This window comes from Ctenocephalides felis, unplaced genomic scaffold (genome assembly GCF_003426905.1).
Source record: "Ctenocephalides felis isolate EL2017-DRISC unplaced genomic scaffold, ASM342690v1 CF-g0.4_SCAFFOLD_03571, whole genome shotgun sequence".
In the NCBI taxonomy this organism is placed as follows: Eukaryota; Metazoa; Arthropoda; class Insecta; order Siphonaptera; family Pulicidae; genus Ctenocephalides; species Ctenocephalides felis.
Window position 1 is genome coordinate 38889291 of NW_020539725.1, and position 72089 is coordinate 38961379.

At 27.7% G+C, this 72089-nt stretch overlaps 1 protein-coding gene across 1 annotated transcript; it reads right to left on the reverse strand.

Annotated features, from left to right (window-relative positions):
• Positions 1–13335: 13335 nt before the first annotated feature.
• On the reverse strand, positions 13336–42443 carry LOC113386840 (innexin shaking-B). Its single transcript, XM_026624600.1, has 3 exons — positions 42084–42443; positions 14793–15012; positions 13336–13874 (listed from the first exon to the last, which is right to left on the reverse strand). Exons 1-3 carry the CDS (start codon positions 42441–42443, stop codon positions 13336–13338), a joined length of 1119 nt encoding a protein of 372 aa, XP_026480385.1.
• Between the last annotated feature and the right edge of the window lie 29646 nt (positions 42444–72089).

A 72089-nucleotide genomic window follows, 5' to 3' on the forward strand; every position in this document is an offset into this window, starting at 1 on the left:
TAACCTTGATCAGTGTTCATAATGCACCGTTATTGAATACATACAATATAAGAGGGCAATATGTACTCTTTTTATTCATCGTTTATTAATACATTAGTATTATATATTATTCCTTTGGTGTTTAATAAATTTTACATAATTATTTTTTTCTGTTGATTTTCCTGGTTTGGTATATATAATTTTCTTCTTTTTATATATTTATTCTTGTTATCAACTTTTGTATTTATGTAATGTTTTTTAGAATACTGAATAATGAAACACATCAAGTGTCGAAACGTTTAATGAAATAAATAATTTTTCTATTTAATCTTTTTTTAATTCGACGATGGGGCTGCAAAAATATTTCAAATATATATATATATATATATATATATATATATATACGATTTTTGTTTGACCAGAGCCCTGTCTACTATAGTCAAAGCTCTTTAGCCGTTCGAATATCTGCATCAAGTATGTGTCGGTCTAAGTAAGTACAGGTACACTATCAGCAAAGTAAAGACTTCGCAACATTACTGGTTGAATCGTAAAGCTAAATGAAATTTATATTATCATGAATTTTAATATACATAAATACTCGTTACACGGATTATCTGTGAAAGGATGTGCATGCTACATGGGCGTACCGCAAATAGATTTCAAAAGAAATGTAACTATTTAATGTTAATACTTGTTCCAATATTCAATATTTATATCTGACAATATTATTTATTGACAGATAGTTTTGAGCTCTAAATCAACATTAAAGTTTCTTTTATTGTATTTCTGTCATTTCTCTGCCTTTAATTATTAATTTGTTTTTTTTTTTATAATTTAAATCATCATATTTATTTGTCGACAAAAGAAAGTCTACTAATTTATAGTCAAATTTGAAGTTGTCTTAAAACGAATTGAGAATATGATTAATCTTGCATTTTTACAGAATATAATTACTATTTATTCTATTTCTGCGTGTATTATTATTTCACTTATATCAAAAACAAAGAGAACAAGATATTTTCAAGTAGTGAACATCAACTTCTGTAATAAAATAACAGTTTTTATTAACTTTAAAAAGATATTGAATTTAGATATAGGATCCAATAATAATATTTCAACTAGTTTAGCAATATTAAATCTTAGAATGGCATAAAAGAAAATTGAATTTTGTACGAATTTCTGATCAAAACTACGATACTAGAACTAATCTTAATCCAGTATTGTAGAGAACATTTTTATTTCAATGCATTTGCACGTAAGGTTTTGTTCAAAATAATTCTAAAAGAGGTTTGTGCTCATTATTAAGAATTAAATTATAAAGTATACTTCGATTATATGTATTTTAATTAATTGAATGAATTATAAACATTTGTTGATTGCAAATATCAATATCGGATTAAGCTTACGCTTTTATATTTTGGTCGTGAAAAAATTGAATAAAAGGACTAATATTTCCACGAATTTTAATTCAAAATTTAAAAACAAATAGAAATTGTTATAAAAAGCATAATTCAACAAAATAGAAAGATAGTTTATAGTAATTAGTTTTATTCCATATTGAAATTATGCACAAATTGAAATCAACTTGAATATTGTGTTTGTTCCCTGACAATGAGCTTGTGGTTGGACATTTAAAAATTGATACATATATGACCGATTTGAGTTTGATGAAATGGTATGATTTATATTTGCTGTACAATGACTTATTTTGAATATGTATTTTTGTAATAGTTATTCCTATTGATCTCTTAGTCATACGTTTCTTTCCATAGATCTATGGAAAGAAACGTATGTTACATATGATATTGAAAAATGTCCGAAATATTATCTTAATAAAACTCAATCGCTTATTGCTTTATGTTAGATCGTTTCGTATATTACTCATTTATGTTTTCAATTTATCGTATAGATTGTTTGCCAAGAGTTGTCCATCTCTGAACGAACAATTGCTATTCGAATTTTCTGCAAAAATTAATAAAAACATTTGAGAGTTTTTCACTATCTTTCCATTGTCTGCTCGCTTATAAATCAAATTAGCCTGTTTTTAATTGGTCCGTAGAGTTTTTATAACTTCAATATAATGCTAAAATATACTATACATCAATACTAATTTTCAGATAGGTTCTGTTCTCCTAAGCAATATACTTGGTATATTTTATATTACTAGTCTCAAATATTGAATCTCGTCGCTTGGCCTCTCATAATATAGGTAAATATATAATGTTTATTTCATTGTTTTAATGCACTAAATAATAAAGATATCATGTTACATGCTGCTCTTGACCCTACAGTAATATATATTCCTTTCTTTTCTGACCTATATTTCCCAAAAACTTGGTGCCTAGTAGATATTTTGGAAATACGCATGAGAAAGAGCATACTGAACTATAAGATTTTCTTATATTAATGATTTATCTATTTTTTCATCGGATTATGTAATATAATTTTAAATTCACTTACATATATCATCCAAAAACTTTAATTTGCCTTGTCTGATCACAGTTTTCGTAACGCCCTCATCACGCATTCACCAACTTGCGCCCTTCAATCAAAACTTGTAAACTTTACTTCAAAATTGGAAATAACGATGTTTTCATATACATTTATGATTTATGCCAGGAAACTGATTATTGTTCAAAAAGTCCAAAAAGATTTCATAACTAACCAAAAGTAATTACTTAAATATGTCCATATTGATAGAATCAGCGTTGATGAAGGCATATGAATGTGATTTGTAAAATATATATGGATACTTCGTATTTCTAGTATATTTTTGCCTTAGCCTCATCTACAAATCGATATATCGCTTCTCTAACATAAACAATCGGGTATCTCACACGACGAGGGCAGTCACCCTTCGGAGTTAAGTCAGAGAAGATATTGCGTAGCCGTGAAGAAATACATATGTTTAAGAAATACACACGGTAAGTGTACGTGTGCCTACGCCGTTTTATCCATATTAAGACATCTCGTGTGAACGAGGAGTCGTGAACCGAGATACACATTAATAACTCACTCGTCGGGCCCGTACTGGTCGAGGATGAGGAAAATTCATTTATTATGTCCTTGTTCAAACTACCGGAATTTTTAACAAGTAGAAACAGAGACATTTTTTCTAAATATTTTTCTAAGCATTTTATGAGTGGTCAAGGCATCGAGTGGAAAAACACTTGACTAAACCGGCAAAACCGTATCCTATTTATAATAGAGATAGAATTCGGTTTACACTTGGGTTTCTTCACAACCAAATTTAAGAATGTTTTGTTTAACAAACTGCAAAAAAATGTAACTAAGTGTAAATGTTGATATAATTTGTTGCAAGTTCTTGTATTTAACTCAGAACAAACAGGTGTTCTTTTGTATAGCGAAGAAAATGTGTTTATGCATTCTATACTGGGTCTTTTTTGGATATGTCAGACTCGATTCTGCATAGGTAAAATACCGAGTAAAACATTTGTTTATCTCTTGCCACTGGTCCCTTCCATAAATAATACTTGATTAGTGTTAATTCATGGGGGGAGAATCTAGAAATCTATAACACTTTCTCTGAAATTTTACTTTTCTCCTATTTGCTCCTCTTTTTTCCAAAGATCGCAAGTCTATTAATGCTTTGGTAGACAGTTTCTGAACAAATAGATGTGTATAATAAGCTCATTTGTAATGACATAAAGATATGAGACTTTTTTGAACAGATTGAAGCCCATTGATTTTTCATTATGACGGTATAGCTGGCTCGGAATTACGAAGAAAAAAGTATGACGTTTTTTTACTGTATTTAATTTTTACTGTATCATTATAATCATGAGCTCAACTCGCTTCTGAAATTAACTTTACAAATATTCGTGTGTGATTAATTTTTAAAAATATTATATACACCTGAGAATTTACCATAAAATTTTATCCCAACATAAGATTTTATTATTAAGTCTAGTTATGAAAATTGGAATAAATAAAATTGTATCATTTTATATCATTGTTTCACTCTGTTTGTTAATTACACTGTGTATGGATATAAACCTAGAAGACTAATTAGTTCATTAAATTTAAATACTGAGTTCAATTAAACTGCCAAACCAGATTTTTATTTTCTCCAGAAAATTCGTTTTGCTAATTTTAGCTTTTACATATTATATAGATATTAACTGAATCTTTTCATTCTGACTCATTCGATGCCAAAATTTTAAAAAGTATTTATGTGGTTGTAGTGCTTTTTTTAGTTTTTTCAAAGTAACATTATTTTTGATTAGTTTTTGGTGAAGATTTCTCATTGTATCTTCCTAATTAACTATTAAAAATTAGTATTTTGAAAAGTAAGAGAACATTTGCTTGGTTTATGTGAAATCAGTACCAGAATAGACCAAGTTTTTTTGCGGTTTACGTAGTGAAAGACATAATTTTTCACCCCTATTTTCTCAGAAAATCATAAAACAACTAAAAATTTCAAGTTTTTGTCTAAGATATTGATTGTGAAATATAAATATTATTTTAAAAATTAGTAAAAACTTGTCTAAATATTACCATGGATATCGTTTATTTTTTTATTGTCTGGAAGCACTTGCAATTCGCCTCAAGTCAAACTGACACACACAACAAGGTATATATTCATTTGTTGCATAATTTCGCAACAGAAATTTAATCAATACTACTATTTCGAAATTCTCTCACAAATCGAATAGTTAACAATTAATATATTGTGCCATTTCGTACCTTTATCCATTACGGCGTGGGTGCGGTCCGGGTTCGATTCCGATCAAGGTTGAACGTACAGTCCACACATGACGTCACACCCAATAAACTAACCATACATTTCTGCAAAGCCCACACACGACCGCCTGCCTGCCTGCCAACTTTCCGAAATTCTCCGTTTGATGAATATTAAAAAACTTTCGCATAGGAGCTCGGATTACGTTCTTCAACAGCAGTTTGTAAAATTATTAGATTTTATTAAATACATAAAGATTAAAAATAGACTTGCCCAAAACTACCATACCTTAATTCTTATTCCTAATGTTTTACAGAATAATCCCATAGAAGAAGTTATCATCATCGTATCATTGCAGTTTCGAAGTACTCTGATCATAATGAAACATAATTGTCTGAATACAAATGTGTACTTACAAATAAACTTTATACAAGGAGATACTTAGTTAAAAAAAAACTCAATCACAATTCAATTTATTAAAAATGGATAGAGGATATTGTTACCAATTATGAGTTATTGAGATATGTAAGAGAAGGATCAAACAAGAACACTAAACATTGAAGATTTTCTTAAATAGTTTTTATTTATATGCGTGTCCTCATTTAATTGGATTATGTTCAAATCTTTATAAATACTCAAAATCTTTTCTGCGTATGTGTAGAATTAAAAGCAGAAAGAAACAAGTAGAAGGATAAAACTTATACTTCCGATTTCATTTTTTACTAAAGAAAATATTTGTGTAAATTTTTTTTGCATCTTCTTTTCAATTGGATTATGTTCAAATAAATGAAAATACTTAAAATACTTACCACTTATGAATAGAACTGAAAGCAGAAATAAACAACTAGAAGGATTAAACTGATACTTCTGATCTCATTAAATACATCAATTTGCAAGTTTGGTGTATGAAATTATCATTAAAAGAAATTACTAAAGGAAATGTTTGTTTGAAATTTGTTTGCGTCTTCTTTTTTAATTGGATTATGATCAAATAAGTGAAAATACTTGAAATACTTACCACTTATGATTAGAACTGAAAACAGAAATAAACAACTAGAAGAGTTAGACTCATACTTCTGATCTCATTAAGTACATTAATTTGCAAGTTAGATGTATGAAATTATTATTAAAGGAAATTACTAAAGAAAATATTTGATTAAAATTTCTTTGCATTTTCTTTTTCAATTGGATTATGTTCAAATAAATGAAAATACTTAAAATATTTACCACTTATAAATAGAAGTGAAAGTAGAAATAAACAACTAGAAGAATTAGACTCATACTTCTGATCTCATTAAGTACATCAATTTGCAAGTTTGGTGTATGAAATTATTATTAAAGAAAATTTTCTTGATTGCAATGTATTTATTATATATCTGTGAATGTATGTATATATGATCAAACAAACCAATTGAGTTTTCATCAATTTTATTTCATTCGATAGCTAGTTTACTTTAAATTGTAGATATCTTTAAATTGTATAAGTTTAGGTAGAGCATTTTTGAGGTCTACCTTTTTTGGAGCTTTTCCTCATTTTTGTTGATGACAGCCGTTTTTATAATCTACATATCAACTAGATATGGGTAACTCACTCCGGAGTTATTACTCCAATACAACTCCTCCCTAGGAGTCACTGTCTCACAGGATTTGTCATATCCGACTTCCCTAAACTGATACTAAATCAGTTTATATGTGCAGATATTTGCTTGAAATTGTTTACCAATACAAAGATTTGGGTCAAAATAAGTATTTTTTTCCCGTCTCACAGGCAGTTTTAGGACTTTCCAGGTATATAATTTCTCAAAATAATGCTCTTTTGTATTCTATATTCTGTATACGATAATGTTTGTCCGTAAATGAGTTTTTTCAATGGTATACAACCAGCTAAAAAATATTTAGTATGATATTATAACTTTTACACAATTATGATTTTATAATTGCGTAAAAGTAATAGTATGCTTATCAAACTACCTGATGTATAATTAGATCTCGAAAAGGAAATACTAAAAGATTGTAAGGTATTATTATTTTGTGAAAAATATTAGACACAAAGATTTGTTCTTATTTCATATATGAGGTTCACTGCATTATTTTCATATAAAAATAAACATATTCAAAGAATTCTATATGTTTTCATCAAAAATAATTACAAAACTGATTTTGATTCCCAAGTGTTTTGTCAATTTTAGATTTGTATGCATATTGAAATGCATAAAATAGTAATCATTATAATAAAATGAACAAAAATGTTTAAACTATTTGTAAACTATTTCCAAAGTCTTCAAATCACATATGTTAACAAATGTGTTCTCTAGTGTGTTGTTAACATATGTGATTAAGTATTATGTTTCAATGTTGTCGGAGTTGTGGAGTTATTAAGTAAATATAACTCCTCTCTGTAGCGGAGTCAAATAATAACCGATCCGGCTTCGGATGTGATAAGCCCATCTCTAATATCAAAAATTATCTACATTTGAAAGTTGTGTGTTTTGCTGTAAAAATAGTTTCATAATTTACTCCAAAACCTGGCTCATTTAGTCCTAATTTATTTTCAGGTGAACTCGTATTTTAGATTATTTTAGATTAGATTTTAGATGCTATTAATAATTCTGTAATGTAGTAGGTACTACATTGTGTTTGTATATTGTGTCTACCATGTGTTTCCCATTGTTCGAAAATTTCAGTTTGTATTGCAAAAGTTGTTTGCAAAAAAATAATGTTAATATACCAAAACATCGTAGGTACTTACTGTATTAAAAACATACTAATCCACAATGCCAAAATATTCTCAACGCAATTTCTATATTTGGAATATGATAAAATTTGATATTTATTGTTAAACTTCTACTGGATATAATAAAAATTGAAATCTTTTCCTCCTGCAGGTGCATTTTCTCAATCAATTCCTCGTTCAAATATTTGAATAATTTTCATTCCATGCAATATGTCACATAAGTAATTCTAAACAGGAACTTTTCGATTTACATTATTCCTCTCATTGTTCGACAACTCGTAAGCTTTCACACGGCTGGCAACGTTCCACATTTTAAAGTCAGTAAACAAAAATATATCGGAATACCAAATCGTACAACGACGATTTCAAATGCAGTTCATGTGCATTCAGAAAATATTCTACGTCGAGCAAATGTTTATTTAGTAAAAGTTTATCACTGAAACCACATACGTTAGATCGCATAGGAGTGCATATAAATATTGTCATCAGAATAAGAAATTGATGTTTTATATTTTTCTGTATGTCTATCTTGACAATACCGAACAGGTAGTAAACACATTAAAATAGTCCTAGAAGTTTTTTGGAAATAAAAAACTAGCATTTGATGAAATTTATGAAACAAATTAGCTAATGAAACTATATCCTCGAAATGTAATATGAAATTGCATCTTAAATTAATAATAATAAAGAAACCGAGTGTTTAAAATTAGTTTTGTTTTTTTATGAAAAACGCGTATAAAACGTTCGTAATTAACTTTTGGTAATTAAATTTGTAACAAAAAAAGAAAGTGACCACTTTTCTCTCAAAAATAACTATTCAAAGCAAATCTTAATTAATTTTTGTGAAATGGAGTTTAAATTTTTAATATTCTCGTAGATGCTCATATATGTTCTTATCTAAACTGTTCTTTTTAATTTGTGTATAAAACCGTACAGAATGATTTGATATGCCGAGAAAATGTAAAGTTAGCTAAATTAATTTTGGGCAAAAGCACAACCAGCAAACATTTAACTGGCTGACTATAAACAATCTTGAATAATGCCTACATTTATACACATTTGTTGAAAAAAAATACAGAAAAACATGGCAAATGCTTATATATATATATATATATATATATATATATATAGATATTCTTAATTAAATTTATTAAGGATTAAAATGCACTATACTGATTAACAATGATCAAAAACTTCAATGAATAAGTCAATACATTTAGAGCTTTAATCACATTAAACATTTCTTAATTAGCTGAGTAATAGGATTTTTGAAATTAGTTAATTATTAATTATTTTGAGTAATCACAAGAAATAGATTGAATTCTTTTTTCATGTCAATAATTTAAGTTACTATGTATTTAAAAATAGTAGATATAAAAAATTTGCATGTACTTGTATTCGCAAAAAATGCATGTACTGTTTTTACCATTTTGTACTAAACTGAAATTTAAATGAATTCAGAATTCCAATTTCAAAATTAGGTGTTTTATTTATTCAAGGGGTTATAATATAATTTGATTAAAAGCAGATGAACATTCATTGCGGAATTCTTGAATTTTGCATAGTGCATGCACTGAATAGTAATCTTCAACATTAAACACTGACAATACTGGTGCATGATGATATTTGGCAACATGGCCATAAAATTGAAGAAGCGCCTCATATGAATATATATATATATATATATATATATATATATACTGCATATTTTTTGTTATTTTAAATAAATTGAATATTTCGTTTTTATATGAAACGCGTGGAGAATGCAATTAAATTAAAATAATATAAGTTTATTACTTTCAATAGAAGAACCACTTCAGTATTCGGTTTATTCCATCTACTGTTGTTTTTTATGTTTTATATATCATATAATCAATCAAATAAATTAAGAGAACTGTACAAAAGACATAAAACATAGTTTATAAAATGTTAAATATGAAAATTAAAATACAAACACACGATATAAATAATTTATAGGCTCCAAGGCAACTTTTGAACTTCTCGTATAAATAAGTGGAATGAGAAGGATTTTTTTTTTAAATTCTGTTTGAAGATTTTCAATTTTTCCAAACTTTTTTTTGAACTGTACAAAATTCTCAGTTATTATTATTAACTTTACTTATTAAAATTAAAATTTAAATATAAGGCAATCAATTTTATGTTATATAGTGATGTGAGAAAAAGACACATCAAAATTTATGATAATCGTTTATAATCAATTAAAATAGTTTAATAGGTAAATTACAAAAGTGAAAAAATGACTGCTACTTTTCTGAATTGATTTTTAAATTTAATTTAATTAATTATAAAAAATTAAATATATTTTTTTGGATATCAAATAATATTTTGGCACTTTTTCTAATATACAAAATATATAATATATATATAAAAAGTTCAATCTATTTATTTTAGCAAATTTTAATTATTTTAGTTTTTTAATTGTAATATATAATATATTATAATAATAGGATAATAACTAAACAGAAGATCTTATAGTTTAAATATAGAGACATAAAACATTTTCAGCCGCAACTAATGATGCCTTCTTGTGTAAAGTTTGCCTAAGAAGAGGCGCATATAAATATCAAACAGTATTTGATTATTGTATTATATTATTTAATTTTATTCCTAAATTAATTATATTGTTTTTTTTTTTAATTTCAATTGTCCACGACTTTATTTTTTTTCCAAAATCAGCTCATTGGATATTTTCATAAAAAATACTTAAATATTTTTGTTAAATAACTTTGTTTTAAATAATCAAGAATCTGTGAAATATTTATATTTTTATACAATTTTGAAATCTGACAATTGAAATTCTTCAAAAAATAAAAAAAATAAATTACTACATAAAATGTAAATGTTTTCAGAGATCCAGTAAAATATTGTAGCATACATTCTAAATTAATTATTTAAAACTTAAAAAATGATGAACAGTGAAGCATACTAGACATATTGTTTTTTGTATAAAAGTTGTTTGGGAAAAATTGTAGTGTTAGATTTGACAACGATATGAAAAAACGAAATCTTTATTCGTTTTATGCAATTTATTTATATTAGCGTGCATGCTTACTTTAATATTTCGTGTATCACCATATAACAACGTTAGAAATAGTAATAAAATACTCAAAAAAACTTGGGTTGTCTCAAAAGTTGTGCATAACTCAAAATTCCCTTAAAAATCTAATGATTACACGTCTTTCAAACATCTGTTTCAAAATACAATAGAAATAAATTTACCAGCACAATTAAAGTCATCTAAACGTTTTCAAAACATTTCTTCTTTGTAATTCATTTGATGGTTCAACGATTAATGAGCACTTCTAGGAGAATGAGGGGTAATCGTCAGAAATACTTAAAATGTCTGAGCCAACACAAATGATCTTTTCTTGATGAACAATTGTCGAAATAGAACCTGAGAACACCAAAACCAAAATAGATTTAGATGGATGTGACATAAAACTACTAAAGTCAATTAAGATGTTGAGATTACTTTAAAAAAAAACTTGAAATGTTATCAAATGATAATTATCTGCTTCCTACAGAAAAAATACTGGCATTTTATATCAACATTAATAATATTCATGTAATACAAAAAGGACTTACGGTACATGATCAGGAGTTGTTAGAAACGATTTACCTTTTGGTTGAATTTGTATTTCATTTTTTATTTAATTATTTATATATTTTTGACAGTTTTTTTTATTGTGCAGTTTATTAATTCTGTATATTTGGTTATTAATTTTTAATAGGATCTATGAAAACCTTTGTATATACTTTTAGCTTGAATGGAAACGATCTTTCATATATATTGAGTTTTTTTTGTTGTCATGCATGAAAATTATTAAATATATATATATATATATATATATATATATATATATATATATATATGCCATAAGGAGTTTTTGTCAAATGCAGGATGATAAAACATTTATTTTCCTTGTTTCATAATTTCTATATCTAACGAATACTTGTCTCAAAAACAGAAAAACATATACACGTTAATTGAAATTATAATTGAACTTTTGATATACAATTTTTCATAGCCTGGGGTTTATGAATTGTATTTTTCAATTATCACATTTGACAGATTTGTTTGTCTTTAATACGTTAGCTTTGACAAAAATGTCATAGAAAATGATAATTATATTATTTGACATCAAATTGTATAAACAATCTGTATTTAATTAAATTTTACAATCTGTAAGGCGCATGCTAATCGTAATAAAAGAATTATTAGAGATTGTTTCAGCAAATTCACTATTATTAAAATTTTGTTGAATAATTTTTCAGAATTTGTTGCACATATTTCCAATGACATGAATCTATTTTCCATTCCCTAATGGATTATATGATCATCTTTTATCATTTATTTATTTATTTAACCCTCATGGCAATAGTACAATAGATTTGCAATTTATAGTGTGCATATTATATGCTAAAGATAAACAAAAAAATATATAGAAAGTAAAAGTTTTTTTAATAAATCAATAAAATCTTATTTTAAAATATTTATTTCTTTGGTTATCGACATAGATTCTTTATAAGTATAACTAGATACACACTCAACATACATTTCGATATATTTTAATATGCTAAATTTATTTCCAATATTCCGTTTCTACTCCTTAAGAATAAACTTAATTCTAGTATTGTCTTTAAATTTAACTTTTTATCAAAAATTATAGCTTAATCATTTACTAGTTAATACTATTTTATATAGTGAATGCTAATTTGCCTATATTATTTGATTGAGAATATAAATATTAAATTCAAATTGATAGAACCAATTATAAAAGTTGTAATGAAATTTTGTTGCTATATCAGATTTCTTACAAATAATTATTTCTTGTGGTTTTATTTTTATTCTGTAAAGTAAAATTGTTCGATTTTTCATTTAAATGTATATCAAGCACTAATTAATTATATTATGAAATGTTAAGTATTTATTTATTTATTTATTTGATAATTCATATTAGATGATTTATTTATTTATTATTATATTACCAATTTAGCTAAAACAGTTTAATTGTTTCGAACAATACATTACCGACCTTAGGGTTTTTCAAGTTGATTTTTGTATTGAAATCCATGTTCATTATTGCTGTATACAACGGGATTGTCTTAATTTTTCTTTAATAAATAAAACAAATTAGCATTCATTGACAAATATTTCCATAATTCTTATATAAAACATTAACATATTGACTAATTATTTAAATATTATATAAATTTGAGACCATATTTAATATTATATAAACTTATAAATACTTCTCATTATTTCGTCATCAAACTATTTTTATAATTTACAATATTTGAAATTTGGCAGTATTTTGTTAACTTTTCTAAATATTGATTTGCTTATACGCCTTCGTTTTTTTAAATAGGCACAATATATAATGCACTTGTTGCTATTTTTTGGACCTAAATATATATTACGCGCTTATTAATAATTGTAATCAATTAGAAATATAAAAAAGGCGTGAATGTGTACTCAATTTTGTCAATTTTGTATGATTCGTTCGTCACCTTGTAATCCGTCATCGTTAAATTTGATTTATTTTTCATAATTCATGATTATATGAAAAAGGTATTTCATATAAAATTGGTTCATGGATAAATGGACTTATACATACATCGTATATTTGCATAATTTTACTATGGCACTTTATATCCAAATACTCCACATTTTGGCACATTTTTCATATATGACAGTATATGTTTAGTGCAAACTCTATCAATGTATCAGATGCATGATGCATCCTTCTTTTATACATTTTGACTGTACAAAATATTTTTTGTAAAAGTTGTCTACGGTTGTACAATAATAGAGTTAACCATACGTTTCTCAAACATTTTTAAAATTAGTCTTTCCAGCCTCCGCGTCCCTCCAAGCTGGACGCGGGATTGGCTCTGGTCACGCTTCCTGGATCTCTCCTTTGACACCAGGCACATGGTGATGTTGATCTTGGCCTAATCTGATCGCCAACTCTTGCATAACATCCCGAAATATCACCGAATCAACGTTCTCTCCTAACATGTACAGGAGAAACCAGTCACCCATTTTCGACCTCCTCACGATGACTTCTACGGCATCACGTTTGATCAGTCTAAATCTCATACGGAGCAAATAAACTCTCATTCTTGGAGAAAATATTATAACTACTCGATAGATTAATGTAAGAAACGTTAAGATTGATAGTATTATAAACCAAAACCATAAGAAAACGTAAATTTTTTCGTTGACTACGTTGAGAGGAAGAATACAGATGGCGTCGTGTTTTTCAACTTCTCCGCTCACACCAAATTTGAAGAACGTGCATTTTGTCATTCGGGGGAAAATATAGATCATTGGATCCATTCGCTCTTCTTGATCAGACTCGAGGTGCTTTATGACATCGAGTCCAAATGACATGAATTCGCCGTCGAAAAAACGGTTCATCAAAAACATCTGACCTGGAAAGAAAATTAAAATTTGTCTATTCATCAGTCAATAATTAAAAATTCTAAAACTGCCAATTGATCTATATTATGAAAATTAATCGCAAAATGTGTTGGTAAGCGCATAACTCAACAACGCCTGAACCAATTTGGCCATTTCTTTTTTTTAAATGTTTGTTTAAGTCCAAGGATGGTTCTTACGGCGAGAAAAAATCGAATAATTGCCGGGAAAACTCTAAAAATATCCCTTTTCTTTTTCACACACAAACCTTTTTCTACCTAAAACGTATAATCAATTTGAGCTTTATTTTTTTATAATGCGAAAATAAATAAGGTGAATTAGAGAATTTATAAAGGTAAACTGGTGGACAGGTAAATTGGATGATATGTAAAATTGTAGAGAGGAGAACTGGTAGACAGACGAATAAGTAGACAAATAAACAAGTTGACAGGTAGACATGTAGAACGGGATGACAGGTAAATTTGTAGGTCGGTAAAATGGTAGATTGATAGACAGGTTGATAGATAAATTAGTAGACAAATTGTTAAACATGTAAATTGTTCAACAGGTTAATTGGTAGACATCTAGAACCGGACGACAGGTAAATTGGAAAGCAGGTAAATTGGTTGACAGGTAAAATGGTGTATTGGTAAACAAGTCGGTAGATAAATTGATTGACAGGTAAATTGGTAAGCCGGTAAAATGGTAGATTGATTAACAAGTTGATAGGTAAATACGTAGACAAATTGTTGAATAGGTAAATTGATGAACAGATATAGTAGTAACGTTAAACTAAATGTAACAAATACATATCTTTGTTCAATTTTTTAATTTAAAATAAAATCACGGCAAAGTGTGGACGTGTATGAGTATATTATAAAGTTTGTGTGTGTTAGAATAAAGATATAAAATAATCTATCATCGTTACTTACCTACTACGTTTATCAGAGATAGTAGTTCGCAAATGTAATAACGATATGCCCACCAGTTATGGTACCTCAGATTATCCCATAAATAGTCTAGTAAAAGCTTTTTCTTCTGTTTTTTCTCAATTTCGCTGCAAATACCCACATCCAAATCCATCATCAATGCGTTTATCTTGCCGCCTTCCCAGGACTTCCACAGCCATCGCGGAGTATAGAATAATATTGCCTATAATAACATATAACCGTTTAGATAAATAGAAATTATAGTTCTAGAATAACATTTTTACGAAGATATTATATCATTATTGATTTCTAAGACTCTTATGTTAGTCTGCGTAGTAGTCATTCCAAATGCAATTGGAATGACCTTTGAATTGACTCAAATATTTCAAAATATATTGCAAATAGTAGTGCATGGTAGCATGCCTTATTGCAATTTGTTCATGTCGTCAATACAAGTAAAATGTTTCTTGAATTATTTTAATCGGGCACTCCGTTATCTCAAAAACTAAAATACCATTTTTGGCACTTTTTGCCCCATTTCTTCGAAACGGCTAGGTCTGCCTTTGCCAAAAACTAATCAGCACGTCTCCTTATCAGTAGGAATCGATTTTTTTTTTGAATTATTCAAATCGGTTGATCCGAGTTAAAATTAATTACCCTACGGGAAGTTAAAAATATTTCAAAATATATTGCAACTAGTAGTGCATTGCAGCGTGCCTTAAGGCAAATTGATCATTTCGTTAATACAAGTAAAATGTTCTTTTTTCATTTAAATCGGACGCTCCGTTATCTTGAAAACTAAAATATCATTTTTGGCATTATTTGCCCAGTATCTCCGAAACGGCTAGGACTGTCTTTGCCAAAAACTAATCAGCACGTCTCCTTATCAGTAGGAATCGATTTTTTTTAATTATTCAAATCGGTTGATCCGAGTTAAAATTAATTACCCTACGGGAAGTTAAAAATATTTCAAAATATATTGCAACTAGTAGTGCATGTCAGCGTGCCTTAAGGCAAATTGATCATTTCGTCAATACAAATGAAATGTTCTTTTTTCATTTAAATCGGACGCTCCGTTATCTTGAAAACTAAAATACCATTTTTGTCATTTTTTGCCTAGTATCTCCGAAACGGCTAGGACTGTCTTTGTCAAAAACTAATCAGCACGTCTCCTTATCAGTAGGAATCGATTTTTTTTTTAATTATTCAAATCGGTTGATCCGAGTTAAAATTAATTACCCTACGGGAAGTTAAAAATTAATAATATCTTTCACTTTATAATTTCTGTTTCATAACGTTAGCCAAAATTAACAAATAACTTAAAACTTACTAATATATAAATACTAATAATTAATTACTAATAAAATGGTAAAAGATATTTATAAGAGGAACAAGTATGTATTAAAGTTTCTCGAAGTCCCTGAAGCCATAAGATTTAAGAAATATTTTAGAAGTACACAAAGTTTTTTAGAAGTTATAAAATATTAAAGGTTCATTTATTTAAAATGTGATAAATTTTGCGATAGATAGAACGAATGGAATAAACGAATGGACTAAATTTCAATCTCTGGCAATCAGAATATCGTCAGATTTGTAATTTATATTCTTTAGTTAAGTTACATGTGATCAATCAAATGATCTACTCTCGGGACATCTCAGTGTTGATTTCATAATAAGTAAAGCTAAAGTGGTTATCATAATATTGGAACTCACGTTACATTATTTGAATATGATTGATATCAAAAATTAATATATCAAAGACATGATATATAGGGTCCCCCAACTAGCTTTTTTTGAAAAATTCCTTAAAAAATCTACTGAATATTTTGCCAAATTTCTTTTTGTTTGAAAATTCTATTAAAAAACCACTAAATATTTTTACTTTTTTTAATTGAAAGTGGAATGTAAAAAGTGCAGAGTTCACAGTAGAGTTGTTTAAGTCGTACCCCCTAATTTGGCGGACCCTATATTATCCATGTAACTGTCAGAATTCTTAAAGAATGAGCGCCCTAATTAAAGTCCCAGTTGCACTAAGTTAGTGAATCACAGCAAAAAATATTTATAAACTGATACAGATCATATTAAACAAACAATTACGATTAATCAAAACTGTTCTCGTTGAAGAAATAACATACGATTTGATTACAAGTCGACTATAATGTAACATTGCATATTGCGATGGAAGTTCGTTTGATGTTTACCAATTATCTCGAGATTTACTACTATTGGTATGAAGGGTATATTGTGAATACAATTTATTGCAAACATTTAAATAAATTTTACGACCGAACATGTCACAACTGCGTGCTGATCGTAAAACCTTACAGACGATATTATTATTATTATTATGCTTTGTATTGCACGCGTGCAAGGAAAATATATACATCTGCACTACACGAATCCATGGAGAGATGTTTATTCATATCAACTGGAGAATAAATTTTTATTTAAAGGAAGAATTTGATGAACAAATTTATTAAATTATTGGTGGAAGTAATGGTTGATCATTTAGCACGCTTAAACTTTTTACTGTTTCTTGGTTTCACCAAAAATCGCGCGAATAAAACATCAGATTGCTAGTCCTTTGTCAAAAATATTGTGCTATTATTTAATGTAGAAATATTTGACTTTGAAAGTCAACAATTGAGTAGCAACTTATGATTTTTTTTATTATTATTATTATATTTTTAACAGCAATCAGAATCTTACGTCCTATGAGCTGTTGGGCTGAAACTGCTCTTTACTTGGTATTTTTTTAGATGGTAACCCAATGGTTAATCCATGCATATTTGATGATTTTTGTTATTAGAATCAATCTAATAGGGCTGACTTTCTATTTGTGCAGCAATGCTGGGGAAGGGCTTGTTTTCACTTGAAAACATATTGCTATCTATATTTCCAAGTGAAAATCGTTATCACTGCTGCCTGACAACAGGCTGCTCGAAGTGGGTATCGAACCCGGGACTTCTGAAACAAACCCCTTCGCTCTTAACCGCTTACCTACGGGCGAGCCCCAACTTACGATTAACTTCGTATATTTCGCTATGCAACATTTTTTACGCATTTTATTAAGGTGACCATACGTCTCAATTTGACCAGAACAGTCTCGGATTTCTACCTTGTGTCTCGTTTTTTTTAAACACATTATTTGTTTCAGATTTTGATCTTTTGTCTCGGATTGTGCGAATTTTCAGAAAAGTATAAAATTAAATTAAATCTTTGCAACTACTTGGAAATAAAATTATAACTACCCTCATATAACTGAAAATGATATATTCAAAGTGTGTGCTTATTTAAAAAAAATAGTCGCACTATAATAATTTCAAATTTTTATTTTCAATTTTACGTAAATTGGCAAAATTTATGAAAACAAACTCTATGACTGTTTGGCACAAGTGTTAATTTTTAGTAAGCTAATTATAAAGAAAATTGAAAAAAAAAACATAAATCGAATACTATAAGATACACTATAGCATATAATCGACTAATAAAGTTCTACTAAAAGTAAATAGTCCTGATAAAAACACTGATTCATTTAAAAAAACATATTTTAATTGTACTATTAAATATTATTTGAACTTTGAATCAAATTTAAATAATTAGCATAACACCGTGTGAAGGTTTTAGCATAAAAAATGTTATTTTTAATAGCAATTAGAATGCAATATTTTGTAAACACACATATGAAAATGTTGTGCCTAATTTTAATATATAGGCAATGATTGTCACTTCAATGAGTGATTCAACAATTCTGCTCATTCATCCAAAGATGTAGTAATGGTAATTGTCTTGAGTATGATCTTTTGGAATCTGCGTTTTCAGTCTTTTTGGAACTGGTGTAAAAAATTAGGTGACCATTTTATTATATAGTCTGAATTTTCTGATTTTCAACAGCAATTATGTATTTTAAATTTTAAACTCATCTGTTAACTACTACAAAAATTACATTTTCATAAACTAGGACAACATTCATATTGTATAGTCATATTCAGCTTTTAAAGACACCAATTTCAAAAAGACTGAAAAAGAAGCTGCCAAAAGAAAATATAAAAAATCTTTAGCATTACCACTACTTTGTATATTTGAACAGAATTGTTGAATCACTTATTGGAGTGATTTTTCAACTATTGATATAATATTTATACAATAATTTATATGTGTTTTTGAAAGTGTGTGTGTATGTGTGTGAGTGAATGATATAAGCCAAATAGCTAATAGGATTGTATTGTATTTTTGTAGATATTGAAAAAAATGACAATGCATAATTATAAAAATTAATAATTAGCAATATTCCTATTTGCAATATTCTAATTTATCTAAGCAGATTTCGAATCCCAAAGCCCACATTTCTCATTAAAAATCGAACCGTAAATGTATCATGGGTATACCTATCTATTACAACGTATTAGATGGGATCGCCAATTGATCAGTATTTTCAAATATTTATAGACTACCGTAAATCAACATGTTTCAATATTATGTAACAACATTCGATCAATTCAAGCATCCGTGTATAAGCTCAGGAATAGAGAATATTAGATAACCGATACGCAAAGACCTGTATCGCAATCGTTCGATTTATTCGCACGAGCGAACTGAAATTCTGACCAGTAAATAATCGTGAGGATCCGTCACATACGCGATTAGACGCTTTACAATAACCATGTATTCGGTACGAGGTTAAATTAATGGACCTAGAGCTAGTAATGAAATGATACAATGAATTTTTGTTTGTTGAAGTGATAACTATTCATGAGAAGATCTGCTAGTATAATCAATATAAATGGGGACATCGATTTTGTTATTAGACAGTTGCTCTGTCCTAAGGCAGTTTTTTTTAACTCTGTTTTATTCAGCAATCAGAAATTCATAAGGATTCCTATAAGCTAAATTGACAATATTTGAGATCGATTCCTAAGAAGAACTCCAGTGAGATCTTCTTAGTTTAACAATTGAAAAGATAATGTTATATTGACGTTTCAATCTTCTCAAGGCAGGTCTATGACGAGAGAACTTCATATTGTATTTTCTTGTTCATCTTCTTTTATTTACAGTTGTCTCTAAAACTTCTTTAGCGCCACTTGTATTTTCTTTGCTCTAGAGTAAACCCTTTAGCATCTACATTTATCCTTGCTATGGTCTTTTTAGACATTTTGTTCTTCTATTGATGGCGTTGTGTAGAAGTGTAGAAATTACTTTCCTATTTATATATCCAATTTCTTTTCACTTTCACAACCAGTAGAGTTCTCTCCATCGACTTCAAAGATAGTAATTATAGCGTCCATAAACTTAACACCGCGATGGTAAAAATAGGCAACACTGATATGACCTGATTTATCAACTATTTTTTGCTATCGATTGGTGTGATCAAACATTTTTTTGCTTTTCTTGTTCCGAAGATAAATAGGGGGCAAAATTCGGTGCTAACTTTATATGAATTCATCACCACCCTCTAAAAATGCAAAAAATTTAAAATTTCTTTTTATTATCGTTATCAGTGATTTTTTGCTGTCGAACCGTGTAGTTAATTTTCGAAAACGTTTTACAGATCATACAATTTTTCGCATCGTACAATTTCTAAATTTGCCTATTTAAAAGAATATGCCAAATTTGAAAATGACCATTTTTTGTCGCTGATATTCTAAGTATCATATATCCTAAGTTTGCCCATGTATCCTAAACATTTTTTTATTTGTGAAATAGTTTTTTTTAAACAGAAACATGTTTCACTATTATTTCAAATTAAGGCCATTTAATATGATTAAAAATACAATATAATACATTATAGTACCAATAGAACATATAGATTAGTTTTTCCATGTTCAGAAATTTTTTTATAAGTAAAATATCTAGTAGTTAGTATTAAATTTAAGTTTATGTATTTATATCTTGAGATAGTTATACATGATTGTATAGAAATATGTGTCTATAAATTAATATAAACTAAGTCAATGAGATCTTTAAACACAAAAACAAATAAAATTAATAGAGCAATCTATGAACAAGTAAAATACATAAAGTATTAGTACAGTAAATATAATATCTAATATGTTGTTACACACTAAATAGATAAAACAAAATTAGCATCTCACGTATCACCATGAAAAAAATTGTTATTACAGGCGGAAAATTAGCTTATTGTGGTATAAGGTATCAATGTAATATTTTTAATTTAAAAATAATTCTTCAGCACAAAAAAGATACCAATGGGTAAACTCTGTTTTAGTCATAACCAGTGGTGTTGTGCCAATATTTTTTTTGCCGGAACGCTAAAATTTAAAATCCGGTTCATAAACCGGTTCAAAAAATTTGATATATTTCGATAAGAACTCACAAATATAATATATTGACTTCTTATATAATTAACTCTATTATATACAGCTAGTCTATACATTAAATTGTACAAGTATGAGGGAATCATTGAGTACATAATTTATATTCTTCAATTACATTAATTATATTTATTTTAGTAATATTTGTGTTTGTATTTGTACCTACAGGTATTTATTATGATATAAAAGCACTCAAGATTTATTACAATACTTTATAAGACTTAACCTAATATGATAGATAACCTATTACCTATCATACTATACTATATTATTGTATATCATAGATAGATATCTATTATCCATCATACCGTGAGATACCTATACCGTCATTAACTTATTATATACCTATATACCTTTTACTTCTTATAAATACTACTGTCTAATTTATATATTCACCTATATTATATAGGTTTACCTTACGCCCTATGTATTTTTTATTACCTCTACCTATCTATTGTCTACACCGGGAATTGAACCCGGGACCTCCGCGTGGCAGTCGCGTACCTTAGCCACTACCCTACCACTGTTGTTACCGCGGGTCATGTTCTAATTAATTAGATAATTAATACTACGACGACACGTGGCGCGACGACACGCGGAATAAGACGGTTGATTGTAGCGTTATGTTGGTGTAGTGGTTAAGGTCGTAGCGTGTCACGCGGCGGACCCGAGTTCGATTCCCGGTAAGGGTACAAATAGCGTGTAAGAAAAATTGTAGGTAATAGGATATTGAGAGTATATGATAAAATATAGCGTATGGTATAGATGTAAGGCGTGTAGTATAGAATGCAACGTATAGGCATACGTAAGGCTATAAAAATACACAAATATGAACCTATGATGTAGGTGTTAGCGTATAAGAAAATTAATTACTGCACTTTTAAACGATTGTGTGCACTGTGCGACAATAGACATAGAACTATAAATTTTAATAAATGTTTGAGTAACTTGTGCGAGCTGATTTTCTTAAGATGCTCTTAGTCTCGCAACTTACTGAATTCTAAAAATTCTAAATTTAAAAATATAATGTAAAAATTATTATACCGCTGTCTGGAAGGGATGGCAATTTATAAATATACAGACTAATACATACAGAATTTGGAATTTTTCTATAATCCGTAATATTGAGAAAGTTTGCATTACACCTAAAAAGGGATGCGTATTTACCTAAGCTATGGAAATATATGGAAAAATTATATGATTTGCAGATGCATCCTGTGCTCACTTTAACTAAACATCGATCATAATATATTTAACGAATTTTTAACAGTATTTACAAATTACATTCAAATCACCCAAAGCAAGTGGGTTGAAGTCGTGCAATTTTTTAATTTGCCTCCACCCTCTGAATTTAAAAATGGATTTTTCTGTGGGGCATGCGCCCCACGTTGGGGATTACTAGTCTAGGAGTACAATTTTTTAATCTACTATCAGGTTAAAATAATTGAGTGACCATCAATTCCACAGCACCTTCATCAGATTTTTAAAAGATCAAAGTTTCTATGAATATGCATACAAATCTCAAATTGTAGGCCGAAATTGAGACAATAAGTCTATTGAAATATCAGTGTAACTTTTTTGCTATAAATTGTCAACTAATTTACCAATAAATAAATGTCAATAAAACAATGATTAAAACAAATTACCAATAAATGTTGGATTGTAAAAATTTACAAGCGATCGAACGGCTTATATTTTTGCCTTAGATGGCAAAAAAATCATCCAATTATTAAAATATTACATTTTTTTGCAGTTCTTATGCTTTTGTATTTATAGAATTGCTTTTTTTACAATCAATTTCCATTATATAAATGTCTTAAATTATTTATTTTAATCGACTAACGCCCGCTATGTCCGAAACAAATCCAACTTAAGTTATATAATTATATCCGAATGTCCGGTAATATAATTATATCCGAAATATTAGGGCATCAGACACTTTTCGGTCTTAAAGTAACATATGCGAAATTTAAAATACACTTATGTATTGTAATTAATATTTCAGTTCATACACCTCAATTTGTAACTAAATTAAAAACGACTTTGATAAATCATAACATAACATATCGTCATTCATAATCATCAAATATTTTTTGTATTTTATAAAATAGAATGTAATTGAATCTTGAGAACTAAAAAATAATAATAATTGTAAAGCTACAACTAAGCCAATATTTTTTTAGAAATAAATAATAATAAACTTATTTAGAAAGTTGTGTACAATTCTATCATGCATGGCAATTTATGAAATTACCATGCCAAGGGAATAAACAAGGAAAATTAGAAAATGATGGAATAAAATTTGTATTGAGCTATACAACAAAATGAAAATGAAAAAATTTAAGAGTTTACTATAACGAAAATTTGGTGTAAATAAAAAGCAATTTCGCCAAATCTCACCAAAAATAGATTAGAAAATCAAACTCTGGGAAAGACAGTTCCTGTAATTGCTACGATTCTTCTTAAATAAATTATTCCTCGTAGCACATAACGTATTTACTAACGCTCTTTCTATCTGGTCGATACACTTCTCTTCTACCTATATTTATTTACATATCGATAATTTCAAATATCTGTTTTTTGTTTCTTCTGACACGTTTAATATTTTTATCTATAACGCTTAGTCTATGTTCATTAATGCTACTACTAGATATGCATTAACAATTATGAAATATGGAAAATCTTATCTTAAATAAGCTGTAGTACTTCAGATTTGAATATAACATTTAACATAGAACATAATTTCATATATCGAATACATTAATTTGGAACAGTTTGATTTTAAATATTTGATAGATATGTTATGAGCGAAAATTAAATTCACTTCATAATCTTTTTGATGTGAAATGAAAATTGATTCTAAGGTTTTCCAATTTTAGCTTTGGAGCTAATTTTATGATCGATAATCTTGCAATAATTTTGATACACATTCTATAATACATTTTGCATTGTATTTTCCAAAAGGTATCTACTATATAAATTATTATTATTTATTATTATTATAAATTAATTACTAAAATGATATATTTTTTCAGTGTGGGTTCCTGTACCAGAGTAAGTCTCTACCAGAAAACTAGCGCCATACAAGTAAGTTGTGCTTTATACTATTATAATTTGTGAATTCTGTTAATAATTTGTTTCCGTAAAATGATAAGAAATATATCAGCTTTTTATCGTTTCAATATTGGGAGCAACTCACGAATTATGCTTCTGGATTTGTTTATTGATTAGCGATAAGACCATCACGTTACGAACGTGCTACAACTTATAATAATGAGAACTTACTAACTATAAACAATTACATTTGTTTTATTTAAACTCATTTTCTCATTCGAACATAACTCTTTCAAATTGTAATACATACATATACTAAAAATGGGACATTCTGTAAGTCGATTTTGAATCCTTTAAATCCTTTTTGATTGAGTTATCGATTTAGGAATGAGGAACATTTTATATAGGTACATTATTATTATTATTATTAGGTTAATTATTTTATTCAATATTAGGGTATTAGACATCTAAGGTATCATACCTAAAGTCATATTTCTAGAATTTTTCATGAGGAAATTAATCTGCCTGAATTTGCAGTCCGCTCCAACTTTGAACCAGAAAAAATTGTTCGTACCTGCGAAAACTTTGTGTACTGCTAAATAAATATTTAATAAATCGAGGTATTGAATCATTCAAGGAGTTTAGTAAAAAATATTATTTCAATCAGAATCGCAAATTTTAAAATTGTTAACAAATAATCTATAGTTGATTTTATACCCCCAATAGATTTTTTGTGAAATAAATTATAAATTATAAATCCACGTGGATCGAACGAATTATCCAAGTGATGTTTTGGATCTGACAATCCTGTCAGATGTGACGGTATTTTTACAGAAATCGGTTCAAATGTGTATCTCGCTTTCAAAAGTTTCTTTTGGTGGTGGTTTGCTCGTGTTTTTTTGGGGACTTATTTATTCGCTATTATTTCTATTAAAATCAATAGACTTATGGCGATACAAGTAATTTTGATCAATTTTATTGCCGTTATCAGTTTTTTTTTTTGAATTTTGATTAATTATTCATTCTTCATCGATTTCGGACAATGAACAAAATGGCATAGTACTATTTTGCAAGAATTACGAAGCCAAGGGGAAAAAAGTAAAACCAGTTAAAGGTGATTGATTGAAAATTTTCTCCAAGAATGCAAGGAATAATTGCTAAATACTTAAACCTTAGACTTACTTTAGACTTAAATATTCACCGGTAAATAGAAGAGACTTGCATTTATTGCAAAACCCTCTTTATCCTTTCTGAGCCCGGCGAAGATTTGTTACAATTTATGACTTCTACCCTTTAGTTTCATGCTTCATATGCTTATGTCCTAAAAAGGACTAAACGATTTATTAGTTACAGCTCTCTTAAAATTTAGCATCTTGGTATATCCTCACACTTCATGTTATTTTGCCTATACTATATGGACAAAATGGTCTTTGTAATAGGTTGCATTTTTCATTTATAAATATTATATTAAAGTTAGCACTTTATTAAAATACTATCTTGTCTGAAGTCAAAGAACCAAAATGAGTAAAACGATTTCAACTAGTTTTAATATTATTAAATAAATGAATACTACTAAAAAACAAACCACTCGATCATTTTTTCCGTACTTCCTCTACTATTTACTCTTTCTGTAAGCGTCACACACGCCAACCATAAATATATATTGAACATATGACATAATATTTAAAATCATTCATAGTTTACGTAAACAGTCATTTAATGAAATCTCAAAGTTTGCTTTCACCGATTTGTACCGCAGCCAAATTCCATCAATCGATTAGCCAAGCGTCGCATAAAACTAATAACTCTTTCAACTCTTCTATAAATCCATTGTGAAGAGCCATATGAGACGCGTGCCTCGAAATTAATCGCTTTATCGCTTCTAGAAGCTGTTTGATCATTTCAGTTTATTTTTAAAAGGTATTTCTCATATTGACAGATTGTAATCCATCTGTTCTTGGATTGTGCTTTTTCATAATTATGAAATCTTTTTTAAGATTCATGGTTTTCAAAATTGTACATACAAGTAGCTTAATATTTAAGATTTATCTATTTATCTAATTATGATTGAATCACATCTTTTTATATCTCCAGTTCCATATGTGTGGGGGAGCTTTTGAATTAATATATCTTGAAAAGCTTTGATTATATTTCTACGAAATAAAAATTAATGATTGCTGTAATTATTCCTTTATCAAATCAAATAAATCCACATCTGTTCATTATTTCACGAATAATCATTTTGTACAGAAAGTGCAGTGTTACAACTTTCCCCATGTTTTAGCTGGTTGTAACATCTACCGAAGCAAGTAGTAACGACGAAAAATGACAATGATAATTTATTCTTTACTTACTTTTAAGAAAATTGACTTACTTTTTAAGAAAGTTTCTAAGTAATTCTTTTCATACATTAATTCGAATGAAATATATAATGTCTCCAATATCTATACAATTTTATTAGAAATCCACGTAAACTACAATCAATATCATAGTATAAATAAAAGATATAGAGTCTCATGTAATACAGTTTGCATGTGCTTACATCTTGCAAACTATATACTCAATTTTATCTTCATCATTTGAATCTGTATATAATTCTTGTTTGTAGCCCTGAGGTTTTGTTTCACGATTCTACTAACCCCAGATGTGATTTTTTTTTACATTAATTGAGATAGCAATCACAAAAGTTGTTACACATTATCAAAGGTTGGTAATTACACATTATTAAAGGTTAATTGTTACACATTCTACTCAAACGAAACAAAATATTTAAAATTCAAAGTTAGTCGATAATAATAATGCAAACCGAAACTTTTTAATTTTACAATTGCATAACAAAAAGGACGGACTTGCACAGTTTTGTATATTGCATCGGGTCAGTAGCTATGACTATATTATGCAGGACGATTTACATGTCCAATAAAAAAATGATATTGTTTAAGATCGTATTGAATAACGCCTATAACTAGATAGACATCTATAAGGTAGCCCCTAGTAGCTCCCATATAAAATATATGATGTATATTTTGTTCACATTTAAGCTCATACTGTTCGAAAGATATTAGTTGGTACAATGATACTGATTAATTTTAAGTGAAAATCTACCGAGCCGTTTTCTTGTAATTAACTGTTGAAAAAAAAATTAAGCCGATTTTTATGGAACGTTTTTGGCGATATATACCATGGTCTTATAGAACTTACTGAAATATTGCGGCCTTACGACAAGTAATTTAATTTTAAAAATTCATGAAAATTTGAGAAAATGAGTAGTTTTCTTGACGTTTGTTCAAATTAAAATTAGACGATTTACTTGGTATAACGATAGAGTAATTAGTTTTAATAAAACCATTAAAGTCCTACGGAAACTGTTTCAATTATAAAAATTATTGATTTTTGAAAATTTGCTTTTAGAAAATACTCCGAGTTAACATGTTCGTTCGTTTTCAATTATGTGTAATAAATCTACTCGGAATACTTGCTTGGAAACATATTTCTATCTATATTTCTAAGTGAAAATGGTTGTCACTGCTGCCTTGGCAATAGACTGCTCGAGTAACTTAAACGTAACAGATTTTTTTATGTTTGCTTGTGTTTTATTAATATCATTTACGGAATCTAATACTAGTGTTTATTTTATAATTTGCTAAGGAATAATACCTTTGTATAATGATATATTACCAGAATAGAATAAGTTTACAGTGGGTCGTAAAATGTTTTCACAGCGTTCAATTACATCCATATTTATGCGAAGTCGTTTTGCGCTCAAACTGACCGCGTCGAATCTTACCCAAGAAAACGCTCGTGCACGCGAGAGCCGCTATTAATTTTGATTGAGTTGTGGGCTTATCTCATTGCAATATGATGTTTACAACATTGTAAAATTGTTGCACATTTACTTGTTTAATTTGCCTGTTTTTATGATGCTCTGGTGATTTGGCACGGGACGCAAAATAATCAGTTCGGTGTCGTAAAATTTCCAAAATGATTTATGTTTGTTAAAGAAAATATAGGAGTATATTAGTTTGTTTATGTAATGTAATTTATTTGAAACGAATTGTTTTCTTAGAATAAGATATTGCAGATTACATTTTCCATTTAGTTATATGATTTGAATTTAATTTATCGAAACTTGCAAGTAATTTTACGCAGCAAATCCGGAAAATATTAATGTTCAAACCTCTGTAACGGCCCGGCACAAGGTTTGTTAAAAATCAATGAATTTCACTACACACGGACACTATAATTTTTTGAAGGACCAGATATAATTTATAACTAAATAGGCTATATTTGGCTTTTAAAATAATTTAAATGAAAAAATTAATAGTTTAGTATATAATAGATGTTGACAGTTCAAGGTTTACATGCAGAATGCATTCTTATCAAGTTATAAGACCTTTAGTACCTAGGGTGTCAATTTATGTTATCATTTTAATCAGCTATAAAATGTTAGGTAAAAGAAAATAAATATATGAAATTTGTGAGGCGCGAACAACCTCTACCACCGCTGCACTGTTTCATATTTTAATATTTCATAATTCACTGCAATGTTTCATAATTTAAAAATTATGAAAAAAACTGGCTTTCCTGGCTGAGCTAATTTAGATTGATTTTTTTCAGAACAAATATTTGATAAACCGTACAATTTTACAAATTCTTGTGAACCATTATAGTTTTTATTATAATTTTTACAACATAGCGCCAGCGATTACATTGTAATATGCATTCCAGCGATTCTTTCAAATTAAGGTGTGATCTGATGTTCCAAAACCTATCATTCAGGTTCATACATCTCTATCAGTGCAATAGTTTATAATTAAAAAAATACTGAATTATTTCAGTAATTATGAAAAAACTGGCTTTCCTGACTGAGCTAATTTAGATTGATTTTTTTCCGAACAAAATTTTAATAAACTTTGCAATTTTACAAATTCTTGTGAAACATTGTAGTTTTCTATTATTATTTTTACAACCTAGCGCCAGCGATTACATTTTAATATGCATTCCAACGATACTTTCAAATTACGGTGCGATGTACTAAAATCAAAATAATCATGCCGAAATAGTTTAAATTTAAGAATTTGCAGATCATAATAATTATGAATGGATTCATTTATATATTAAATAATTAATAAAATAATTTTAATGAAGTTAAGCTTCTGTATTGATACTACAGCTTTGTAATGTCGAAAAACAAATAAATACAAATAATATTCAAAAACAAATAAATAAATTAATTTAGGAATCACTTGAATCACAAGAATTCATAAAACTGACTAAATTATTCAAATTACTTTAAATTCATATTTTCAAAATATTTAATAAAGTAATATTTTACCAGTTTTTATATATACTGATCATACAAAAAATTAATTGATTGAAAACAATTGAGTATTACTTAGTTACTACTTACTTATTAGTTGTTTTTGGAGTAAATAGATTTTACATACATTTATACATAAGTGCATATATATTTCATTTGGTATGATAATTATATTATTATGATAAGAAGCTCAAAAAATTTATTCCAAAAATTTATATATTTAATTATATATAAAATCAATATTTATATTTATTAAATTCCCCTAAAGTAAGTTATTGAAATCGTCTAAAAATCTAAATTGAAAATTTTTACATATCTTCACGTCTCAGAGGTTTCTGAACATTTTGGCATACCTCAGAAAAAATGAATGTGTGAATATTCGATTACTATTGATAGGGAGATGTTTTTGGCAAAGGCAGGCCCAGCCGTTTCAAAAATACAGACCTGTATACGCAAAAAATAGCAGTTTTTTAGAGAACTAAGCATTCGATTTGTATGTTTGAAAAAACTTTCTGCTTGTGTTGACAAAACGTTTGCTTTTGGGGAAAGATTTTTTTTTCCAAAATATTTATTTTTATTAAATTTTATTCTTCCAATATTTTATTATGTTACGGTAAGTTCTAGCAATTTGCCTTAAGACACAATGCCACTAGTTTATTTATTTAATTGATTTATAAAATTTTCACAAATCAATTCCACAATTTATAAATACGCATTCTCACTTTCAATTTATCGGTTCTTTTTCTTGGATCTCGATGTAACTATAAATTCATTTTAAATTGGTGCATATTTGTGTTTCAAACAATCTATTTTGAGCAGGCTTTATAAAAATTGTATGATGTCACCCACATGCATTTAGCCTTTGCATCCCAGAGATTTTCATATGATCGAATGCTCTGATTGTGATTTGGATTCGGTCCAAAGGAAGAGCTTAGGCCAATGACACGGGGACAACTATAGATGCAAAATAGTATGAGAACCAGTTAACAACATGCAAAAATATAATTATTATGGATGATTAAATTAATTATTAAAAATTTTAATTTCTATAAGTGAATTATTTTAGAAAATTTGCGGTGCTTTATTGGTTTGATTTTTAACTTCCCGTAGGGTAAGTTATTGTAATGGGCCGAAAATCGAAATTAAAAATATTTACATTTCTCGACGTTTTGAAGATTTCTGAACATTTTGGCATACCTCAGAAAAAATGGATGGTTGTGTGTGTGTGTGTGTGTGTATTGATACAATTTTTCAGTCACGTTTTCGGGCGCACGGATCAACCAATTTGACTGGTTTAAAAAATAGTCGATTCCTATTGATAGGGAAATGTGCTGATTAGTTTTTGGCAAAGGCAGGTCCAACAGTTACGGAGATAAAAAGCAAAGAGTGCAGAAAATAGAAATCAAGTTTTTGAGAGAACGGAGGATCTGATTTGAATGATCTAAATAACATTCAATTAGTAATGATTGGAAGAAGTATTTATTTGTTCTTGGCAAAGGCAGGTTCAGCCATTTCGAAAATGCGGAGCTAAATGTGCAAAATATGGCAGTTTTTGATAGAACTAAGCGTCCGATTTGAATTATTCAAGGAACTTTCCGCTTGTCTTAACAAAATAATTGATTTTGGAGAGAAAAAAATTTTTTGTTTCAACTTTTTCAAAAAAAAAAAAAATTCAAAATTTCAGATTTTATTTTTAATTCTGACTATAGTTCTAATATACTTTAAATAAATAATTTCAACTTTGCAATTCCGTTTATATAATTCTTATAAATATTAGTCCATGTTACAATATTTATAATAATCTATTTGAAAACATTCAATATTTCTCGAACATTTTGTTACGGTAGAGCACGATGCCATGCACCCCTCTAGTTCTGTCTTATGTTAGAATTTTTGGCATAAAACATTGAAAATTTTTCTGTTTTGTTTAAATAAAAATTGAAAACCAATTCTAAAGACGATTTCAAAGACATTTGCGATAGACATTAGAAACCTTTCATAGACACAGCAAAAATGTATAAATTGAAGAGATAAACATTTTTTTATTGATTTTCATCAAAAAATATATTCTTTGAAAATGATTTTTAAATGGTTGGCCAGAAGATCTTATGGTCTATTTTGAAATGGAATACTTTGACATTGAAACGAATGCTTGAATTTTTTTCAATTCTTCAGTAAGAATGTAAGAATTTCTTAAAGATGTTCAGATTCATAGGAAAAAAATTAAAGGTAGAGTTTCGTATTATGTTTGACTTTATCTTAGATTAAAGAATGTTTTTATACAATTGGCAAAATATATCTGGAAGAGCTTTGCAAATTCTTCTCATAATCAAAGTCATTTATTCAGCTTTCTCACCACATATGATTTATTCGAGTATTGCAATAACAGCTACCAGAGGAAAGATATGTTATTTTCATTCATCGGATGTTCAACGACTCATTTGATAATGATATCGATCATATCGTTTTGCAGTCTGCAGTTGCCATCCGATGAAAGATTTTGATATATATATATATATATATATATATATATATATATATAAGAAGGATTCCTTGAGTTAGATGTACTAATAACTTCATCTGATTGGAACGTAGCAGACTGTTGAAAGAATATAGTAGAGTCGAGTTAAACTTTAAATGCCAAAGTTTGCAGCAATCTTATTTGCTTTTGACTATTAAAATTAGTAATGATATTTGATTTTTGGATTTTATTTGGTCATGTTTCTGTGAACTCTTTGTCAGTTCCTTTTCTGGTGGCCATTTTTTCTTTTTCCTTGATCATGTTTCTTTTCTAATAACTTTCATCAATGTTTCTTTTCCAAGCTCGGGTTCAATTATATTATTCGTAGCAAGAAACCATATAATTAAATTTACAAAGTTTAACTGCAAAAATTTTGACTAGTCAAAGCCACATTTCTGGCAGAGTTGTCTACTATTGAATATAAGGAATATTTTAGCTGAATAAATTGATTTTATAGGTTTACATATAGGGTTTCGGTGTTTTTGGCGAAATTTAACCTACGTATTAGCTTTCTAATTAAATTCATGTAATGATAATTAAAGCAAAATATTCATAGAAGTATAAACTTATTACATTTCAGTAATAAGTATAGGTTAGACTAAATTAATTCTAAATCGATCTTACCAAGACAATAGATAGTTGGTGATAAGTAAACATAAAGATTAATATAAAATTTTGTGATATGAGTGGAATGAATATTAAATGTTAAATATGAACAACACAACACTCAGATTTCACACACACTTTATTCAGTAATTACAGACGTTTCGAGACCATGATATGCTTCATCTTCAGTGTAATTTCAAAACAGTAAAAAATAAGAACTAATACATTATTTAATATTTTATTTAAATTATATTTAATTTTTGAAAAACAAAAAACACCAGCTATCTCTTACAATGCTTACAATGCTTACAGAAATATTTGATTAACAAAGATTAATATTTGGCATCTATCTTACTATGTGAATAATTATGGTTTCAAATCTAAGTAAGAGTTCTATGCGACGGTTCTATTATATTATTTAGATCAATCTAAATAGCAATCTAATCTTAGACTCCAGCTGATCACAAGATAGAATATCAATTCGAGACAAAACGACATTACTACTTTATATTCAAATCCACGTTTGTTAATTATGATAAGAAAAATAAATTTAACTAATTTTATACCCTTTTTAACTTTGCGTGGGGTAGTTACAGTTAAAAATCGAAAATAAAAATTTTAGCATATCTTCACGTTTTGAAGGTTTCTGAACATATTGGCATACATCAGAAAAAATTGATGTGTATATTGTGTGTCCGCATTTTTTCGTTTGCTTTTTCAGGCGCGCGGATCAACCAATTTGAATGGTTCAAAAAACATTCGATTCCTATTGATAGGAAAATGTGCTGATTAGTTTTTGGCTAAGGCAGGTCCAGCCGTTACGGATATACAAAGCAAAGAGTGCAGAAAATAGAAATCGAGGTTTTGAAAGAACGGAGTATCCAAATTTGAAGGATCCAAAAAACATTCAATTTGTAATGATTTCGAGAAGTGGTGTTGAATTTTTGGCGAAGGCAGCTCCAGCCGTTTTGGAGATACCGATCTTATTGTGCAAATAATAGCAGTTTTTAAGATAACTAAGCATCTGATTTGAACGATTCAGTTTGAAAGAACTTTCTGCTTGACGAAACAATTGCTTTTCGAAGAAAAAAATTTTTTTTCAAAGAATTTTTTTTGTATATCGAAAATAATTCAGATTTTAATTTTAAAGCTCACTTATACACTTTAAATAATTAATTTTAACTTTGCAATTCAGTTTATATAATTTTTATAAATATTAGACAGTGTTACAGTATTTATTTACAATAACCTATTCGAAAACATTTAATATTCCTCGAACATTTCGTTACGGTACGATAATAAAATAATTAACAAGAATGATTAAAAATATAGTTGTTACTACTGTGTAATTACTGAATTTTCATTTATCAAAGCATCTAGTTTATTGTTACAAATAATATATAATCACATTTTATTACTTTTTTCACAACACCAAGAGCAGTGTTATAAACAACTATATCTTCATAATTGAACGATTAAAGTAGTTTTATTGTAATATTTTTAAACTCTTATTAAAAAATCGCGTTAAAATGACAAATGTTTTTTGTCGAAGGAATACAAATTCCTGCAATTAGTAAACCTGTGAAAATCGTAGGCGGTCTGACTTTGAGACCCGGCTTTATTTTCATCTTGTCAAAGTTAATTATGTAGGTCGCGGTAACCTAGTTAGAAAAACTTGCGAGGACGTCAGTGACGTCGCAGAATCGTCGAAATCAGAGGTCAGGTACAGAAAACACGGGAATAAAAAAAATGCTACTTTCGAGATGTTGAAAAAGTTCTGTTTCTTTTTGAATCACGGAATGGTGAAGTTTCCATGTCAGACACTGTAGCAAAGCTTAGCTTAATCTGGCAGTAGTCCGCAAGCCGCCTTCGACTTATAACGGTAATAGATTTTGACAGAAACAGTATGTCTATGCGATGTAAAATCTGAAACAATATATGAAGAGGAACCTTTCATTGTTTTATCTTGAATAATTTATGTTTGCAAAAAAAGAAAATTCAATCAAAAGTGATCAAAACTAATTTGTTGTTTTGAAACTTCTCATTTGCGCTTTTTTAAGAAGATAACTCAACAATTTTTTATATTTTTTTATTATTAGGATTTATCCAATACTGATCATATATTTTTAGTTTTAATAAATATCCGGGAAGAACTACTTTATCTATACTTTCAAGTAAAATTACAAAATAGTTTCTTCTCAAATATGGTAGGCCTCAAAAAATGTAGATATGAAAATATGAACATTGTTTTCGCACTTTAAACTCCAATCTATTTTGTTCTCGTCCTTACCACGACATAATTTACTATCTTTATAATATCCATACAAATACTACTTTTAGCAAATCTGTTAATGTGATACTATCTGTGGTTTAAATATTTTGATTTGAGGGCGTCCATTAATCACGTGAGGTTTTTAGGGGGAGGGGGGTTTGACAAAAAGGGGGAAGGTTATGGTAATTTAACTAAGTTTTTTAAAAAAAAATTAAACATTTTCAAAAAAATTCAAAAATTATACTATATATATATATATATATATATATATATATATATATATATATATATTAGAAGGAATCAAGGTTGATGATTCAGTTCTAGAGCAAAGTAAAATTGATCCTCAAACTAAATGAAATAATCCAATATGAAGAAATCTTTTTTAAAGGAAATTTTTTTGATCAGAAACCTCAGAATCCTTCATACCTCAAAAAATTAATGCTTCTGCAGAAATGTTGTTATATGTATGTGTAAATGTATTTAATTTTAATTTAATGATTCAAAAAATATTTTGCGATTCTAACTGGCTGGAAAAGATAAAATCAGCTATTTTTTAAAAAAACCGCATAATTTGTGTTCTTTTCTAATTCAACATGTATAGAAAAACTTAGTTTGAATTAATCATATATTGGTTACAAATTTATATTATGTATAAGCCTAATATATATAGTGATTCATTGAATCTGATGAATAAATATGATAGATCCGATACATAAGATGAAATCACTAATTGGCTCAATATAATAGTTAGCCAAAAATATTGACAAACATATTCTAAATCGTTTTTAAAGATGTTTATTTTAATCTTCACTTTTTATAATAAACTATGTTTCTAATATGTTTTCCCTGGTCAAAAAATAAGTTGTATTCATAAAAGCAACCAGAATAGACTGACTACGTACAATTGTATACTATTTAACTTGATTTAAGTCATCATATATTTTGGATGTGTTTTACTTGCATAACTTACTGCCAGAAAATTCGAAATAATGTCACTATTTGCGGACACAATATATCATACAACACACGCGGAATGTATAGCTTAAGCTTTCTATTTATAAGAGGGACTCTTAATGGGTTCTTTCGTCAGGTCAACACATAAGTTAAGACTCTGTTTATTAACAAAAATCATAACAACGAGCACGCCAGGACCTAGATGTCCATTATACAGAGCTTCCCAACTAACTATTTGAAAAAAATCATATTAGACATATGGATCTGAATGAAACTATTAATCATCTTCTTTTAAACCTATTTTTATAAGAAGGTTTTTGAATAGGTATCACATTATCATTTGATAGAGTTTTCAATATATTTATTTTTTTTTAATAAAAATTGTAACGGATGAGAAGTAATGTGCAACAGGTAGCGTTTTTCCTCAACTTAGGTATAATGTAAATTAATAAGCTGTGTTGTGAAAATTAATACCCTTGACTTTATGAATGCATTTTTAGAATTGGGATACTTCCCAATATAAGTGCAATAAGTTAAAGTAAATTATCACTAAAGAACAACCATTGGATTGCCTTCTGAAAATCCATTATGAAGTCACGGGTATCGACGTGGTATTTTTATAACTTTTTATAACGGTACTTCAATTGAATATTTTTATACATACTTCTCTAACTTTTAATAGAATTTTTTATGACTAGTTACTATAAAATCTGCTGTAAAGTATATTGAACTTGGGACTATTTTTAAATGCACTTACCAATTCCAATTAACACATTATAAAATACGAACAAATATTTCATCTTTATTATTAAAAGTCTAATATATTTTCTAGATCAGAATAAGATTATTTTTGTTTAGTTATTTATATTTTGACATTGATCTACGTATCGAAAAAATGATAATTTATGATTCTCTTAACCTTGTCTGTCCAAATTCATTGAGCCTCCAGATATTTTCAGATGAAAATTGAAAAGAAAATTTGTGATCGTCCATAAAATTGTTGACGGGTGTAGAAGGATCAAAAATAAAGAGAAGCATTCCATTCCTAATCCTAATCCTTGATACCAATGCCAAATTGTAAAGCATTAACGCATTTTGAATCAATTTTAATGGTAAAAAACATCTTCAATCGTGTATTAATAAAATTTTCATTTCAGAGTTCCTTTTAGAAATAATAAATTCCAACTATTTTTAGATGCACTTATCTCTTGAGTACTAAAATCTCTAATTGTTATTACAAGTTTGAATTCAGAAATTATCGTAAATCCAGAAACGTCATTTTCTATTTCAACCCAAAATCATCACCTATCAGATATCATACATAAATAACTCTATGATGTGTTTAAAATTTTATAGATAAATATGCACTTTAGAAATGTATTATTTGATCAGGTTCTAATCTGTATATATATATATATATATATATATATATATATATATATATATTTAGAACCATTGTGTTAACCATTAATAACTCGACAAGGAACTAACAGATCCCAAGTTTGTTGCAAATCCTAAGAACTTTATATTTATAAGCTTGCTCACAATCTCTTGGAAAACAATTTCAAAAACATATGTAAAGCTTTTGGCTTCGAGTCTACTTGTCATACAACAAAGGACATTAGGCGGAATATGTGATGGTAGTAAATTTGTAACATTATCGTTTAAAACATCACTAAAATTGACTTCAAAAGATGTTGTTTTGGCAATTGAATATAAATATTTAGTATTTGAAACAATATTTTCAGAAACTAAAATTCAAAAATAATGCACAACAGTTTAAAATTTGCAAAGTTACATATACTACACCATGATATTACTAATTTAATAATTCATATTTCATTTTATACCCTTTAATATTGAAGCATTTTGTTATGTAATGCGATTACACTTATGTTTCAATGCAATGTACGATATGTTACCTCACTCAAAATAATTGTACAATATTTAATATTTATGTGTTCTGATTTATGGACGACTCTATGATCAGTTGTATACGATACAATTCATCAAAATTCGCAACAGGCAATGTGTTCCCGTAATTGAAATCTATATCGGGAGACACGAGGAAATAACCTAATTATGTATTATGGTTATATGTGCAGACATGATTTACCAAACATCATCCTTTGTGGGCACATATGTTATCCACAAGTTACTACGTTTAATGTGCAACAAACCTAAGAGATCTGTTAAATGTGCAATAACTCTTTGATACTTATATCAAAGAATTATTATACAAATGGACTTAAGAGATTTCTTACGTTTCCTGATACAAGATGCTGATCATCAATCAAAATTACTACTATGACGAATAGATAAAAAATAAAATGAATAACAGTTACAGATTATCGATAGATTTATTTAATTATTGTATATTATATCGTATTTGTATTTTAATTCTAATGCTAAAAGTTAGCATTAAAACCAATCTACAATTATCAATGTCATCGAACTTCATAACCGGTGGAGCGATCTAGTAGTTTTTAACTGTCCAGTGTTAAAGTGTAAAATTGTGTTTATTATATATATTCTAGTTTAGTTTAGATATTATAATATAATATCTAATGCGCTTTTATTAAAAGTACCTACTCAAAGTTTTTTTTTATTTTATTATTCTTAATTTAAATTTTTAAGTAAAAATAGTGCATCAGTATATATCTACTACATAACTACTTTAATATTAGGTATTTTTTTAATTTTTTGATTATAATGAATATCCTTAAAAAAACATTATTTTAATTGAGTGAACTATTTTTCTTATTAAATACACATTATTTTTGGGTACAATAAAAATAATTGTTATTACCTTTATGATGTTGTGAAATTAAAAAAATGTTATTACTATTTAATCACTCCGTTGTAGAAAAGGTTTAGTATGTACAATTGCATATATACTAAATATCAATCAGACTATTACGAGTTTGGCCAAATTATTGTACCATATTATATCTCTTAGACATCAAGTTTCAAAATCATTATTTGTAAATCTAATTATATTTACATTAGTGAAAGATAAAATGGTATTGATGTTATGTCATTAAATAATATTGAGTCTATATATTGAATAATATTGATCCGTGGTGAATCGCATTTTTACGAGTACATAACAAAATGATACAATGATACATTATTACAATGTAAATACCAAATATCGATTTATGACACATTACGAGTTTATTAATTAGTGATGAAGATTTTTATGCTCGGAGTAATTCAATTATAATTGCAATTTTATATTTACGCGATTATAAGACGTGAGTATTGTATACTTAAATTTATTCATTACTATCTTGTATTTCAAAAATATTTGAAATAATGCAGTAACAATTTTATTAATAGTAACAGACTGCTAAATATAATTCAAATATTTACATCTGTAAATTTCTGTTGCAAACAATTCAAATATTTATTAATTCTAACCGTAAGTATGTTTAGAGTATTAATTAGGATTTTTAATTGATCATAAAGTTAATTATTTATGTTTTATATATAAAGTTCAATTAGCGTGCATTTGCAAATGTAACGTAAATGGGTAAAATTGCTAATTATGAAAAAAGTTAATTATTAAAAAAGTTTTATTGGTCAACCTATCGTTAGTTAAATACTTACAAATAGATGAAGTACTTTATATATATACACACACACACATATATATATATATATATATATATATATATATATATAATATATGCGTGGTTGTAATAATATGTATTCTTTAAAATTCATTTAAAACTAAGTCAAATCTATAAAAGTTTTTACAGCTTGTTTATGAATGAATATTTTGTTTCAAACGAAATTAGATCAACAATCAAATAAAATAGTGAAAATAATATTCTTATTTCCCGTTTCGCAAATGCATTTTCTAGAAATAATATTTTATGCTAATGTTAAAAACACATGTTTTTTCTTTTTTCGAGTTCAAACATGATATTGTTTTAAATATGAATTTCATTCTGAGTATGATGATTGTAATTTTAGATATTGTAATAATAGAAGTTGGAATACTTTATACTCTATTATCGAATGGTATTAAAAGAATACTTTAATACTGAATTTTTTATCTCAACTCAGAGAGATAACTATTTTACAACTATAAAATTTCAAATCTTAATTTTGTTTAATTTATTTTGTTCACTTGTTTAATTCCAAATACTTTGATTCCTTGCGCATCTTCTATTTATTTACAGTGAATGTTTATAAGTAAACTTTTTCTAGACATGATTTGACATGAATTGTTTTAAATATTCAATATTTATTATTTTTTTTATTATATTATTATTATTTTACTGTTTACTTTTTAAATATTAATGTCAATGGGAGCAGATATTTTAATTTTAGTGGTAGTTGACTGACTTTTCAATTCTCTGTTACCATGCATTTTTTGTTATCTAATGATATGAGGTATTGTAAATTTATTTACCGCTTTTGTTAATAAAGATTATGATGATTTTAAGTTTATAGTTCCTATAAGTCCATAATATCATGATCTACTGTTCTATGACAAAGACTAACAATCAGTAAGTAAACTATAAATGTCGTTGTTATACCATATATCGGTGTAATATGATTAGTTTGCATTCCAATCAAACTCTAAAACATGTTTCAATATCGACATTGCTGCTTCTAAGAATAGTCGATTAACTAAATTCCTTGCCTAACAGATCAATGCGTAATCTTCGTAGCGAAATTAAACAGACCAAGATTATCGTGAACGGTTACATTTCAATTATGAAATATATAATATATTATTTAAATTTTGAATATCTTCAAATACCATTTATTGTAAGTATAAAGACAGAATAATGTTAGTTGACTTGGTGAAATTTTATTGTCAGTATCCTATCACATGAATGCTGCAAAATATTCAACACGGTAATAAAGTAGAGGAAGCCTAAATTCTCATATTTTTTTAAGTTTGATTTTCTAGTTTATATAATTTTTATGACCAAATTATGATTAAAGGGGTTAGGCAGTAAAAATAATTTTGGAGGAGTTTACTAATGAAATTGATCTTAATATTACTTCATTGATTTTAAATTAAATATTAGTATTTCGTTACTCTACTAATAAAAATAACTCAATGATGTTACTATTGTGTTTATATAATTTTAAATATCATCTTTCAAATATTTATATTATATTTAAAATATTATTATATTTAAAATATATTATATTAATTTAGATATAAGTATCATGTGGAATGGAAATATTATTGCTCGTGAGTTTTTGGAAAAATATTAAAAGCATTATATCATATTTTCTGCATGATTTCATTGAACTATCTAATATCATGTTTTTTCAATTGAGTATTTACCATTGTATCAACATATACTAAATAATATATATATATATATATATATATATATATATATATATATATTTGTATATATTTCAATGAACATTGTGGATTTAAATTATGGTAGAACATTACTGCAGGAATAATTGTTTCCTGCAAAGTATCAATAGTGATTAATCTAATTTACTGAACTTAAATTAATAAACAAGAAACTGATTATCGCGAATTTATCTATGATATTATTTGGATCTGATTTGGATCAGAATTATTTTAAAGTTTCGCAAATGAAATTCGCAAAAGTAAAAGTAAAATAATTACTAAACGAACAAATAACAATAAAATCGAAATTTGGGATTTTTCCGTTTATTTGAAGTTACTAGTTTGATAAATTATTTTTAGTAGATTCTCCGATTAGTTTCTGCTAATATCTAATCATATCGTTATCTTTGTCATATTTATTGTTAACCTTCTCTATATATTGTTTTATATACACAGATCGCACTTCCCAGAAAAAAAAGTTATCACATTATTAGATTTTTAAATATATTTTATTCTCAAAATCCTTTTGATAATTTTTTCTTCTATTGAACTTGAGACATAAATTAAAATTATTGGCAAAATTTGTTAACGCAAATTTTATTTTAAAGAATCCGTTTTAAATGTAATTAGTGACCTAAAATGTCATTGATGAATAATATGAAATGCACTATTCTTGTTATTAGAAAAATAATTTCAGTTAAATTATACATGAAAATTTGCTTAATTTATTCTCATTTTACGTGAAAATTGACATCAGTGCTAATAACATAGGGCTCACCACGTTAGTGAGTATTGCTTCAACTCATTAAATAATTATAACATTTTCTTGGTTATAACGAATCGATAACATTGAACCTAATAAGTATTAATTATTATGATATAGTTAATAAAGTTTACCTGTAAAAATAAACAGAAGCAAACCCACTGGTAATACTTATAAACCTTCTTGTCCGACTCTTTCCCCTCGCTGGTTCCAATACCAGGATAAGGAACTTCACTTCCAACTCGTTTGCGGAATAAGCTCTTCAACGCATAAGTAGAGTGTATCCAACAATACGTGTTGAGAACGTCCTCAGGAATGTCCTTGGTGTGTATGCAATCTATTGGGTTTCCTACATATTGTCTAGTTGTCACTATCAACGAAAACGCCATCAATATCATAACAGTTATGCTATAATGCAGACGAAATACAGGGTTGTCGATTTGGATGTGGCTGACTTTGATCAAGTTCTTCAGACCGCGGAAGATGTCCAACATCTTCGCGGGAGGAAAACAATCTTATGAAATAATTTAAGATGTAAATGTAATGTATATATTTGTTATGAATCACATTGTTTGTTCAGGGTTTCATTGAGTTTATTTCGTTAATCAAACTATTGACAATGTGTGAGAAGCATGTAACACTTTTTATCACTTGTGATGATTCTGTAGTTTTATATATTTGTAAATGTCTATTCTAAGGCTGTAGAAAGTTTTGTTTTCAAAAACGTTTCTAACAAATTTCATGTTGATCCCCCAGTTTATTTTAAGGCCACATATAATAAGTAAGTAATTTGGTCAAAAGTCTAAATTCGAGGCACTGTTAGTTTTAGTAGGCACTAATCCATACCATCACCCAGATGTCATGAACTTTCGTAATCTCGACACTGAAAACTATTCTGATTTAAACTCGCGTGGTGTAGTACTCCACTCAAATCTTTTTTTGATACGATGTAACGTTTTGTTTACTCCTATCCAGCAGTATTTATCCTGTAACGTAAACAAAGCACGTGCTCCGATCTGGCTGCGGCAATATATCAGACAGTTGAACAGAATCGCGGACGTGTTGAAATTGAAATTTAGCGCCGATCATAAATCGATCGCTGTTATTTCTGGAGATGTCGATCACAGCATACATCTGTCGAATGAGATGTTGTGAATTTAGTCTAAATTTGCAAGTTTTCTTTTGTTTCTTTCACTAGTCTTGTTTCGCCATCGAGGCGGGCCCTCGCTTTGCGGGAACACCGCGGCCATCTATGGACATTGGCACACAATAACATTCACCACGCAACACTTTGAAAACTTCCCTTCGCTTCTACAACTGTTATAGCGCATGGTGATATTAAATTTTTCGTAAGTTTGACATTTTGAATTGAGTATTCAGATTCGTGTCGTGCGCGTGTTTCAAACTAATTTTTATTTTACATAAGACGTCGGACGTCCGACGCTCGGTTTGTACTGAGAGCATGGTTTATTTTCAGACGCCGATGGTCTAATGTTCGTCATGGTGGGGCGAAGACAGTTCCAAAGACCTAGGACTTATGCTCGGGAAACGGCGGGATGAATGGATGAAAAATAGCAATTGTACCAAAGTACACTTTTTCAGTTTTCCTAATTAACATATCACATTCATTCACGTTTGTACATGCTCCATTACCAAGCAGAATAAATCGTCCATTGTGGAATAATAAAGAAAAGCTTTAACATATTTTTACTTAATATAATTGTCTCAAGTTTGTGTATAATAGCAAGTAATAAGTAATTGAATACAAACTTTAATTCTTAACTATTACACTTTATTTACTGATTCAATAATCATCAAGAAACAATCAGTAAACGTAGGTTCTATATCCTGATGTACATTCTAAAAATTTAGGTATTCATCTTTTTTTTTTCAACTTTCAACACTATAAAGGGCTATCGTGTATCGAAAATTCAAAGTCGTAAAAATTTTTTTTTTAGATTTTTAGATTTTAGATTTAGACAATTTTTATGCAATGTTTAGTGTCTTAATTAAGATAATGTTTATATATTGCGATTCGAAAATTAAAGAATGAAGTTGAACATACACATTATTTATTTTCACTATCGATTGCATTTAATGAATAATTATTTATTCAAAATTTTCACTGTTTCATTGTATTATTGGGTACCTTCACGTAACAAGTATCTTGATAACGATAGTATTAAATTAGATTTTAGATAGAAATTTAATTTTGAATCCATTATCTACGTATTCCATTCTGTGTGCGATTTCGCAAGCTGTTGATTTCATTGATTTTTTATAGATTGACTAAGCACTTTATTCAATACCTGTGAATAATCTTGTTCCAAGAAAATTATGTTTATTTGTTCTACAAATTGAGTGTTTTATATATGACTAGTTTTAAGATGAATAAAATATTTATATTTTGTCTTGCTTTATATCTGTCTATAGCAGAAAGTAAATCGAACGTGTTTTTCTATACCACTAATTTCTAGAAATAATGAAAAATAATTAAAACTAACTATTTATAGAAATAATCATCTCTGCAAAATTCATTATATATATATATAATATATATATATATATATATATATATATATATATATAGTTATTTATAGGAATGATTAGACTATCTTTCACTTTATCTACTATTATTCATGATTAAATGGGAAGTAATTATTATTTTCACAAGCTTTGATTTTAGGAGCATAATATATACTTCGAGCTATAAATTGAAAAGTATCAGCTGAAAGCGCGTGATTAGATTTTAGAAAAGGTCAGTCGAGGCGTTTTTTTGTTACTAATTACTTGTAAGATATTAATTACCGTTAGTTTACATATTTTTTTTTGTAATATCCAGCCGAGTTTTCTGCCATTATTGTTAGATAAATGCATAGTTTCATAGTTTTAAAGTTATCTTCAATTGACTGATAATGTTTACAATTTGATTTGAGACACTTTAAAATTTCTGACCACTGTTCAACATCATTTAGAATTTTATGCCAAAAATTTGAATTTTATGGTATATATTTTTAACACAAAAGTTTAATTTAATCAAAAAACTTATATCTAATATAATATAAATAAAATTAACTGGCACATTTTTGAATATTTATTTATCATATTTATATAGATTTTAATAACTTTTGAACTAAAATATTATTTTTAACTTCTCGTAGGGTAAGTTATTGTAATGGGCCGAAAATCGGAATTGAAAATTTTTACATTTCTCGACGTTTTGAAGGTTTCTGAACATTTTGGCATACTTCAGAAAAAATGGATGTGTGTGTGTGTGTATGTGTGTGTATGTGTGTGTGTGTATGTATGTATGGATACAAATTTTTGCCCACGTTTTCGGGCGCACGGATCAACCGATTTGAATGGTTCAAAAAACATTCGATTCCTATTGATAGGGAAAAGAGCTGATTAGTTTTTGGCAAAGGCAGATCCAGCCGTTTCGGAGATACGGAGCAAAGAGTGCAGAAAATAGAAATCGAATTTTTGAGAGAACAGAGTATCCGATTTGAATGAACTAAATACCATTCAATTAATAATGATTGGGAGAAGTGTTTATTAATTTTTGGAAAAGGCAGGCCCAGCCACTTTGAAGATACGGAGCTAAATATGTAAAAAATGGCAGTTTTTGAGAGAACTAAGCTTCCGATTTAAATGATTCAAAGAACTTTCTGCTTGTCTTAACAAAATAATTGATTTTGGAAAAAAAAAATTCGTTCATTTTTTTTTTTTTTTTTTTTTTTTTTTTTTTTTTTTTTAGTTTTGTGTATATCGAAAATATTTCTGATTTGATTTTTAATTCTGACTATAGTTCTAATATACTTTACAAATAATTTCAACTCTGCAATTCAGTTTATATAATTCTTATAAATATTAGATAATGTTACAATATTTATAATAATCTATTTGAAAACATTCAGTATTTCTCGAACATTTCGTTACGGTACGGGAAGTTCCAGCAATTTGCCTTAAGGCACGATGCCATAATTGCCTCAAGACAGAATTCCACTTACAGCTAGTTTAAATGATTAGCTTGAAAAATTTAGGTATTATCAAGTATATGATTACAAATAGACCAAGCGTGTTTAAAGTGCCTGAAGCCAAGCTACCATTCAAACAAGAAATCAATGCTTTGCCATCTGTTAGCAAATCACTCCAATGTCTTAATATAATCTCACTACATATTTGAAAACTTAAGACTTGGGATAGAAAATAATATAAGACGAGGGATAAAAAATTATAATGTAAAGTAGTTTTGGAAAAAGTAGATAGCATATTTTTAATGCTATCCTAAAGCCCGAATAATCAAGAAAAAATTTGAAATTTTTCCATGTCGCTCATTCATTGTCAAAATGCAGTTTTGAGAAGTTACGATCTGTTTTACTATTAGTTATATATTAGTATTGAGCACGGATCAACCTCTTGTATATCTCGAAAACTGTTGCATGAACCGACTCAAAATTTGTCATGTCGTACAAAAATATCACATTTTCCACATAGCACATTTCTAAAGATTTATTTCTGGATTTCCGAAATCGCTGGACCTGCCTTTGAAAAAATTTAATCAATTCTTCATTACGTCAATACAAGAGGATTTTTTTTTTTGAATCATTCGGATTCACCGTTCTTCCAAAAATTAAATTGCCATTTTTTGCACTCTTCGGTCCGTATCTCCAAAACGGCTAAACCGACTTTTGTCAAAAACTAATCAGCACTCTCCACTTGGGTAGGAATCGATTTTTTTTTGAATAATTCAAATCGGTTATTCGGTGCTCCCGAAAACGTCGACGAAAGATTGTATTCATACATTCATACATACTACATACATACGTACACACACATCCATTTTTTCTAAGATTTGCCAAAATGTTCAGAAACCTCTGAAACATAAAGATATGCAAAAAAAATATTTTCAATTTTTGAACTTACCCTACGCTAGCTAAATAAAAATATTACTTAATTGAATTTATATTCTTTAGTAGAAAGGATTTATCAAAAGAATTAGGCTACATGAAAGTCATGAAATTTTATGCAAATTATCTGTCTATGTATTACATTTTCTCTAATATATGAAAATTGTTTAGTTTCATAAAATTAATCTCGCGTTATTTTAATGTCGTCGGTTCAAAAATATACACCGTCCGAGGTTGTAAGAAGTCATGCGCTCCCTAAAATACTTCAAGTTGGCCTAAGTTGAGACCGCTAATTACCGAATCTTAATTGTTTTATTTCTGCCTGAGCATAATAACTGTTTAGTATAAAAAAGCGGCGCTGTATTTTGCGAAATCTGACAGATGAACTAACCGCCATTGCCAAATTGGTTAAGGATAAGGTCGCACTTCTGGCACCAGGCCAATATTTTTCTTTCGTTTGTAACACGCTTGTAAATAGTCTCATATTCAACTGATGTTATATTTATGAAACATTTCACTTTTAGTTTATTTTAATTGCTTCTATTGTTAATTGATGAGCAGTGGAGAGGATCAGAAAATTCTTAGCGGGAAAAGTGAAGTCATTTGCTAAATAGAACACTGATTGGACTAATTTCACATTGATATATTTTGATCGCATTTGCCTATTGATATATTTTTTTATGAAATATCATGCTTGAATATCATGTTTAAAAAAATAGTCATATACGTACAGTTACTTAATCATGATAAGTAAACTAAATATAAAACAATAGCAGCAATTTTTCAACCATGATAATTACATTTATAGGTCGTTTCATGAATAATTTCAATTTTGTTTATAGTAAATATATAGTGTATTTACTATGCTAAAACCTATATTACTATCTTAAAATATTTCAAGTAAAACTGGCATTATTAGTTTGTGCAGACAAAAATAAATATCTAAATAATACTGTTAAAAGGTTTTGTACAAGTTTGCACTTGTTGGATAAAACAAAAGCTCACATGTTTCACAAAATTAACCAAATATATACTCTGCTTTCATTTATTTTTTTCTAATTGATTGTAATTTAGTTCTATATACGTGGCTAGGATAAGGTTTTATACAAAACTGTTTAAATTATTTCAATTGCACTTGTTATGAATTAAATATTATATTATAATAAAAATATTATTTGTAATATATATCTGAAAATTAGATAAGAAGAAACAATTTAAAAATAATGATGAATAAATATTACTCATAAAAAAGCATGTAGAAATGAAATATGAGTCAAACTACTCAAGTAAAATTCGACTTAAATACTCTACATTTTCATTGAAGTCGATTCAGTATCTTAATTCAATAAATATCTTATATTATTAATAACATGTGGATGAGTTGAAAAGTGTCTGAGAAGTACTAATTGAGAAATATTTTTCATTTATTTCAAAAAAGGAATGAATCAAATCATAATTTTAAAGAACTCAAAATAATTGAACCAACAAATTGTAATAAAGAAGGTTTCCCTTGCATATAGAAAAACAAATGAAGTTAATTGTCAAAAAACAATTATATATTCTAGTACAAAATAATCAACTAGTTAAATTTACTAAATTAATAAAAAGTTTTATTATTATAAATCTGTATCAATATCTTTGTTATTTTTATCGATATCAATTTGAATATTGCACAATATTTCTAGAATTGATTAAACCTCTACGAATTGATGTGATCATATCCATAGAGAAGTATAGGTAATAAAAAAGCTTTTATCGAATTAGATGATAGTTTTTTCATAAATATTTCATGATGGCATTGAATATGAATTACTTGAGCTTAAACCTATGAAAATTTATGAATATATATGTTCTTGTTTTTTACAGCAATAAGAACTTCCAACCTATGAGCTGTTTTACTTGAACTATTAATCCATTTATATATGATAGATTATTTTATTTATAGTATATGAGAGATTGTTTTAGTAATAATCTAATATTGGCCACATATTATTTTGTTAGATGTTGCAATGCCTGGAAATAGCAATTTTTACTTGAAAAATTATTTTAGATATATATATTCATATGAACATTGAGAGAAATAACGTTCAAAAGAACATGAAGCTTGTTGAATATTAAGTGAAAAATTTATAGTCGACTATTGTATAGTTATTTTCAGCGTTAAAGAAAATCGGGCAATTCTCAGAATCAGTTTTTAAGTGTTAAAATATTCGCTTCGTAATTTCCTTGGCATTGTCCACCTCACGCCTTTCGCCGGATGTTAGAGATTCATTTACTGTTCGAATATATTTATGTCAGGGATAAAATTACAACAATTGGATGACTAACACGAAAATCTAAATAACTAAATTCATTTTGTGGCCGGATGTATCTATAATATGTAAACTATAACTGATGCTGCAGCTATTTTGTTGATCACTCATAGCAATTTTATTTGGTCGAACTTCTCGGTAAATCCATGTCGTCAGTTGTGACAATAGTTAGTCAATTATGAATAATATAAATTATAAATTTTTGTATGAGCTTTCAGGTAACGCAGAGAACAAAGGTCCAATTTCACTTTGAGCAGTTATGTTGTGAAAAACAAACTGACTATGTTTGGTAACACATCTAGCTAATTCGTCATTGTAAAAATGCCGTTTTTCATAAATTATTGCCGATTTTGAAGTTTGGAGCGTGCACGATTTTTGAATTTAGTGATTTTAGTACATTTGGTTTATCTTAAACAATTTCATATTTCATACTTTTATACTTAACATCTAGAAAATTTAATCGTATTTCACTATTAGATACTGCATTTCTATTATTGTTTGTAAGGTGAAGTAATTTCTGAAATTTACGAATTTTGATATGGGGTTTATCGTCCTATAAAAGTGCCACTGCAAGAAATACCTCGTAAATCTATTACTCTGTACTGGACATTAAATTAGCCGTTTCTGACCCAATTGTTTAAAATGTCAAAAGCTTACAATTATCATTATTCAAACTAACTGGAAGCGTCGTTTCAACTTAATGACATAACTTAACATAGCAGAGCTGTGACACTTGATTTACTTCACTATACCACATTAAGCTCAGCTTAAAATATGTATTTCATATGGTTTAATATAAGAGACATTTATAAGTGCTATTAGCTCTGAGTGGTTGGACGCATTTCTAAAACATTGCATTTGCATTAGTCAGTTAATTTCAATGATTTATATTAATTCCTACGTTTAAATAGGTTTTGGTACCCGTTTGCGTTGTTTTATGAAGCACTTAAAGGTATCACAATGGTATGCGAAAGCGTTCAAATAATTGTCACATTATTTTGATTTATTCAAATTGTTTTAGACAAAAATTCAGGACCAAAGCTTCTTATGTATTCGGATATTCAGTGCATGATAAATTCAATCAAAAGGTAAAATTATATTCCGCCAACATGATGAAAACGTACTAAGTAGATCAAAGTATGTACCAGAACATTTCTGCAATGAATGATTCTAAATAAATAGTTACTCTTTTGATAACGTATTACTAAAACCCATCTGTTCAATTCTGTACTCTCAATCAGATTTGTTTTATTGCTTTTAGGAAACTTTCAAACAAAAGTTATTTAGTAATGAACTCGCAATGCGAGTAACTTTAGCAAATTCTGTATTTCGATGTTCTAATTCTAAACGTAAAACTCTTGAAATTATTTTTTTGTATGAAGAACTGAAAAGTGAAAGGAATGTGTGAAAAGAACTCATGTATGAAGGAACGAAACGTTTAGACTAAATTGAATTTATTATGAGACTTGACTATTGTGTCCAAGTATAAACTTGTATCCTATTTTGCACGTGTAAATAATTTTACCGATTTATCTTTATTAGTCTAAATTTATTATTAAGCAAATTCAACGTAACTATTAAGAGTATTTAACGGTTTTCTAAAAATAATAAATCAAATTAGTTCTTTCGTAGAAGAATCTAAATAACTACATGACATTAATATGGCTGTCAGAGTGACATTCGACATTCCGCAAACCATGAATCACTTGTATAATTCTTCTTTGGCGACAACCATTATTAGACATGTCACATTTAGCTAAATTAATATCAGGAGATTAACAAATTCTCGACATCCTTTTGTTTTTATAACGATTCAATGCAATTGTTCTATATTCGTTTATTATTAGGCCTAGAAGAATCTGGTACGGTTGTGGCATTGTTCATTTTTTGACTATGCTTTAGACGCCAACCAACTGCAGAAATTTTTTTTATTTAGTGAAATTCGTCAAAAACCATGAATTGAAAAGAGGTCAAATAATTAAATAAGGTGTTATTGTCAAAAATGTGTCAACGCAAATCATAGACTTCAGATTACATATATGCAAATGCAATTTTTATGTTCTGTAGCATGGGTCGAATACTTTTTGGCATAATTTATTGAAGTTTTTTTGCATATATAATTCGTCTAGTCTACTGTAATAAAATGTTGTCATTTTGTATGTCTACCGCTTTTCATATTTAACTAATCAAAATAGTTTCAAACAAATTGCACGTTAATTATTTAAATTATATTTGAATAGATTTTGGTAATATGTATAGATACATACTCTAGAAATATACTAACTATGAATGAATATCTAAACTTTTGTTTTGTTCGATTTTTAAATCGTATCAATCAAAATCACTTTTGATTTATTCAGGCTTTATTCTATAACAACAAAATGATTGGCAACGTATAACAATAATGGCAAACTGACAAAAACTTGTTCACTTAATACGATTACTTAATAACTGTTTTGAATGGACTTTTAATAAACGTGCCAAATAACCTATATCTTATAACAAAATAAATTACATTGGTCATGTAAAACCTAACAATAGAGCTTTTTTTCAAGGCTAGGATAATTTAGAAAATACTCGCATATTCGTTTTTGCGTAAAAATTTCATTATGAATGGCAACTATCAATTCGATATATCAAAAAAACATTTTTATAATTAATATAAAAATATAATACAATTTTAAATCAGACAATTTTGAAAAATCAAAATGTTAATCTTTGACACTAGCTTTTTGTGTTATATTTCAATGTAAACGTAAATGTTAAATTCTAAATAATTTTATTACAAAACAATTTAATAGCCCATAAATTTTTTTAAATCTATTCATGTGTTTGTGATTCATCAAGCTTTAAAATTTTGGAATCAATTTCGGATTTTTGAGAAATTATAGAGAAAACATTAAACTTCTTATAAAATATTTGAAATAACTTTTCATTGTTTGATCAGTTACAGTCTTTAGCAAGTCAATCAATTAACTGATTAATCATAAACGTCTTGTGAGAGCTTTTAATAAAAGTAGCCGAAAATTAAGATTTTAATTTATAAAAAAATAATTAAAATTATAATAGTTTTATAATCCAAAAACTAAATAGAATACAAAAATCTTTCTTCTTATAAATGAAGTAATATATAAATTATTTTCTAAAACACAAGAAAGTATGTACCTGGACTAAGTGTAATATGCAACTATTAATGTTCGGATCTTGTGTGTGAAATATAGTGCAAGTACTCTAAATGTAACCTGTCTTGTAACACTAATGTGTTAATCTTCATTCATCTAATAATAAATGGTAGAACATCACAATTAACTGGCGCGGAACAACATTGAACTATATGACAAACCGACTACAAATAATTTGGCTCAATGACAAACCGACATCTTAATACTCAAGTTGCAATGTTTTGGTGCCAAATATGATGTATTGGTTAATGTAAAAAAATTGGTTGTAATAGTTTGAATGGTTTGTTTGTGTAGAATATGTGTAGACGCTACAGCACTCTGCAAATGTTTTAATTGAATTATCTGTAACCAAGTTTTCCTTATTCCTAAATAAAACCACAACTAAAGACACTGAGATTGTAATTATGTATATTGTAATTATCTAGAGTAATTATGAGATTAAAATTAGTGGTTCAGCCAATTTTAGTATGAAAATGCATTCGTTAACTTTGTGCTTTATTTACCTATATAATTTTTACTTCTAAATTGTTATTGGAGTTACTAGAGTTACTATATATGAAACGTCTTGATTAGGTCTCAAAATTAAAATCTATATCATATTTGATTTTTTTTGTGGTATTTTAAGGAAAGCTGTATAAATGTATTGCATCATTGCAACATATACATATTGCAATCAAATTGGTATTGTAGTTTGTTAAATCAACTTATGGTAAGTACAAATAATTCATTTTTATATTATGGTTACGCATCTTGTCCACTTGTTTTTGGAAGTTATCGTAATTATTAGGCATTCCAATTGTATTTAAAATATTTTGTATTAATATTATGTAGTTATGAAATTTATTAAAACTCTCCTTCAATAACTCAAATTGATGGCTTATAATTTAACCCTTGTAGCTGTGGACTGTATTAAACACTGATTTGTTTGTATATTATGTATAATTTGTAGTTCTAATTACAATCACTGATTTGTCACTTAGTTATAATGAAAGAAGATATATATATTATTTATTATACATGTTGTTAAGCGGACTTTACTTTTAGAAGTGAACAACTAGTTCAATTAAAACACTCCGCTACCCTCTCTACCAGGGGTAGCAACCATTTCGTGTGGAGCTTAATGCCCTGAAGGTTGTCACCTTCGTAGTTGTTTCTCTATTACATAATGACTTATTTTTTTTACTTCAAAAAGGATTGTAAATGCTATTTTGACTTGCTCTATTCGTGTTAGTATACAATAAGTTATCAAATAAAAAAACTCACCTGAAAAAACAGCGTAAAGGCGACCCACTGGTAGTACTTCGTATGCTTGATGGGTCCGTCGCTCTGGTCCGAAGTGCTGACCCCTGGATAAGGCACCTCGACCCCTGATTGTTTGTAGAACGCTTCAACAACTGTGTACGTGGTATGAATCCAACAATACGTGTTGAGCACATCTTCCGGAATGTCCCTGAAAAATATAAGAGAAAAGCAATGAGCAATTTACTACTCAACTGCTTTTACCTTATATTTGACTGCTTTATTATAGTCAAGTATATTAAAACCAAAATAATTGAGTAAGTTTTGTTTTACTCAATTATTTTGTTTTTAAGATTTTCAGGGATAATTCGGTAGATATGCTCAAAAGGTATTATTGGATAACTAATTAATATAAATATATATCATAAAGTATGCTATTGTGATTGTATTGAGGTGCAACGTTGTTTCTGCAAATATATAAAAGCACTTTAAGCTTATGGAGTTAAACTTATGCTGTATGTTAATTAATGATTATATATATATATACATGTATATATATAATATAATCTTTAATTATATAAAAATGCATGAAAACACTTGCAAGCAGCATTTAGTATGAAGTTGATACTATCAAATTATAAAGAACGCAAAAGGTCAGATAGCATGCAATAGTGTTATTTGGCATAAATTTCTATGATGGATTGTATAAATATATATATATATATATAGGGTATATCTATATATAAATATATATATATAGGGTATGGCAGGTCCCAAAGGTCAGATTTGACTTTTGATAATTGTACTATAAAAACCAAACTAAGTACATCAAAACTAATAACATATATCGAACAAATAACTATCCAATTATGTTCAGTGAAATTTTCTGCTAATTTATGATTATAGAACTATGTTTTTTGTTATTTCTCAAAAATTTGTGGGCAGCTATAAGACGGCTGATAATTTAATTTTTAATTTTAAAAAAATTTTATATAATAATAGCTACATTATTTGATCGATGGGATGCACTTTAATTCTTAGGTTGAACAACAAATTTAAAAATAATGTTAATATGTGTTTCTGATCGTAATAAATATGAGTTTTATCAAGTCTCACTACTATCATAAATTTTACTTTAGTAGGTGTGTCTGTTTAATTTATCATAACCAGACTCATGGTTTATTGAATTACAATTATTAGAAATTAAGTGAATAACTGAATACAGCTTCTAGTTAAATAACGAAATTATGGGCTTATTTTCTTAAAGTGATTGCATCGGATAGAACGTTCTTATGGAATTTTGTCAGAGGAACTCATCCTCAAAGTTGGAAAAAAAATTCTTTGCCCTTCACTTGTTTACTGTTGTTTGATTGCAATCACATGTAAGCTAACCTAGAGATTATAAAAAAAAAATACTTTTTTATTAAAAATTTGAAAATGTAACCGTTTCAAAATCGCCAGATTCAGGCCATCGATGGTTACACATCATGTAGCTCTGCTTTCAAATTTTGTAGTTAAAAATGCTCCTAACTTTACTTGTTTTTGTGATAATGGTGGTGGACCATTTCACCCAAAAACCCTATATATATATATATATATATATATATATATATACATATATTATAAGTATTTACGAGACATTTTCGGATGCTCATCGTCCATCGCAAGAAGTTACAATACTTCGGACAACAACGCTCTTCCGAGTTCTATTTTGGTACCAGTGTTCGACTAGCGTAATAGAAAATTTATGTCTGGATATTAAAATGCATTTTACACACACGGTACATTTAATAGCAGGGAACTACATAAACTCTATGAATAGCAAAAGTTTGGCTGGCCTGGCTTACAATTTCGTACACGAATCGGTTGAACCGACGATGTTTAATTAAAAATACTAGTAAAATCTTACGGCTATTTGGTTGTTAATTTTAGTGCTTAAACCTGGTGGTATTTAAATTAACTGACTTTTATGTTATAATGGAAAATAGCATAATACTCGATTTAACCTTGCGTGTTTATTCAAATAAAATAAAATCTGTTGGTTTTTATTTGCATAGAAATAGAATATCATACGTCGAAACTAAGGTATATGATGACATACAATGGTTAAATTCACCACACTTCAAAGTTCTATTAACTAATCTATTCTATTAAAATTAAGTTAGTTAATATTCAAAATTATAGGAAAATTTAAAATAGAAAAAAAATAAGAACTAGAAACTTGAAATGTAAAATATTTAAAATGTTTTATCATTTAACATAGAGGTCCTTTCATATTTAAATCTTCAGAAATGCAAATAAACTTGAGAAGCTGGTAACCAATGTGAAATACGCTGAGGGTATTATAAAATTTTTACTAAATAATAATGCCAAACTGGAATAAACATAACAATTATATATGTTGTTTAGGGTGGTCCTTAATATGGACATTTTCGAATTTCCTTGCTCACAAGGGCTCAAATGGTTCCAAATTGATAAAAAACAATTCTCTGAAAGTTTCAGCTCTTAATATTGTCTTTTAGATAGAGCGCAATTCAATCAAATGAAAATAGCATGAAAAAAATGACACAAATTTTTACCTTTAATTTATTTGTCGCTAAGTTATACCTAAAATATTTTTTTTAATTTTCAAAAATTTTTCCATGCTATTACCCATAAGTTTGATTGAATTGCGCACTATCTAAAAGTTAATATTAAGAGCTAAAACTTTCAGAGAACTGTTTTTTATCAATTTGGAACCATTTGAGCCCTTGTGAGCAAGGAAATTCGAAAATGTCCATATTAAGAACCAACCTAATTGTTGTTAAATGGCATCATATAATATGCTTTGGCGCTAAAGTTATTTCTCGTTTCACAAAAACCTGTCGTGGACTATAGGGCTTCTGCTTCATTTATATGATTTATAAAAAATATGTAAAATAAAGTAAAGATATGGTAAGTAGTATGTAAACTAATTGAAGATAATATAAAAACACTTCTAAAAACAACCGCGTCAAAAGTTTCTTGATACGGTTTAACGGCTTTTAACTTCTTAATTGTGTTAAGTTCTTAAGCAAAATTTGTTGGTGAGTCAAAGATTTTTTTTGGCAAACAAAGAATTCATCAAACTGCCCACGTCCTATGAAAACTATTCGTGTTAGCATTTATTAGAGCTTATATCTCAAAGTTGCAGATAATTGCTACTGAACCTTTAGTCAATTATTTATTATATTTCAATTGCAATTCATTTTTAGTTAGCTAAATTGATTTTTAATAATTATTTTTTACCTTGTATGTACGCATTCTATAGGATTGCCGACATACTGTCTGGTAGTCACAGCCACTGAGAAAGTGATCAAGAGCAAAACCGTTGCGCCAGTGTGCAGCCGAAATACGGTTGACTCTGTGCGGATGGTGTTTACCTTTTAAAAATAAAAATAATCATTTCATAAATCAAATCTTTTTGTTTATTTTACTAATAAACTTCCATTTGACCAAAAACATATTCTCATTGAAATAAATTTAATTTAGAAGCTGCGGTCTTATATCGCAAAACTTATCACAATGAACTTTGATTGGTTCTAATTGAACTTTAACATCGAATATGGTCTTTTCGTTGTACCTAATTATTTTATATTTAATTATATATTTTTCATCAAACAAAATCCCGTTCTTTATAAATTTTGTCAGGCTATTTCAACTTTACATCTCTTTTTATTTCAAGTTGCCTTATAAGTTACATGGATACAAAATTCAGGTAAAATTTGCGAGTCGGTGGCTCAGAGCCAAACGTCGTATTTGCAATTTTATGTTTGTTATTGCAAAGGGGCAATACACTATGACATTTTATTAGTGGCATTAATTAAATGGCTCAATATATATTGACATGTGTTATAGTTTATTTTATATTACTTTTGTTTGTTCTACTGGAAATGATTTATTGGGTAATTTACTGCAAATTGGTTTTGATTTTATATGCTATTTGTGAGTATTATTTATAAATACGGGTCGTTAAATCTATATTATAATATAATATGGAAACTATACACTTGTGCAAAGATCTGATATTTTATTTTTGAAAACCGTACACAACTTTAAATCACATTAGAATATAATTAGAAATTTTTTTTCTAAAAGCTAATGCATGAAAAGAATTATTTTCATGTTTTCACATTAAATTTGAAATTATAGTTAAGTTTTTATCGAAGATAAACTATTATTATATTAAAAATATGCTCAACAACTAAAATGAGAATATGATATTATAGAGCTAATATATAAAAATTTGGAGCATTAGCAACTCAATCGTTGAAAATATTAAAAAATATTGAAAATTATGTCTATAAAATTAATTTAATTATAATTGAATTATAGAATTATTACGTATGACAAATGTAATTTTAAAAATGTCGTATTCACTACCTAATACAATCGGTGGGTACGTTTTAAAAAACATTTAAAGCTCTGTTTGGAAAAATCCTTGTGCAAAACATTAGAAAGATTATACACGATGGAAAATCTGTTGTAATATGTTTTCTGAAAAATTTAAACATGTTTATTTATAATACAAGTCAATTTTTTTATTGTTCTAAACAGATTAGTACCGTTAAAACGGAATCAGTATCCAAAATTGGTTTTCTTGTTTAAGGCGGGGTTTTTATTAAAAAACAAACATGAACATTTTTGGAAAATTTACAGTTATATATTATTTTTTGTAGATGTGATTATTAATTAAAATGTATAATTAAAAAACTTTGCATTTAAATGCAATAGTAAGAAATATTGTATGTGGTTTTATAAAATAGACTACCAGAATAAAGTATTTTTACATTGTCAGTGAAAGTAAAAGTTTGAGAAACCGTGTTTATTCTTGCTCACCTTCATAAATTTTAATTAAAATTTACAATTAAAAAACTTCTCATTTAAATGCAATAGTGAAAATATTGTATGTGATTTTCATAAAGTGTGGTTACCGGATTACCAGAATGTAGTGTTTTGGCATTGTCAGTAAATGTAAAAGTTTGAAAAACATCGATTATTCTTGCTCACTTTCATAAATTTTAAGTTAAAATTATGATTAAAAAAACTTCTCATTTAAATGCAATGGGCCAGCGGTGGCGATATCGGTTAAAGCGTGGACTAGCAGAAACTAGTTCCAGGTTCGCTGGATCGATTCCCGCTACCGCCGTTGCCCGACATCAGGCAGCTTTGATGTCAAATTTCCACTTGGGATTATAGATCACAATATAATTCCAAGTGGAAATCGTCCTTCATGGACATAGCTGCAACATCCAATCATATGCAACTATTAGACGTAAGAGCTAATATCAAAAATATCCCACAGAGAATGGTTAATCGATGGATTGCCTCTCATGAAATAAAGTAGTATTAAGTCGTTAACCAACAGCTTATAGAACATATAGGGGTTGTGATTGCTGTTCAAACAATAAAAAAAAAAAAAATTAAGTGCTATAGTAAAAAATATTGTATGTGATTTTCATAAAGTGTGGTTACAGGATTACCAGAATGTAGTGTTTTGACATTGTCAGTAAATGTAAAAGTTTGAGAAACCGCGTCTATTCTTGCGCACTTTCGTAAATTTTAAGTTAAAATTATGATTAAAAAAACTTCTCATTTAAATGCAATAGTGAAAGTATTGTACGTGATTTTTATAAAGTGTGGTTACCGGATTACCAGAATGTAGTGTTTTGACATTGTCAGTAAATGCAAAAGTTTGAGAAACCGCGTTTATTCTTGCTCACTTTCATAAATTTTAAGTTAAAATAATGATTAAAAAAACTTCTCTTTTAAATGCAATAGTGAAAAATATTGTATGTGATTTTCATAAAGTGTGGTTACCGGATTACCAAAATGAGGTGTTTCGATATTGTTAGTTTGAGAAACATAGGTTATTCCTGCTCACCTTCATAAATGCATGAACTCCATTGAGAAGATCCATGACCTCTAGCGTGCTCCTCTCGTTCTTAGCGTCCTGGTAGGGTTGGCGCCTTTGTTTCTGCTGCTGGATCTTCGGCCCGCGCGTCAGATGTCTCCGCCTGCACGCCTGGTTGCCTCTCGTTCGATTCTTCGCTATGCCCTTCTGCTGCGGCCTGCGCCTCGGTTGCCGCCGTTCCAGTGAGATCGTTCGCCTGATTCTGAGTTTGACATTTTGAATTATCGTCATTTTGGATTGCTTCAACAGTCACTTAATAATCTTGATGATTCAGGATGCAGTTTGGCGCACGATGCAGGACGTGGGTGTTTTGTATTTGTATGTATTAGGAAAGTGGTGTTGAAAGCTCATCTAAATGAGAAAAGCTTTCGGTGTATGACAAAGTGTTGGCATGTATAATGTTTAGGAAATTTAAAAGACCAAACGTTGCCCTAGTTTTTGTAGGTTTTTGTAGACAAATCACATAGTAAAGAATCTTCAAACAGTCGAGATCCATTAAAAACAGTTTTTATGTTCCATACATTCGTTTCGCAAAGATCTCTATTATACAAAATCAAAATGCACAAGATTTCAATCAATCCACTCAAAATAAATTCATAAAATATTTTTAATTGTCACTTTTATTTTTAATTTCCACACATTGATGCTGGTTAAAACATTATTATTGATTTGTCATATGTAAATTTTGAATAATTTTTAATTCACAGTTTCGATGCACAAATTATTTGTTTATGCACTATTTAAACTATTAAAATCTGATTTTTTAACAGTTTGATTTTTATTCATAATTGTTCCAATATCAAATGGTTCAGATAAATAGAAGAGAAAGCTTTGAAAACACACAAATTCCAATCTAAATTTAAAACATTCCTTGTAATAAATAATGTAAACATTCTTAAATTCATAAAACATGCGTGTGGAAAAGATACATCATTTTGATGCAGATATATAATCGCGGGTGCGTGCTTATGAAAACTTTCATAACACGTAGGTTAGAAGTCTTATATTATATATATATATATATATATATATATATATATATATATATATATATATATATATATATATGAAAATACAAGAATAATAAACAGAAAGTACAAAAGGAAAAGGAACTGTAAAAATTACATATTTATATATTTGAATAGTTATGAATCTCTCTAAGAACTGGCACAATATTTTTTTTATATTTTGTTGCTGAGCTATTGAGGAATCTTTGTAAATAAAATATATCTTATGCTTGTAGTGCTTATTTTATCTTTTGCAAAATGCTTGCAAATGGCTATGATATTATCAAAAAATTGTTTTAGAGCTATTTTTTCTAGTATTTTTATCAAAGTTAAAGGTAATGAAGATTGCGCAAACTGGTTTTCATTTGTCTTCTAAATAAATCATGAATTTGTTTTTATCCATAATTTGTGTTTCATATTCAAAAGGTTTGTTTGTATTGTAAAATAAACATTACTAAAATATGATTACTAAAATAAATATAAAATTAACACGTTAAGAAATTGTGTTTAATTTTGTTTAGTGTACGCAGTAAAGCCAAAGTAATATCGTATATGATCATAATTTTTATATTTTGAAAAATTATTTTTTTATATATTTATTTCAATAAATATTTAGTAAAAATTTTAATTGTATTTAATTGATGATTGATAAACTTAACTCTAATTTTACTTATTGGAATATTTAAATTTTTATTTTTTTATGGTAATAAGAAGAAAAAGATATAAATGTTTAATTGTGCTTTATGGCGCCTTGAATATTTCTTTATGTCTTTACAGTAAGCAAGTAAAAATTAATTTGTTTGGTAAATAATGGTTAGATCACGTATATTTTTTTTTACCTAAATTAAAAAATAAACTAGTGGGGCGCATGGCATCGTGCCTTAAGGCAAATTGTTGGAACTTCCCGTACCAATTTTTTTTTTTTAAAGATTAACATTTAAAAAAAAATTACTCTGAAAAAATTAGATTTTTGAGAAACTATAAATTTTTTATAAAAACTTACTTTTTTTGAAAAAAAAAAGACTTTTTGAAGAAAAAATTATTTTGAAATATTTTGGAAATTCTGAACTTTTTTTCAAAGCAATCGTACTGCTTTAACTGCCTAAAGACGAAATCGAAGCGCGTAAGCACCGCGTCGCCGTCTAACGGATAAACACTGGTACGGAACCCATAGGAATGTTAAACAAAATTTATACTTATTGTTAAAATCTCTATGAAATATCTGATAATTGAATGTGCATATGTCTGATGATCATTTTTGACCGCCAAATGGCATGTTTTTTGAAGACCTAGCTTCATGAAAATTTGTTCAGTTCTTTATCTTGTTAATACAAGTAAAATGTTTTTTGAATGTGTGTTTTGAATTATTCAAAGCGGACGCCGTTTTTGGCACTTTTTCAAAACAACAAACGGCCATATCTTCGGAACGGCTAGACCTGCCTTTTTCAAAAACTAATCAGCACGTCTCCTTATCAATACGAATCGAATGATTTTTGAATTATTCAAATCGCTTCATCCGTGTTCTCGAAATCGTCGACGAAAATTTGTATTCGCACACACACACATACACGCACACACACATACACACACATACATCTATTTTTTCTGAGGTATGCGAAAATGTTCAGAAAGTTTTGAAACGTAAAGATATATAAAAAATTTCATTTTCGATTTTTTTGCGATTACTATAACTTGCCCTACGGGAAGTAAACCAGATTTTTCAAAAAAAAAATGGAAATTTTCTAGGTACCAACTAAAAATACACGTGACTTATTTGGGGTAGGGGGGGTTAATTTTTGGTAAAGAGAAGGAATGTGTCCAAAAATTCCTAAAAATTAATCACGTGATTAATGGACGGCCCTCAATGTCTGCAGAGAATAGTGTTTACTTTGTGCACATTTCAATGGAGTTGTGAATGAGTTTAATTAATCATTTGATAATTGTTAAGACGTCCTCAACGGGCGAATTATCTTCTTAATTCGTTGCCACAAGCGTTTTTCGCTCTGATTCACGACGCGAGTTCACTTACACGCAGCGATACGTCAATCACCAACTAGGTAATTTATTAATGCTCCATTATCTCAGAACACAACGGCGAAGAGTTTGCCAAAAATACCGAAGAGACCTAAATATATATACGATTTCGCGATAACGATCGCCAATTCTTGTGACAAATTCGATTGTAAAGCCGAATAACATGTACAGCTCATTGTGCAATTTTATTTGAACTAATTTTGTTGGAAACATAAGTTATTCGTATTTTCATTGTACAAACAGAAAAATGTAGGCTAAGGAAGTGCAAGATTTAGTTGGAATGTATAAATTTTGCAATTTTTTTATCATGATAGCGTGGATGAGGTTCTAAAGGTCCGTGGGTAAAAAAGCCCACCACCGAAATAAAATTCAAAAGCAGTAAAATTAAATAATTTTTAACAGTAATATTGAAAAGTAGAGAGAAAAAATTGTATAACCAACCATCACCTTGAATCTTAAATAATTCTATAACTTTGAGGATAAATGTTAAATTTTGCGGATTAGTTCACGAGACTTTATTATAATTTTTAAATTCTACCTTATTCAATTGACTTATAAAATATATTAATTTTAAGTTAGATTTTACACGTGGGTGGGGTTAAAAATACCAACTGCATCTTTACGTGTAAGCAATAAAAAAGAGTAAATAAAAAAGTAAACTAGGAGTGCATGACATCGTGCTTTAAGGAAAATTGCTGGAAATTGTACGGGAAAATACTTCCCGTACCGTAACGAGGAATGTTAAATGTTTCCAAATAGATTATTATAAATCCTGTAATATTGTCGAATATTTATAAGGATTATATAAACTGAATTACACAGTTAAAATAAATATATGACAGCTCTAGAACTTCAGCCTGAATTAAAATTGAAATTTGAATTTTTTTTGATATACAAAAAAACTTTTTGAACGAAAATATAGAAATGATTTTTTTTTCAAAAGCAAGACAAGCAGAAAGTTTTTGAATCATTCAAATTGGATGCTTATTTCTTTCAAAATCTGCAATTTTTTTGTACTTTTAGTCTATATCTTTGTAGCTATTATTTCGGAAAATCCATTTAAAATTAAAGGTCACTCAAACAAATATTTAAAAGAATTAAGCGAGAAATCGCCTACTCGAAGATTTAAAAAAAATGGCCATACGATCTTAAATGAAATGTCAAAAAATAAAAAAAGAGATATCTCATAGGAGATAATCTCTTTAAATGCATTTATATCCCAGCATATTGTCTTAAAAAATTATATTATTTTGATCGGCAATAAATCTATGCAAAAAATATATATATTTGTTTGATTTTTATTGGACCTTTGTGCCCCGCCCTACTCTATTATATTAAAATATGGCTAGGAAAAAAACTACAAATACTAATGTTTATTTTAAATATTTTTGTCGAGTAAAGAAGTTTAATTGTATTTTAATGTGTATATATGTATTATATTTATATATATATATATATATATATATACATATATATATATATACTTATTTGATAATGTACATGTTCTAAATAGTAATATATTATATATTCCGCATATAATGTATTATAGTTTCATGAATGCACAATATTTTCATATGAAATATTACAGAAAGTTTGTTTGTATAGCCTGCTTGCCTTCCAAATATCGCCTTTGCTCGTCATATATTAGAGATTACTATTTCAACAAATGTAATAAATAAAACAGTGGCTCTTTATTTAATGTCTTCTCTGAAATAGCTATTCGCTCCGGTAATATTTTAACTCTGAGGAGCCCGCAATATGCTTTACAAAAGGTCAAACGTAAAGATGAAAGAAAATTCTTGACTTGACTAACACAAGATTGTATATATATATATATATATATATATATATATATGTATGTATATATATATACATGTATGCATATATATTGTTTAGATGATCTTACAAGCTAAAAATAAGCCATTTAATAAAGCATCTTTTTGTTTGCTTCAAGGAAAGGCTATCGCATTTTTCATCGATATTTAAAAACGTTTGTATGTATTGTAGTTCATGTCATTTTGTGTTTATGCAAAATAGCATTTAAATAATAAAAATAGTATATGCAAATCATTTTATAATTGGGGTATTACGTTTCACAGATAGTAATTTCTCTTGGACATACGAGGATTTTATCGTATTTTATGCACATGCCTTTGTAATATTTTTATTGTTTTGCCACTGATACCGAATGATAGTTTCAAAAGCTGATAGTAATTTTTCGTTAGTGTTCTCTAAAATATTGAGTGTAAAAAGCTGTAATTTTATTAATGTTTGTTTTATTGTCATAAAAAACTCTTCCAGACTAAAGATAATTAGTATGAACAGGTGTGCAATCAGAGCTTGTTAAAATATAATTTAAACATATTTTTTATTTATAAAACCGTTTATTAATTCATATTTGTACCAAATACAATTACATATATCTACCAAGTTATTAGATCATAAATTCTGAACAAAATTTTATGTTTCATATGCATATGTCATATTTTGTATTCATAGCTCTATTTAACGATATTTTATGTGGCTATTTGGCGACCAGTAGATTGTTAAAATGTTGCAACATTGTAGTTCTGAAACTGTTTGGTCTCGTTTGCAATACACAAATAATTTTTATTATGAGGTATTACTTGAATAAAAGTAGTTTTACCGGTTTAAACTGAAAAATATTTAAGACTTTTTATTAAAATATTTTAATTTATCTATCATTATATTGTTATTAGCATTAGTTAAGGGTTTTTCAAAAGCCCAAAAAATAAAAATATTTTGAGTTTTCTTTTATTTTAATTATGCTATTGAAATTCTTGTAATATTTCACTTAAAATCTCATAAAGCTCTAGCACAATCTGTGGTTTTGTAAACGTGTTTTCATTGCAATCATAAAGCTTTTTTTAATTCATTGATTAAACTGAAAAATGCTGTAATGTATAGTTAGTAATAGGTTTTATAAGTTAAGTTTTTTTTTAATATATAACATTGCTTTTTAATTTTAACTAGTTGGTTTGGTATTTAGCCTTGAGGCAAGTTACATGAACTTCCCGATATGTGTAATTAATCGACTTAATCAATAAAAAATAATTTAATTTATGAGTGATTAGAAGTATTCCGAGTGGATTTATTTATTGCACATGATTGAAAACGAACGAACACTTTGACTCGGAGTATTTTCTAATAGCAAATTTTCAAAAATCACCAGTTTTTATAATTGAACCAGTTTCCATAGGACTTTAATGGTTTAGTATGTTCATTAAAACCAAGTACTCTATCGTTATACCAAGTAAATCGTCTAATTTTGTCTTACTTGTCGTAAGGCCGTTATATTTCAGTAAGTTCTATAAGACCATGATATATATCGTCATAAAAAGTTTCATAAAAATCCGCTTGAATTTTTTTTTTCAGCAGTTAATTACAAGAAAACGGCTCGGTAGATGTTCACCTAAGACTAATCAGTATCATTTCCAACTTATATTTTTCGAACAGTTTTTGATTTTTAAAATCGATTCGGTAGTTTGAGCTTAAATGTGGACGAAAAGTTTAACACTTTTTAACTTCCCGTAGGGCAAGTTATAGTAATCGCAAAAAAATCGAAAATGAAAATTTTTATATATCTTTACGTTTCAAAGGTTTCTGAACATTTTTTAGAATTCCACTTACAGCTAGTTTCAAATTACAAAGAAACAGCTCGGCAGATCGTCTCACAAAACTGACAAATTATAGTCCTCATTGAGATACATCAAATGGCTTTTAAATTTCTGAAATCGGTTTAGGCGTTTCTGAGAAAACGTCGATTTACGGCAAAAAATCTGTTCACACACACCCACACACACATACACACACACACATACTTTTTCCAAATTTGGTCTCATTCGATTCAGAATGGCTTGAAACGTCGAGAAAACATAAAATTAGCGCGTCGGATTTTTTGATGAAAACATAAACTTCTCCTTCGGGAAGTTAATAATATTTACGTTGGCAAACGCAAAAAATATAAATGTAAACTTGCAACATTATAAAATAATATTCTTAGGTAAACAAGTATAAAATATTAATGATATTCTCCATATTGATAATTTGTACTTTATGTTTAATTTAAATGAATTCAAATTATTAATAATCAACATTTTGATATTACGTATATAATTATATATTAAAACAATGTCAATAGTGAAGAGATAAATTGACAAATGTAGAAATACCTAAAGCCTTCTTGCGCAAACTACAGTTATTATAAGTAATAATTGAATGAAGTAATTTTTTAATAAATGTTATATTTTTTAATATGTATATTAGAGAGCTCACCGATATCCGCTCGTCACAAAGATCTATTGATTTCCTCAAATAAACGATCATTTGCCACAGTTTGTTTGCCACAGTTTCGATCAAATAAAACCACGAATTATTTTTTATAACATAGGATAGGTTTGAAATAACGTTTAAAATAGATTGCTTTAGATTCTGTCTACATGAACTTCAAAAATCAATAAACTGCCACTGTAGATTGAGTTTTAGAATCATAGCGATGATGGATATCAATGTCAAGAGTTATAGAAGGTTTTTATTTCAAAAGCAATGATCAAAACACAATCATTAAAGGCGGTTTTTCTTTAAAATAAACTACTATTTCTATCAGTGATATCTATATTCTTGAGAAATTTATATTTTTAATATTTTATGTATCTATGTTTTTTTCTATATGTGTCTTTATACTTTCTGAGAAATATTAAATACTTGTCTTAAAGTTTCAGACAAAGATTGCATACCAAAGAAATGGTTCATATTATTAGATACTTAGTTCAAATTTTAGAACTCAGAATGATTGCATTTGAGAACAGAAAGGTGTATTGTAACATTGGACAAGCCATTGTATATGAAAGCTCGTAAAGTTTCATATAAAGGTGGCAAGTAATTAATAAAGTTTGCACCTAAATATTTCCTATATTTCAAAAAACTGCAGAAGTACGAAAGAATATTTTTCACATCGATGGAATAGTCTCGTTCCGAGTAACATGTCAGTGTTGATTCGTGTTTCGTAAAGATCCCATTAAATCAAGATGACGCGTTTGATACTTGAATAATTTAGTTAGATATAGATTTCAACATGTAGGTAATGTCATATGACAAGTTTAATTTTAGAAGAATACGCCTCGTTTGTAACATCTTTATTAAGTGTTTTCGTAAACCGTAGGAAATTTGATTTGACAAAAGTTTTCGTTGGGCATATGTTTCTGTCATTTCTAAAATTCTTGATTTATATGTTTCGTTATCAACGTATAAAATTCAATCAAAAATTCAGTATTTTTATTTATATCAAGCAAATATTTAATCCAATGCGTGATGCCTTATCAGGTTTTAGTTGAACAGAGATTCAAAACGCAAACCTTAGGTAATGCATTTAATGAAATATGTATGTAAAAGTATATATACAAACATAGATCACTTTCATACAATTTATTATATTTACTACTTTACATATTCACCTATAAAGTGCTTCATCCAATAAAATCATGGCAACAACACATAAATTCTATTTCCACAAATACAAATCACTTTGAGCACTTAGAATAACTACTTAACAAAGTGGTTTACATCAAAATTTTAACACTAAAAGGTATGAATAATATTTTTTTTTAGAAAATATGAATTATTTCTGATATTCATTTTTTGATTCTGAAAAATGAACAGTACCAGAGATCAGTACATTCTTGAATCAGATTGATTTGTTTCGATTTGAGAATATGAACGGTCCATAAGTCGTAAAATATACTAATAAATCTGAAATGGGCCGTTTCGGGACTATATTTAATTTTACTGAACCAAAACGTGGCACAGAGTCTGCTAAGACTGTATAAAATGCAACTGATGATTTATTACATATGTAAACAGAAAAAATGTAATATTTTTGCTACATATTTATTTTATACGATGATCCGGTATGTTTGGAAAACATAGAGATATAAAATAAAGCGTTTTTAAGTGTTTATTAAATATGATAGTAGGTTTAAAATACAAGTTTCAAAATATTTAAAAATTTTATGTATTAATACTTGAAAAAAAAACTTAAGCACGAATCAGGATTTTACATTGATAAAATCGTCAAAATTTATATGGTAAAGCGATCGTAAATTCTATTGATGCTGCAGTTTCAAGATTAATTATGAAAAGGTATAAGATATTTTATACAGTTATTAATATATATTCTAATATTAGAATATGATTTATAATAGAGTTCAACTTGATAGTAGATTCGTAACTTAAACATTCGAATTCAATTTTTTTACTTCGGGAGCTTTATAATATCTTTATTCTTTATTTATTTATTTACTTGCAATTTTTGGTATATTTTATTTTGTATAAGGGTAAAATAACATATTTATGTATATTATGAATTTTTATGTTTATTTTTTATATTATCAACATAAGTTATGATAGAAGTCGGTGAAAGTTGACTTAAAACAATGACTCCTATAGAATATGTTAATCGGAAAATGTATACAACAATGTTCTTGTAATAAAATAATAAGAGCATTGATGAACTAATATCTGATGTATAGTATAATATATGTTATAAATATTTCCTAAAGTTCGATTTTACTTATTTGCGAATGATTTCAATAAATTCATTGTCACAAAACAGCCTATCTTATTTTTAAATATCTATATTTGATGATATTCAAATAATAAAATATTTTTCTTTATTCAAATGGTGTACATGTAAAAGCCATTACGTTATCTTTATGTTATTGGACACGTACATAGATTTTGAATAAATAAAGTAACACAAAACGACATCAACCAAAAATACTGTTTTTTTTAATGTGAATGTTTGTAAGAACATTTTTTCTATTTCGAAATATTGCCGCGAACTGTGGAAAATTACTCTGGAACATAAAAATAGCTAATAAAAATAAACTTTCTGTGATATTTGAACCAAAAACATATGAAAACAAAAATTACGGAAATGTTCTCAACGGAAATATATGTTTGTTATAGCAATATTTAACTGGCTATTAATATTTTTAATTTTTTTCTTTGTATCTGAAATTACTTTTCCAATAATTAGTGTAAGTTACATAAAAGAAAATCACAATTCTTGCCCTAGGATAATAATAAATTAAAAAAATATACAACGCTCATATTGTCTGAAAATTCCCATATAAGTTCTGGAAATCATAAATGGACCTTTTAGTAATCATTGATTTATATAGTGGTAATAAATTTGAAATATTTATAGAAAATAAGCTTTTAAAATTTTATGCATAAATATTTAATACATTTATATATTTTTTAATTGTCAGAATCTATAACTAATCAGATATGTATTATATATATATATACATTCTGTTAAAAATTATAATAATTTTTCTTGACAATTATTAATTACTTCATGCGATATTTTTTGTATCGGCGTCTCCACCAGGAATTTAAATGTCAAATCATTGAAAATAAAATATTATATTTAAACATTCTATTTATTACATTGCAAAAGTAATGTAAAATAAGTCTCTTAAAAGTTTCAAGATTGAAGTTTCAAGTTGAAACATAAGGAAGATGTAAATTGAAACAAGTACAATCAGTTGTACCTATGAGGCCTTTGATAACAAAATTGAAAAACGTATGGCGAAAATTACTGTATGACATTAATCAATTTTATAGAATTAACAAACAAGTTGTTTTAATTAATTAATTGAAAAATAGTATATTTTATAACTAAATAATTAAAGTTTAAGTTAATAGTTCTACAACTCTAGTAGTACAATCCATAGACGCGGTTGTTCATGTGTCAACATCACTCTTACTCAAATATTTTTGGCAAATTTCTCAATGGCAGCATCATTATTTTAAATATATAGGTGACTAATTCATCACATTAGAAAATATACTATACTAGGTACTATGTGATAGTTATTACATGAGATATATTAAAATATAATAACAACTTGTTTGATTAAATACAATATTCAAACAGATTTGTTTTCTATTGAACTCAGTGACATATTTAATAATTCAAATTAAAAAAAAAAATTTTAAAAATATTAATAAAAGTTGACAAATATGTTTTCTACTTTGGTGTATATTGACATAGTAATACATTTCTAATTTTCAATTCAGTTTTACTTTTAATATTGCTGATAAAATATTTCATTAAAGTATAATTGATCAGCTTTTTTCTCATTGTTAGTAAGGATCTGTATATTAGCTAATTAGAATATTGTATTATATCTATAGTGGAATAATAATTTATATATATATATATATATATCAGTAAAAATGTAGAGAAATTACTTATTGTTTTTCTTACAAAACACTATTCAATGTGAGCGAAATCTTGCGGTTGCAGATGGTTTGACTATTCATTTTCTGCAATAATTCTCATTCTGTGTTTCGTTTAACTATGTTTTATTTAAAAGTTTCAAATTTCATAACTTCCGGGAGAAACATTCTGTTTCTAGAAATAACTATTAGCGAACAATGAAATTTTTCAGTTTTTCATAGCACATAAAAACAAGGACGGTTATTTTATAACTTTATTGTCGTTGAAGGAGTCATTGTGGGTTTCCTAATTTACGTATATGCCAAGATGTAAAATATAACAGGATAAAATAAGATTTCTAAGAAACGTGTCTTGCTTTATGATATTTAATTGACACCGAACATGTATTATAATATAATAATGAGCGGAGTAGAATTTTAAAAGAATGAATCTATTGTTGAATACATGATAACTATATACGTTTTATTTAATCTAATCGATTAATTACAAAATTTATTATTTATTAATAGTAAAAAAATTTCATTCATTATTTGACTTATTCTTTAATAATCGTTTATTTACTAAAAAAAATTTATCCCTAAAAGACATTATCAACTCATATTAATTATAACGAAATCTTCATTAGTTTATTAAAATTGATGAATTTAAGAAATGGAAACATTATTTCTTAATGAGAGTACTCTTAATATGAGAAGTATGCATTCTGACTGTTGACAACAGTGATTTTACCTATTGACTGTGTTGGTTATATAGAGACATATATTTAAAAATTTGCAAATAATTTGTAAACTATATTTATACAGCACTTATGTTTTTCTTTATATTTTGTGTTTTTTAATTTTATTCTAATGGACCATTTGAAATCTTTACTTTTCAATAACTATCAGTATGTACTATTGGATTCTTGGCATCGGCCATAAACCCTAACTAAGTACCTACTTGTTTATCTTACAGTAAATATAGAATTGTAACACTTATTTCTTGTGAAAATGATCTGTTTGAAAAACAAAGCCCAACGCGTTATTGAACTATGTATAACATGTATATTTTGAATTCAAACATTATTGTTTATATCGAGAGAAAATGAAGAGATCGAATGAATATAAATTCATCAATATATGTTCTAAACACAAGATTTTTGAACATTTAGTATAATTTTAGCCATGAAAACGTATTTTTGGATCAATTGTATAATATTATGTGAAGGTAGCCTATTTTTAATAGATAAATATATATTTAGAATTTTGACTCTCGA

Coding starts and splice junctions, on each gene's coding strand:
- LOC113386840 (XM_026624600.1), bottom strand. CDS start 42,443: ATGTTGGACATCTTCCGCGGTCTGAAGAACTTGATCAAAGTCAGCCAC. Junction 15,013..42,083: donor GCTTCTGTTTATTTTTACAG/GTAAACTTTATT, acceptor ATGTTATTATAG/GCAATATTATTCTATACTCC. Junction 13,875..14,792: donor ATCTCTGATAAACGTAGTAG/GTAAGTAACGAT, acceptor TTTTCTTTCCAG/GTCAGATGTTTTTGATGAAC.